Genomic DNA, 71,043 nt, shown 5'->3' with positions numbered 1-71,043 from the left:
CTTGTTTGTTTTAAGGTCCAAGAGTCTCTCTTATCTCTTATCTTTTAGTGTGGAAATTTGCATTTTTTTCTTTAGTTGGGGTAGTTTTGCTAGGGCTAGACTAAACAGCATATTTAGCAAGCTTAAAGTGGCACATTTCACTTAAATCTAAATCGATTTTTACCTTGTTAAATTTTTACTCTGTCTCACCCTCCATTGTTTTTTTCATGCAACGCCAGGAATAATTGCAATTAGCTGTCAGCAAAGCTGCCCAGCTGGGCAGAGGTGCAGGGTGTCCATCAGAAGAGAATCAGGGTGCTGCTTTGGGGGAAGAGTCTCACATTTTGGGGTACCAGAGAACCCTGTTTGCTGTGCTCAGACACAGGTTATCAACCCCAGGGAATGCAGTTTGGGTTTTTCTCCAGGGAATGCAGTTTGGGTTTTTCTTTAGGAAATGCAGTTTGGGTTTTTCTCCAGGGAATCTGCAGTTTGGGTTTTTCTCCAGAGAATGCAGTTTGGGTTTTTCTTTAGGAAATGCAGTTTGGGTTTTTTCTCTAGGGAATGCAGTTTGGGTTTTTCTTTAGGAAATGCAGTTTGGGTTTTTCTCCAGGGAATGCAGTTTGGGTTTTTCTTTAGGAAATGCAGTTTGGGTTTTTTCTCTAGGGAATGCAGTTTGGGTTTTTTCTCTAGGGAATGTAGTTTGGGTTTTTCTCCAGGGAATGCAGTTTGGGTTTTTCTCCAGGGAATTGTGGTGCCTGCTGATCACAGAGGGCTCTGGGGGCAGTTCAGGGCTCCCCAGCACCTCTGGGGGGTTTTTGTGTCTGGCAGAGCCAAAGATCTGCTGGGTTTTAGTGTGAGCACAGAGTGGCTCCCAGGATGAGCCCAGGAGGAATTCTTTAGGGCAGCTCAGTGGAGAACCCTCCTGAGGCAGCTCCTTAGACAAAACTGTATTTTGTGCGTCCCTGCAGCTGTTGGGCTGGACCACCCATCTCTGGATCCATACAAATCAGATCCATTTGATAGAAAAAGGGCTGATTTTTCCAGGCTGGAGCCAGGGCAGCCTCTCCCTGATGATCAACGCTGTGATTTGTGGCAGCACTGCTGGGTGATCACTGCACACGGGGGGTATCGGGGGATTCATCCCATTTTCAACAAACCCAAAAAACCCAATTACAGAGCTCATAAACCCCCTGAACTCAAGGTGCCCCTGCCAGGGGGCAGAGCTGTGCTGAGCACCTCTGGTGAGACAGGGAGGAGCCCCTGGAGAGCCCCGAAATCTGGGAAACCAGAGCTGCCAGGAGTTAATTGTGGGGGATTAAGGGCCCCTATGAAAAATAACAGATGTGAGTGAGCAGCAAGTTTGCAAGCAGCACTATGACCAATCAATATAAAACTGTGTTTAGCAGGAGATTATGCACCAAACACGGCAGGGAGATTAAAAAAAGCAAAACTCTTCCTACTTGAAATCAGATTTGAAATGCTGGCAGTATGCAAAGCACCCAATTATGAAAAGAGCGTGCTGCCACTGCTGGGGGAACTCCTCCTTCCTGTTCCTACACAAGGTGATTTTTAAAAGTTTGGCTTATTTTCTTAATTTTGTTTCACTTCACAAAGTGAAGCACAGGTAACAGAAGTGCCTTAAAGTGTGTTAAATAATTACTTTGTTGGCAGAGCATAATTTCGAGTCCATTTTGCATTTCTATACGAGAGCGATTAATCTAAGCTGGAAAGGATGGGAAAAAATAAACATCAGGATAAGCAGATATGATATCAGGAGCTGGCTGTGCTTGAAATTTCTCTTGATTATTGCTGCTAATGCTCAAGACAGACAGGAACTGCAAATAAATAAATACGTTCTATTAATATTTGCTGAAATTTTTGAACACATTCCCTTTGGCTCTGCTTGGATCCCAGCTCTCTTTTGCTTTCTGGGAACATATGTGTGATTGAGTTGGAGAACAAATGTTTGGAGAAGAAGTTCAAAGTCTCTAAAACTGGCCCACATTTGTATTTGTGTCAGAGATTTGTGCACTTTAACCCCAGCTGAGGATTCCTGCTCAGGACAGGCACCCCAGGTAAATCCCTGCCTGCACCAGAGCCAGGGGGAGTTGGATGGGGAAACTCCCCCCATTGGCCTTTTTGACTTTTTGTGCATCTTGGGGGTTCTAATCCTTCCCCAAAACCCAGGGAAGTCAATTAAATCAGTCCCTTTTGGATTTTAAAGGACTTTGGAGGAGGCTCCCAAAGAGCAAAGTTTTATGTGACTTGGCTCCAGTGCTGCAAACTCAAGGATTCACAAATTTTGAAGCCAGGAGCTGCAGAATTGTGGCAATATTATGTTTAAAACTATAAATTTTGCCTCCTTTGCTTTTTTTCTCTTGAACCTACATGGTTCATATTTACCAGCTGCCCTTCTATGTTAGTGATTTACTGAACCAACTGCCAACTGCATTTCAAATATCAAATGCTGCAGATTATGATCAGCTGGCAAAAAAAATCTTAATTTTTTGAAGCAAGTTTTCCAAAACACTTTAGTAAATCCTGTTGAACGAGCGAATCAAAACACTGTAGGAAAACTTGACTTGAAATGGAGGTTTTGCCAAGAAACAAAGAGTTTAATGTGAATTTGTGTTTATACTTGAGGATATTCCCTAGGCTGCAGCTGGGAGGTGTGATGTGAAAACCCCTGAGTAAGTGTCCATGTAAACAGGCAGCCTGGTGAGTGCTCTGGGTTTTATCCTGATTTATCTGGATTTTATCCTGATTTATCTGGATTTTATGCCACCTTAGCTTTGGGAATCACAGCTTCTATCCCAGGTTTTTCCAACTTGGGCACTTCCAGGGATGGGGCAGCCCCAGATTCTCTGGGCAGCCCCTGCTAGGGAGGAATTTCTTCCAGTAATTAAAATAAAGGGCAAAATTTGGCTTTGTACAGACTGGCCAGCAGAGCAGCATCACCTCTCTGTACCCACCTTTATCAGACTCAAAGTTTCAGATGTGTTCCAAAAGGCCAAAACTCCAATTCTGGCTTGTGCTAGAGCAAGCTCCAACTGTGTGACTTAAAACCTTTCAGTTATTCACCTATTTGTTAAAAAACGTCACTGAAATGTTTTCCTCAGGAGCAGGAAAAAAGCAAAACAAGCAAACAAACCCTGTGCCAAATTTCCCCCAATTTCAGGGCTGTCGTGGCCTTTGATTTCTGAGTTTCAGCAGCTTTTGGGACAATGTGAGGAGAAAAGCTGGGAGAAGTTTGGTGTAGGAATTGTGCAGCATTCTGGGGCTCCAGTTAGGATTTAGTGGTGGTTTTTTTTGTGGCTTTACGACACCAGTGGGTTGCATTATTTGCAATTTGCAGACTCACAATGCTGTAAAATATGGTGTGCTTATGTTTTGGAATTAAAAAGCCATTTCCACCAATAAATCGAAGCAGATTGGAACCCACACAAAAATCTGTTCCTTTTACCAGAAGAATTTGAGCAGAAACTGGGCAAGGGTTCAAAGGCAGAGCACAGGCCAGGATGTATTTGGGTTTGCAGGGATGCAGGCAGTTGTCATTTGCTCACTGATCATTAAATCAGTGCTGCTGAGGGGGCAGGATGGAATCAGCATTCCTCCTTTTGCTCTTCATTGTTCTTATCTCCTGGACAAGTTGATAAGGGGAAAAATCAAGCCAGGACATGAGTAATTACAAGGTCCAAGCGAGCTGCCTTGCCAGGGCTGGGCCAGATCTGTTCTGCAGGGAAAGGGACACTGGCTGAGAGAAAATTGCATTTTTCTCCATACAAAATCATCCTCTCTCATTCCAGCGAAATTCCCGTGGAAGCTCCAGGGCCATCCAGCACTGGAGTTGAAGGGAAAATTGTTCATTAAAGGGAAATGTGATTTCAGATTTGCCTGGGGTTCCTGTCCTGCCATCCGAGCTCTGTAGCAGGACAGTGACCATAAATGCAGCAAATCCTGTGCTCCACTACCTGAGCCACGGAAAACCATCCCAACTTGCATTTTCCATGGAATGGCAGCTGAATTCCCTCCTGAAGGACTGATAGCAGAGTATCACCCTCAAAAACCCTGCTGGGTTCGAGCACTGCTTCCCAGAATCCTGAAAAAATGTAAAATATTTTTTTTAAATTAGCATATATTTATTGACTTGCAATTTTTGTCTTAGTAATTTTTAACAAGATAATGAGAATATTATTGTATTAGGTCCTGGCAGGGCTGAGTCTGCTGCCACACAGTTTGTTGGCTGGTTAATTTTTATGCAGCAGGGGAAAAACAAAGGAAGAAAAAAAAGAAAGATAAAAGAGAAGAAGTGGGGGAAAAAAAGCATCCCAGATATTTTCTGAGTAATTTTGTTTCTGTATCGGGCGGTTGTAAAAATGCTGTTGAATGTGGAAATTAACACCAGTCACCAAGCAACTAACGTGGGGAAAAGGGATGAGTGTTAGCAGGAAAACAAGGACATGAGTAAAGCCAAAGCAGAGTTCTGGTTGTTCCAGGAAACAAACAAAAAAAAAAAAATTAAAAAAAAAAAAAAAAAAAAAACCACTTCAAAACAAACTCCAAAACAAACAACACTTTTCACTTAGAAAATCCAAAACAACACATCAGCATTCGAGTAATTCCTGCCATTGACTGCTTGCCTCTCACCCAGCACATATTCCAGCAGGAAATATCTGAGCTGTACAAATAAAAAGCATCCAAGAATCTTTGTTTTCCTCTGAAATGCAAGGCCAGTGACTTATCTCTTATTAGCAAGTTCATCTTTTGTTTCTCCAAGGTGCCTTTTTTATTTTTTCCTTTTTTTTTTTTTCCCTGTTTGTGTGTGTGTGTGTGTGTGTGTGTGTATGTGTGTGTGTGTGTGTGTGCTCTTGGCAAAATAGTTTGGAACAAAAAGAAAGCAGCTTCCCCTCCCGTTGTTTTGCTGCCTTTGCAGGGAGACAAAGCTGGGATTCCTCTGTGCTTGTGCCCAAAAGTCCCAACATTCCTGTGAATGGAGGCTGCTCTCTTTGCAACTTGGTATGACAAAAATAGCAAAAAAAAAAAAAAAAAAAAAAAAAAAAAAAAAAAAAAAGGAGGCAGCTTGTCAAATTAGGAATTACATGAGGTCAGCAAATTTGGGAACAAGCGCAAGGGGAGGAGGCAGAAGGAGAGAGACCTAATTAGGGCTGGGGGAGGGAAGGGTGGCCCTGCTGAAAACCCAGAGCTGCTTTTGATCTCACGGGGGCATCAGGACCAGGCTCCTCTGCTTTTGGTGGCCACGGTGGTCCTGAATGCCCAAAAACAGCATCCTCTGGTCACCCTGGGCAGAGCTGCACTGGGTGTGCCCCCAAACCTGGGGATGCCCTTGTGCTTTTGGGGTTTTGCTGCGGTGCTGGTCCCTGTGGCATCCCCAGTGCAGCTCTGCCCAGGGCTCAGCCCCTCTGGCACCGCTGGCACAGGGATTTCAGAGCATCCCCCGGGCACAGCGCTGCCAAATCCCCACCCAGAACAGGCTTTGGCTGCTGCCAGGGCCTCCTGTCACCCATCCCTGGGTTTCTGGAGCTCAGAGAGAGCCCAGGGCAGTGCAGAGGCAGCAGGAGCCCAAACTCCTCAAGCTCCTGCCTTCTGCTCTTCCCCCAGTGCCTCCCTTTGCTTTCCTTGTCCCTGGTGATGAATAACCAGTCCTGCTGGCCTGCAGCTCCTGCAGGGCTCTCCGAGGTGCAGGGGATGCTCTCCCTCCACCTGTCTGTTTTCTACTTCTTCACAAATCCCTGCATTATATTTTATTTCCCAATCTCCGTTTATCAGCGTTCCACACTTCAGTATAAAAATTTTATATTCCTTAAAAACATTTTTAAAAAAAAAAATAGGTTTCTGCAGGTGTTGTAGGGAAGTTAAAATTAAAAGTGAGATTTCCACACAGCCAAAGCGCTCTCAAACAAACGAATAATTGTATTTTCAAAGAGCATTATGATTCCTAGGCCAGCTGAGGGAGGGGTGAGGGTGAAGAGTGTCCTGCCTTGTGAACACTTGGGAATGGCATTCCCAGTTGTTTGGCCTAATACAGCACAATAAACCATAAGGCAGGAGCTTGTTGAGCCTCTGCCTGGCTCCCAGGGCTGCACACAGAGCAGGGCTGTTCTTGCTGCTTGCCTTTGCTCACATGCAGATGCAGAATCCAAATCAGCAGCTCCGAGTTAACTATTTATTCAAATCAAATTCAACCAGCTAATTGTTCCCAAGCTCTTGCCCTGCACTATTCATTATTGGGGACGTACAATCGGTCCCCAGGGACCCGGCTCGGATGACAAGGCTCTTTTTTGGGCCTGGATAATTCGAGTGTGAAAGTATAATAAACAGTCAATACCAAATTTTCCTTCCAGACACAGCCACCCTCCTGCCATCCCGATATCTCTGCTGTCTCAGCTGTGCCACAGCCAGCCTGGAATGGGGCACAGCTCTCAGTGGAGGGAGAGAAAAGTGCTCTGCAAATGTTATAAATCCTTATAAATCCTTCCTTGTGCTGTCCCATGCGCAGCACCCAGGGCAGGGAGGGGACAGACCCCAGCACAGAAGCCACCTCCAATAAATGTGGCATCTTTGAGGTGTCACACCTGGAAATGGCACCTTTCCAGCTACATTTTTCAATCCTGCAGTTCAAATCCGTCCCAGCTTTGCATTGTCTGACTGGGGAGTTAAAAGTCCAACATTCTGATTTGTTAATTTTTAACCTGGGTATGGAAAAACGTTCTGATTTTTTTTTTTTTTTTTTTTTTTTTTTTTTTTTTTTTTTTTTTAATGGAGATGTAAAATTAGCAAACCCACCCCCCTCCTGGTTTCTACTCTGGCATATAAAACACCCAGTTGAGCCCCACTAGAGCCATGCAGTAATAACTCAACTCGATAACCTATTTGGGCTCAATCCAGCCTGAACAAAGGCAGCAGTTCAAGTTGAAACTGAAAGCCAATATTTAATATCTGAGCTGGTAAAGGCAGCATTTGGTGGAACTTTAACAGAATCACCAAAGTTTAACAATTGGAGGGGGGGAAGTTGTGAATTTTAACCTTCTGTTCACTGCAGACAGAAAGGAAACATTTTCAAGCAGCAGCTGAGGAAGCTTACAAATGAAATTACATGAATGTGGCTCATCTGGGAAGGAGGAAGTCCTGCTCACATACATATGTTTTATGCAGCAGAACTGTTTACTTTATTTGTAAACCCTTCCAAACACTGTCCAAAGTTCAGCCTTTGTTCAAGGTAAGAATGTAATTGCACTGCCCTGAGATGCAAGAGAAGCAATAAAGTTAGGATTCACCAGAGGAAGACAATTTGGAATTAAGAAAAAGCAATTTAAACAATCTTAATGCCTCTCCTCCCTCCCCTCCTGCTTAATGACTCTCATCCCCTTAAGAGAGCTTTGAAGGAAGCCAAAAAGCAGGAGCAGTGTGTTTAAAGGTCGTGTGTGTGCCTCTGAGACTCCCACCAGGACACCCTTGGTTTACATTTTCATCCAAGTTTCATTTTTAGGGAAGACACAGCAATGCCCAGGCTTTATACACAACCTCTGAGATGTGTTTCATTTTGGTAATTAGGCTCTTGTTGGGACTTTCAACAGCAAAACCTCTCTGTGCAAGTTCAATGGAGATTTCTTTTCAAGCACAGAGAGTACTTATAGAGAAATAAAATTATGGAAATAGGAAGGTATATTGAATATAGGCACTCCTTCTGCAAAGATAAATGATTTAGTAATGAATAGATTCTTCAGGCCATTAAAAAATCCATTTATTTTCTTTTGAATTTCGACCAGAGGTCTTGCACTTTCCCACCCAGTTATAACCAGTTAAAATGAGAACACAGAGAATGAAACCAGTGTACAGGCAGGGAAGGCAGCAACCACAGTGTATAATAACAAACAGAAGTTAAATTAGCCAACCTCTCAAAAGAGGCAGCATTTGCACAGAAAGGTGCTGGTTTATCACCATTCCAAGGGGGAGGAAGATGAGATCTAAAACAAACAACACTTACAAATCACCTGGAGCTGCCAGATTTTAGGCAACTCATTAAAATGGAGGATCCACTTGACCCTGTCTGTAGCTGTGGAAATGAAGCAGAAATGTGATTAGTGGGGTAACTCCAGGGGTTGCTCCACACTCAATTTGCCTCACCAGGGAGTCTGGCCTTGCAGCAGGGCAGCAGCACCAATGCTGCCCTGGGTGCTCCTGGGTTTTATCCTCTGGGCAAGGAGAGGGCTGGCACAGGCTCCCCTGGCCTCGTGCCACCCTGCACCCCCATTTCCATGGCATGGGCACACCAGAGGAGCAGCAGGGGCAGCTTGGAGCCACAGGATGGGCATTTCTGCAAGAAAATCCTTGGGCAGCTCTGTTGGGACCTAAAAGCCAAATTCATCCTGGGCAAGCAAAATGGGCTTTTAGGGCTGAACCTGCCTGGGTGGCTGGGCTGAAAATCTGCTCAGCAGTGCTCAGCTGCTGCTGCAGCAGCATTTCCCCTTCCCCCTTTCATCTCTGTGGTTCTCAGGCTGGGCTTGAACAAGACATCTCTATTTTTTCTGTTTAAATATAAACTGGAAGCAGATCTGGTGGTGCTACTGTTGAAGTCCACAGGGACCTGTGCTATAGGAAAGGTCCCACCGAGGTCAGCAGGGCCATTTGCATGATTTACTGAAACAAGGCAGATCAGAGAAACCCTGAGTTCTCATCTCACCTGTAGCCTTCATATTTTGGTGTTATTAATGTGGTGAAATGAGCTGGCTGATTCCAGAGCCAGTTCTGCAGCAGCCCCATCCCCAACTCTGCTGCTGTTTGCCCTCCCATGAAGAGGTAAAACGCAGCTGTCCCCAGGCCCTGTCTCACCTCAACTCCTCCTGTTCTGCTCCCAGTGCTGGAATTGCATTATTTTCATTATTGGGAAGGTGGGATGGAATTCCCAGAGCAGCTGAGGCTGCCCCTGGATCCCTGGAAATGCCCAAGTTGGATGAAGTCTGGAGCCCCCTGGAACAGAGGAAGGTGTCCCTGCCATGGCAGAGGTAGCCCTGGATGGGCTTTAAGGTCCCTTCCAACCCAAACCACTCTGGGATTCGGTGAATTGAAGCAAAAAAATAAAAAATTTATTTGGGATTTGATCACCCAAGTGTTTTCTAACATGAAAGTTGTGAACTGTACTGGGATGTTCTGAAATGCTGCAGGACTCAGCATTTCTGTCTGAGCACATCAACAACTGGGAACATCTGCACCAACTTCCCTGGAACACAACTGCATCCCACTGCTCTCCCAAAAATCCCCACAGTTTAGGGATTAGGACAGAGGCAGAACCAGAAGGGAGCAGAAATGAGGCTGGATAAAGGCTCAGTAAAAACCTGAGTCCTGGTTCTATGCCCGTGCTGTTCCCTCTTTCCCTGAGCTGCTCCTGCCTGCTTGGCCCAGCTCTGCTGGAAAACACAGCCAGCCCAAAAGCATCTCCAGGTTTGATCTTGCTTTTTATTATCTATCATTTCACCCATGGAATTTCTGCACATATCCTGAAGCCCAGGAATTTTAATCTATCAGTTTACATGTTTCAAGGCAAGGGCTTTTTTGGTTACCCACTGGAGCTGCTCAGTCCACGGCTGTAAATCTGAGTGAGTTGCTCAGGACTGAAGCTCCAGCAGGCAGCAGGAATGATGCAAACAGAAGGTCCTGTTCTGACTCAGTCACTTACCAACTTGTGCTACATTTTTATTGCAGGTCAAAAGTCGACAGAGTATGCAAATGCCAAGAAAAAAAGTTCTTGTTTTGGAAAAATACACCATTTTAGTATTTATAATTACGCACTAAGGGCCTTTTATGCTCAGCCTCATTTATCTTGGATTTTTTGCATAATTTGAACTGTAAGTGGCGATATATGTAGAGCTCATTTATTCAAATTATACAGGGTTAGTGTTTTCCCTCTCCTGAATGTGGTGTGCGTTTTGGGAGAAGTGCCAGATTCAAGGAGGCAGGAGGAGGAGCAGAAAAAGAAGACACTGCAAAAAGACCACAGAGGCACTTGTTCCACTTTTAAAATGGTTCCCAAGCCCTCATGACAAATTAGATGTGTGAGTTAAATCCTCTTGCCTTTGTGAAACACATATATCCCCTGCAGATCCCAATAAATCCACCTGACACCTGCAGTATTCCTCATGCCATGGAAGTGTACAGAAAATTGCTGTTCTCACCTGTGTCATTTAACAGAAGAGGCTTTTCTGCAGCCTCAGCCACCAAATCTTCCCTTTGCACTTGGATCCTGCCAAGTGACACCTGGCACAGGTGCTGGCCCCCTGGCAGGGGTCAGGAACCCATGGCCAGAGATCACAGGCAGTGTCTCTGGACAGAGCCCCCAGAGACACTGGCTGTGATCTCTGGCCATGGAAAAGACTTTTCAATCTTACAGGATGAATTACCAGCTCTGAGGGTTTGATATACATAAGAATTAAGTGTGGCACGGGTGCAAAAGTAAAATTTTAGGATTCTAGATGAGGGGTCCAAAGGGGACAAGCTGGAGGAAATTGGGTGTGCCTTGTCCTTTTTCTCCTTCTTCATGCCCTCCATGTGTCACTGTGGTGTTGGCATTTTTCTGTTGGTTCAGGCTGGGGACACACTGTCCAACGTAGGTGACAGATATTGGCACGTTATTGTAAATGCAGCCCAGGGAGTTTCTGGTATTGAATGTTTGTCACATCCCACTGAGGGCAGAGCCCCACACGCTGCCCTGCAGGACAGAGCTGGGCAGGGCAGCAGAACATGTGAGAGATCAACAGAATAAACAACCTGGAAACCAGCACAGACCAATTATGGCTTCTGCTTTGGCAGGGGGCTGACAGACAGAGACTTTCTACAATTTTGGGATCATCAATACCACAGATTCTGACAGATATGAAATTGCTGCTGAACTAAAAATCTCCAATGCAGAACAGGCTGGTGTCCGTCCTTAAAGGGAGGTGGGGTAGGCCGGGCTTTAAAAGACTTGATTATATTAATTATTACCAATTGTAGCTGGGATTGAAGTTGTTCTGTCCCCTCACATTCCAGTTGGATCTTCCCACTCCTCCTGCAGGTTCCTTGGGGGGGCTTTTGCACAAATATATGTATTGAGCAAACTGAGATGAGAATTTGTGTTTGCCATGAGTGTTTTGGGAGCTCCCAGCTCAGCCTGGAGCAGGTTCCTCGCTCCCAAATGCAAACTGGGTGCAGAACATCTTAATATATTTGGAGACCTTAATGATCCAGCCTTAAAAGTTAATTTGCATATTTTCCACTGGTGCAAATCTTCATTCCCCTATTAGTGCAGCATATTTTTATGGTAATGTGACAATCTCCTCTGACTAAAGGATTTGTGCTTCTGGGGTACAAAACAGGTTTCAGAAATTGAGGTTTTTTGAGCCTAAACTTCCAGATCGTGCTTCTGTGAGCAGGGCCAGATGCAGGCCAGATGTGAGCTGGCCCTGTGGACACCTCCCTCCCTTCCCTGCCCAAATCCCCACAGCTCAGTGGCCAGGGCTGGATGCTCCTGGACCAAATCCTCCTGCAGACACCAAGTGTGGCTCCTGTGGGGTTTGTGCACTTGGAAACACAAAGTGTGGCTCCTGTGGGGTTTGTGGACCTGGAAACACAAAGTGTGGCTGTGGCTCCTGTGGGGTTTATGGACCTAGAGACATAGAGTGTGGCTCCTGTGGGGTTTGTGCACCCTAGGACACAAAGTGTGGCTCCTGTGGGGTTTGTGGACCTGAAAACCCAAATGTGGCTGTCAGTCCTGTGGGGTTTGTGCACTTGGAAACACAAAGTGTGGCTCTTGTGGGGTTTGTGCACCTTGAGACAAAAAGTGTGGCTCCTGTGGGGTTTATGGACCTAGAGACATAGAGTGTGGCTCCTGTGGGGTTTGTGGACCTGAAAAGCCAAATGTGGCTGTCAGTCCTGTGGTGTTTTGGCACCTGGAGACACAGAGTGTGGCTCCTGTGGGGTTTGTGCAAACCAGCACTCCCCAAGCTCTCAGGTTGTGGTCCCTGTTCCAGCCTTGTGTGCCCATTTCCTCCTGCACTTCCAGGTCATGAACCCAGCTGGGTCTCAGGCTCATCCTTGGGAAATGGCAATTTAACATGCCCACAGAACCCCACTGCCCTGCTCCAGGGAAGGGCTGTGATTAGCAGGATTTATTTTTTCCTTTCTAATAATGCACTTGTTATGGAAAGAACAGAAGTTGAACTTCCATTCCTGAGGAAACAAAGCTGCAGTGTTCCTTTTGGGAGGAGATGGCCGCCAGGAAGGAGGAGTAGGGGGGAAAAAGCAAAAAGACAAAGCAGCCATCCACATTTTACGACATCAAACAGTAAATTGTAATTTTTTAACAACTATGCTTATTCCATCTCCACCATGGGCCATGCTGTTTTCCCAAGGAAATCCATGGAAAGCTCCCACTGGAAAGTGGTTGGGAGGTGCTGGAGGGCAAGTGCTGCCTCCACGCACACACGTGTTGTGTGTGAGCCCTTCTCTCCCCATGCTTTCAAGGAGTCACTGCTTCCACATGTCCAACAGGAACCCGCGGTGATCCTCTTCCCAAATGCTAATGCACAGCTGTGGGGTTGGGATGCTCCAGAGCTGACTCACTCTGCAGCGCAGCAGATTCGCAGGGCTGGCGTGGAGGAGGGGCACTGCAAAAAAACCTCTTTCAGGAATGAAAAGAACTCCTAACCCCCAAAGTATTACTATTCCATTACAGTGTTTCTTTCATTGAAAACTTTGGGTTTTAATGACCCCTAATTGATTTTATTTTCTTTTATTTTTTTTTTGGCTTTGCTTTGTTTCAACATAAAATCTATGTCACTCTGGCACAGCCTGCCAGTCTTTTGTCTGATGTTACAAACAAATCCAGGCAAACATTAAGATTCATAAGGGGGATGGGGCGAAGCACAGCTTCTTAAAGCCACATCAAGTATGTCAGAGACAAAACATTTAATTTAAATGGTAGAAACCTAACGCAAAACAGCTTCAAACTTAGTAAGCAGAGTTAGCAAAGTAGAAACACATGTTCTTTTGACATTTGTTTTCATGACAATTAGAAGCAACTAGTTTTCAGCTCGCATTCTTGTTCGTCCCTTTGAGGCTTTGGCTGGGACATTAATTCCGAATTACTGCAGAACAGGTGCCGAGTGGAACATGCAACCTCGAGTTTGGAAAGCAGAGGAGCCAAGTCTGCTTCAGGCACGTCCCTGGCCAGGGATTCAGTGAGTCAGGCAAACGAGGAACACAAAACGCTTTCATTTTCCTGCTGCTTTGACCTCGCCGTGTGTTTTGTTGCGATGTGTTTTGCATGCTCCCATCACCCTGATCACATGCGTGTGTCTCATTTACTGCCCCAGCATTGAGTTTCTTCCCCCCGCTGGAAGACAAAGCCCTGTGACAGCTTGCAGAGACAGGAACAGGTTTTTAAGTGTCATTAACCACTTGGGTTTGCTTGCGACAGTTTTAATGTCAGCCCAGAGCCACTGAGAGGATTAAACTGTCAATAGCTTCTCCCTACTTTTTTTTTTTTTTTTAATTTTTTTTTTTAAATTTATCTCTTTAGGCACGAAGTGCATCCTCATTTTGGTGAAAGGGCTCAGAGTGATTTCAGCAGGCACAAATTGTGGATGTGGGGAGAGGCAGAGCTGGGCTTTGGGAGCAGCAGCTGGGTCCGGGTGCCCTGCTGAGAGCAGGGAGGTGATGGGAGCACAGGGAGCCACGGAACAGCCAGGTTTCTGCTCTAGAATAACCCAAATAAACCCCAAATCGCCCCAAAGCTGCTCAGCAGCACGGGCTGCCCTGGAATTCGCTGCTGCAGGAATAAAGGAGCACAGTTTGGCCAAGGCCAGGCTGGGTTTGTCACAAGGAGGGTGGAAATGGGCTGAGCAGAGCAGGGAAGAGCTGCGGGTTGGTCGGGCTGGGATTCCTGGGAGCCCAAACCAGGTGGCAATGTGGGCCTCAGATTCAAAGAGAGAAATGCAAGTTTCTACCCAGGCAGAAGCCTGGGAAAGAGCTGGAGAAGAACGTAAATAATTCTTTATCTCTCTTGTTCACATTGTTTATAGTTAAGTTCCATCACTGTGCATCAAGCACTTTGCACCAATGCTGTGCGTTGTTTTCACTTCAGGACCAATGGAGTTGGTCCTCACAAAGCTCTGTATAAAAGAGCAGTGTATTTTGAATAAATCAGAGTTTTACTCTCAGGAATTGGTCCTCACAAAGCTCTGTATAAGAGAGCAGTGCATTTTGAATAAATTGGAGTTTTACTCTCACAGCCTTCTGGTCAGAGTCTCTTCATTCCCGTCCTGCCTCGACGGTGGCATGGGAATGCCTCTGCCGGCAGGAACATCAGCACCCAGACCATTTTCCCTGGAGAATATCCCATTTTTGACACTGCCTGCAGCAGCTCTGTGCTGGGGTGATCCTGAGCTGGGGCTCCCAGAGAGAGGAGAAGGAGCAGTCTGTGCCCAGAGCAGGGAGATGGCCCTGGGAACAAGGACAGGAATTCAGGAATTCTATTGGCCCCTCTGAATGCAATTTTCAGAAGAGATGCTGCTGCTGCTGTCAAGGGATTTGTCCTGGCAGTGAGATTTTCAAGAAATCCGATGGTCTATTATTGCTGTTAGCCAATTAATAATTATTTTCTTTCTGTTTGTTTAAACTGGTTCACCCTGACACTGAAAGACAGGAGTCATCTTAAAGGACTTGCTAATGAGTTAGGAAATGCAGAAACACCACACCCTGCTCCTGCTTTATTTCTGTCATACAATGGGGTGGGATGTGATGAAGAATGCAGATGCTGTCACATGATCCCTGTATGGATCCAGCCTGCGTTAAATGGATATAGTTGTGACCTTGGATTTCAGGAAAAACCAGCAAAAAGCTTGGCTTAACAACCTGAAATCTTAAAAATACAATTTTGGCCCTTGGAATACAAACAACTGTAGAGGGCTGGGTTTTCTCCCACATAACATAGAAATATTATAGAGGATGCCACAGACATGAGCTGATGCCACTGATGGGTAATAAGATGGAAAAGGACTTTTTACAGGAGCACGTAATGACAGGACAAGGAGGAATGGATCCAAACCAGACAGACAGAAGGCTTAGGTTGGATATTAGGAAATTATTCTTCTCTAGCACAGGTGCCCAGAGCAGCTGGGGCTGCCCCTGGATCCCTGGCAGTGCCCAGGGCCAGGCTGGACAGGGCTGGGAGCAGCTGGGACAGTGGGAGGTGTCCCTGTCCATGGCAGGGGTGGCACTGGATGGGATTTAAGGCCCCTTTCCACCCAAACTATTCCATATTGTGCATTCCAAGTGCACAGAGCCAGCGTGTGGCTCCTGGGGACAAAATGTTGTCCTTGCCATGGAACATAAAGGTGATCCTACCAATTTTTGCTATAGCAGGGTGTTCGTTGCAAAATCAAATGCTTTTAATTTGATGACCTTTAATTCCAGTCACATGTATACGGTTGGACCACAGAGAAATCTCCCTTAATTCCAATTTGCTAAACCTGCAAAATGCTTCATAGCAACGGCACTGGATGTACACCTAAACACTGCCATTATCACGCTGGTAAATTCTGCCTTTTATCTGCTGATCCCAAGGAGTTTATCAGCGCTGAAATATGCCCTCACAGCACCCCTGTGCATCTTGTAAATAACTGAGATAATGCAAAAGAATAGAAAGAGCTTTATAACAGCCCCGTGCTTTTTAAACAAGCTGTAATAAACGGTGCATCACAAGGTGCATAAACCCTACACAAATGCCTCTGCTTTGCCTCTTCCTGGTGCATACGATTTCGATTTCATGTCACTTATTTCTGAAGTCTATTAAATCAATTGTCTTAATCTCACTTCTTCTGCAGTGTGTTTGCTCCGTGTAGCAGCAGCATTAATAAAAATCCCTCTGTAAACACAGCCCAGCTGGAGCGAGCAGCAGGAGCAGAGCAGGGTGACCCAGATGTGCAGCATTACCCGGGCAGCTCTTTTTTAGGAGAGACAGACATTTGGGCTGGTCCCTCTCAGCATCGCCTTCCCCGTGTCCCGCGGTCCCCAGCGCAGCCAGCAGCTGCAGGAAATCAGGACCTTTCCATCCCACTCCCCAGCCCCTGAGGAAGGGGAAATTTCTCCTGCCCTCCCCTTTTCTCTCTGTTCAGCCGGAGGTGATAATCCCCACGGAATGCAGCATTTAGCACTTGTCAGGTATATGGTAATTGCTGCATTCCCAGGGGATTAAATCCGTGGAATCTAATTACAGTGGAGGGAAGCCTCCCTATAAGAGAGGAGCTGTGCTGGACACAAGTGAAAGTCAGGGAGCTGAGGGCAGGCAGGGCCTTTGCCTCTGTCCTGCCAGCATCAGAGAGGTGCTGCTCCAGCTCTGTCCATCCCTTCTGCAGCCAGGGACAGGCTCAGGGCAGCCCTGGGTGCAGGTCCTGGACAGGTCCGGACATCCTGCTCAGGGCAGACCCATATCATGGAATGGTTTGGGCTGGGAAGGACCTTAGAGTCCATCCAGGGCCATGGCAGGGACACCTCCCTCTGTCCCAGGGGCTCCAAACCCTGCCCAGCCTGGCCCTGGGCACTGCCAGGGATCCAGCACAGCCACAACAAATCTGGGAATTCCATCCCAGCCCTGCCCAGCCTGGCCCTGGGCACTGCCAGGGATCCAGAACAGCCACAACAAATCTGGGAATTCCGTCCCAGCCCTGCCCAGCCTGGCCCTGGGCACTGCCAGGGATCCAGAACAGCCACAACAAATCTGGGAATTCCATCCCAGCCCTGTCCAGCCTGGCCGTGGGCACTGCCAGGGATCCAGGACAGCCACAACAAATCTGGGAATTCCATCCCAGCCCTGCCCAGCCTGGCCTGGGGCACTGCCAGGGATCCAGCACAGCCACAGCTGCTCTGGGCATCTGTGCCAGGGCCTCACCTCCCTCACAGGGAACAATTCCTGCCCAATATCCCATCACTCCTCTGTCACCTAAAAGATTTTAGTTCATCTTGATGTGGTGTCAGCAGCGCATTTTGCAAAGGGGAACAAGAAAATCCATTGCAGAGGGGAAAAGAAAATCCCTTGCAGAGGGGGAAAAGAAAATTCAAAAGTAGATAATACGAAAATGCTGATGTCTGGATGATACCAGAAGAGAATGAAGGAGGCAGGGACAGGTTTCTTTACAGGAGAAAAGATCTCACACGCACAAAGACGAAGCGTGTTTTGTCAGGATACTGAGTGAGATTTTTGCTGTTTTATTTAGATCAAAAAAGAACAGATGCACTGCAAGCCTGTCTGCATAAGCTGTTTTGTTCCGTTCAGTTTTCCAGTGAATAATTATATTTGGAGAGTGAAAAAAAAAAAAAATATATATATATATATAAAAAACACCTTGATATCAGAAATCAAAGCCCCCTGTAACTGTGTGTGCCTGTGCTGAGGAAAGGGCTCTGCCTTTGATTACCCACCCTAATCCCCTGCAAGGATGGGCTTCAAGGAGAGGAGTTTCTCCTCTGTTCAAATCCCCACCTGCAGACACTGGAGCTGCCAGAACACACGTGGAGAGATCTGAAAATGTTGCTGCCTCTCTGCATTTTTTGTGTCACGCTCCCAGGGCTGTGCTGCCAGACAACAGAGGTAGAAATAGTCACGGGAGTGACTTCCCAAAGCCTTGGGGTTTCAAAATACTGCCTCCACCTTATTTGTTTGGGATTTTGGAGACTTTAGGTATTCGCAGTTCATATTTTCAAGCTTTTGTTTTCATTCAGAAAGACCAAGAGAAAGAAAGAATTGACTTCCAGAAAGTACTTGCAGTTCTCATGGAAACACATGAGAACATTTCTGCCTCCCAGAACTGAATCTTTAAAAAACCCCAATATTGAAAGGCTTGGTGAAATTCCTGGAGTTGACACACTGTGCAAAACATCACTTCAGTTGCCTTTGAAATGTTATTTATAAAGAGATGTACAAACAGTTCTGCAATGAGAGTACACAGAAAATATCCCATTCTGCCTGTGCTTTCTGGAGATGTTTCTCTCCTGATTTTCGGAAATGTTGAGTGCCACAGTTAGACATTAGTAGCAAGAAAACGCTCATATGTGAAATGGACAGATAGAATAATTCTTTATTCACTTATTTATAAATTATTGACCCTGGCACACCTGTCAGCTGGGCAGCACCAATGATTTGACATTGCTCCACCTGATCTTTGCAATTTCCTCTGATTTTTCTGCATTTTGCCTGTGTATATTTAGAACAACATTTTGAGATGCAGCAGTCTCCTTTTGTGGTTTCATTTTAAATAATTTATCTTTTATATTTTCCTGTGGTCGCCCTTTGTTACAGAGAACACCAATCTTAAGCAAGAGGGTGTGTGGAAAACAAGGATGTTCATTCAAACAGAGGCAGAAAAGCAGGAGTGTGTCACAGCCCAATCTCTGTTAGTCCACAAGTGACAAATTGCATTGCAGCCACCCAGAATTTCCTCTGCTATTGCACTGAATCTTTTGCCTGTTATTTCTGAGCTGTTGCATTCGACTTCAGGAGTGGCTGCACTTCCCACAATGGAAAATTCACTGCACAGTTTTGAAAAGCTCATTAAGTGGGCTCCTGTTTATTTATAGTAGATATTTATGGTTATTTTATATTTATATTTATATTTATATTTATATTTATATTTATATTTATATTTATATTTATATTATTTATATTATTTATATTATATATATTATTTATATTATTTATAGTTATAGTTATAGTTATCTTTATTTTATGTTTCATTTTAGTTTTAGTTTTAGTTTTAGTTTATGTTTATTTTATTTTAATTTTTATTTTTATTACATTATCCAGTATATGGCACAGGAAGCTGGTGGCATCCTGCAGGAACAAGGAGCCAGGTGCCACTTTCCCTCCATCAGCCTCTGCTGTCTGCAGCAGCTGTGCCTGTCCCAGCTGTAAATTTTGGGGTGGTATCAATGTTCTCCTTGCCCCAGCCTGGTGCCCTGCCCAGGTCTGTGCTGGGCTCTCCTCTGCCCTTGCCAGCAGGGTCCTGATGCTCAGGGCAGTGTTTTGCAAAGGGGAACAAGGAAATCCACTGCAGAGGGGAAAAGAAAATTCAAAAGTAGATAATGGTTTATGGAGCTGCTCCTCTGCCAGCTCCTGATGTTTCTCACTCTGCTGCCCAGGTCAGAGCCTCCCTGTTCTCAGCTCCACACATAAAAATAAAACTTTTATTTCATATTCCTCCGCCATCAGAAGCCATGGGTTTCATATACTGATTTTGAGATTTTCCAAATACAGTGACTCCACAAGAGCTGCCGGTGTTCAGGCACTGAAACCCCCTGGTAAAGCTGACACTGTGTTTAACCTGCTTTGATCTCTGTGGGGTCACAGCGGAGCAGTGAGAAGTTTCTTGTATTTCTCTGCACAAAGGAAGAGTAACACTGAGTAATTTTGTGGATATCTTCACTAATTTGTCTCTCAGTAGAAGCACAGCTACTAAAAATAGTGGAGATTTAAAAAAAAAGTAAAAACATATCCTGAGAAATTATAATATTTTTTTTTCAGAAAATGTTTGTCCAAGCATTTTAAGCAATTTTTTCCCCTTACTTTTATTGACTACTAAGCTATTTGCTTTGTGTTTGATTGATTTTCTTTTTCATTTCATCTGAGTCATGTAACATTTACCAACAATAGCAGCAAGAGCCTACTGGGGAAAAAGAGCTGCATGGGAATCTAACCCAGAGGAATCCTGACTGAAAATCGTCACCTATTGATGGAATTGCTCTCTTAATTTAGTGGCTGCAGGAATTGCTGGACCTGGATTGGTGTGGCCAGCTTTGCTAGAGAGAAACTGGAAAACCAGGATCCCACCTCTCCAGAGCTGCTGTTTGCAGGTCAAAGCTGAAAGTGTTCAGTGTTAGGAGGCATTTCCTCCTTGCTCTATTTTTAGAGGAAGAACTTTATTTCTTAGGGTTGAGATGTTTTAATAAGTATCAGATTTTTTTTTTTAGCTTTTCTTCCCAGAGGATGAGCGTTAACTGAAGCAGGAATTTAATATCTGATTACAGATAGCTGGGAAGTGTGACCCAGAATTGTGAGACCAGAGCACTCTGGAGGAGTCCTACCTCAGATGTGCACTTTTTTTATCTTGAGGAAGCACTGGGAATAGGGAATAAATTCCTGATTAATATTGGGAACACAGAGATGAACTTACCAACTGCCTACACACGTAACATGAATTCCCCACTAGGAAATGAGCAGTTTCTGCTGAGCTGGGGTGGCTGTGGATTCAGAAGGTAAAATACAGAAAACCTGGTGTAGTCCAAGCCTCATTTACATGGAAAATATGCAGCCAAATGCCTGTTGGGAAACATCCCCAGATTTCAGCAGTTTAGGGCAAATTTGCAATGCAAGCTGTCATTTATCCTGCGGGGCTGGCAGAGCAGTGATCACCATTTTAAACCTGGATTTCCAGCCATGATCCTTCACTGGGCAGCTCCAAAAATACCCAAATCTTCCCTCAGAGAACCCCAGGTGATGGAGCTCTCAGCATACACAGGATTAGCAGGAAAAATAACGTGGCTGAGCAAGGAATTATCCCAGGTGCTCCAGGAGCTTTGCTGCTGCAGGCTGGGATATTTTAACAGCCCCAAATTGATGTCACTGTGACACTGCATTTGTGGGGTTTTATGTTCCTTTTCCTGGAGAGTTCACCAACTTCTTCATCTCATCAGGGTGAACTCACAAGCCTTCAGAAAATGAGAACAAAGGAGACTCTTGGCTATTGCCAAACCATTCCACACTCTTGCCAAACTGTGAGACTTCTATTTTTTTAATGCTTGAAAGCGTATTCAAAAATAGTTTCAATATAAACTGAGTGGTGGAAACAAGAAGCAAAAGGGAAGAATTCTTTTATTTGTCAAATGTAGTGGAAAACAACAACACATTGCCAGACACTGGTCATCAACCCCATATTTTAGTAGATTCATTTGCAGCCACATCACTATTGTAAGGTTAAAACAATTATTTAATAGATTTGTTTTCCCTAAAAAATCTCATAGCCAGCTATTCTTCTGTTCTTTCTCATCACTCTCTCAGTGTTTTGCAAGGAGTTCATGACTCTGTTTGCAGGCTGTTTTCTGCTGATAAATCTGCTGAGACCTTGGCTGAGCTCTGAGCACGATGCACGAGGAGCTGGATGATATTTCATGTACTGGTTTATATCTAAATTCAGACAATATGACCCTTATGTTCCTAATATTGAAAATGCTTCACAAATGTTCACAGCATACCTGAAATGAAGCTCATGACAGAAGCAGGAAAACCCTAAAGCTGAAAACAGAAAGAAGAAATTGTGTACATTTAACATGAGGTAGATATTGAGGTTACACTTTTTTTTAAAAAAAACCAACACCTTAATGGTATTATAATTGAATATAATAATTTTTTAAAAATCTGTGTTTTCAACCTCTTTATTCAGTTCTGAGTGGCAGGAACCTTTCTGGCAGAGCAGTGGGTATTCACAGCTGGAATTCTGCAGTACATTTAACATTAGGTAGATATTGAGGTAACACTTTTTATTTTTTTTTAAACAACACCTTAATGGTATTATAATTTAATATTATAATTTTTTAAAAATCTGTGTTTTCAACCTCTTTATTCAGTTCTGAGTGGCACGGACCTTTCTGGCAGAGCAGTGGGTGTTCACAGCTGGAATTCTGCAGTCCTGAGCTCCTGCAATCCCGAGCAGGTACAGCAGTTAATTAGTCCCCCAGTGTGAAGTTTGCAATCAGGTGTCGAAGCAGTTTCAGTTACGGTGTTGTGGTGAATCATTTCCTTCTGATGCTTGTGGTGATCAATCATGTGGGGCCCTCGTCTAGATTTTCACACCAGCTTCAAGACAAAAGACGTTCACAAAGAAAAACAAAATATTATCCATCTGTGGGTGCCCAGCGTGGATCTCGCCTCGCTTTGCTTGTTTTTGAACCGTGGGGTTATCCAAACATTCTTCTTTTTGAAAATTTACATATTACTCTGAGACGGGCTTCAGGAAATGGCCTAGAAAAAAATATCAGTCTAAAATACAAATATTACATTTAGTTTTGAAATGGTGGTTTGGTTTTGTTGTTGTTGTTTTTTTATTTTATTTTTTTAATTGCTGGCTTCTATGAGCATTACATATCCAACCCATATAACAGTCAGGAAAAACATCCAGCTTTTCCAGAGGCAGCTTTGAAACTGCAGAACACATTAAAAAACCCAAAATACTTCCATTTTTGGCCTGAAATAAACGGCAGCACAGGCCTGTGCTTGTATGACCAGGCATTTTCCTCTGCTTGCACAGCAAGCACGGATGAAGAATTTTCACCTGCAGCTATTTGGGAGAGATTGATTTGGATTCAGGAATGCATCCCTGGTGGAGCCCACACTTAGGGAATGCTTCACGTTGGTCACACACTCAAATGTGGTCTTGGGGAGAGAAAGTGGCTTCTGAAAGTGGCCTTTGTCATGGGCACCCAAACCCCCTGGTCGGGTGCTTTAATATCTCAAATAATTGTGTATATATGTAATAAAATCGTGTGCTGATGAAGATCTTCAGCTCTGCCACGGTTCAGTGGGAATTCAGGATGGTTGGAGGTGGTGAAACTAAGAGCATTTGCATAAAAATGCACATGGGGAAATGAGAACATCAGCTAGTTCATAATAATATTCCAAACTATTTTCAGTGTGTTCCCTATTTTTTTAGCTGGCTGATATGTTCAGGGTGGGTTTTGCTAGAAATGTAAATGAAAATGTATTTCCAAATATATGTTTTTTTCCCCTTTACCTGATGGTAATAGATAATGGAAATAATTTTTAACTTTTCCCTATTGTTCCCTCCATTTTCCAGCCCTGTACCCTGGGGTCTGGGAAGATTATTAACTGTGAGGATTGCTTGCTTTCCATTGCTACTTATAATTATCAAACGGTTAAATGAGTAAAGAATAAGGAACGTGACCTTGTCACCCTGACTCATGAGTGATTGTCAAGTGAGGGATCCCAGCAGGTCAAATGCTGAAGTCTTCATTTATTTGTTTCATTTTGCCATGAGCTACCAAAGGAAATGCTGCTCTCCCAAAGACTTTTCAGGTTTTTGAAATATGCCTTAAATCTGCAGAGGGAATGTGAAGTCAAGCCCAGTGGTTTCAGTGGAGGTTTTCCCATGAGGGGTTGTGGGTTCCTGGATGACACCAAGGGAATTTAGGCAGTGCTGGGGTGGGCGAGCTCAGGGAGGAAATAATTTGGGTTTTATTTTTTTATTTTACATTATAAAATTATATAAAATATTTAAAAAATAAAAAACAAACAAAAATTATAAAAAAAGTTGCAAAGTTCCAAACGAGCACTGCTGATGGAACAGACAAACCAAGAAAATGTGAAGGTTCCTGCTCTGCTCTCCTTTAATTCCTAACAATAATTCCCCAAAGCAGAGGAGGGGATGGGAACATTTGCATTTTCAGGGTGGGGGACATCACTCCTGTAGGGAGAGCAGGGAATAGTGATGATGTGGAGACTCTGGGATGTTACTGCCCTGCTACAGGATTTGGGATGGCTGGATCAATACAACATTGGCTGTCCTTGCAAAGCACAACAGGTCAATAAATAAGTTTGTCAGTGTTTTTCTAGCTTGCCATGCTGGGAAATGATACAGGTTACTAAAGAATTGTCACCTTTGATTTATAAAGCTAATTAAACGTAGGTGCGTTGGAGTCTCTCGAATCATTCAGCAAATTAAAAGATACAGGGAAAGAAAATTGTGAGCCCAAGTTAGCCAGAGGAATACAAAATAAATCTGAATTTTTCTCAGATCCTGGGGTGAACTGCCCTTAATTCCTGTGACTGCTTTTAACACCTGCTTTAGTGCTGCAAACCCCTTATTTATTGACAAGAGAGAGTTTAAGATTCTAGGGATTCATTTCAACTTCAGTCTTGAAACAACAGAAGCCTTCCTGAGTGATTTCTTGCTTTTTCTGCACTTACAATTTCCTATTGCTTTGCACAATGTTGTATTAATAATACTTGGGTTACGTTTTCATTTGGATTTATTTCATGTGCAGACTGGCTGAGGTCTTGTATTAACAAATATTTCAGTCCAAGACACATCCCCAGAGCAGATTTTGGGAATGCTACAGACAATTTTTATTGTGTTGTAAATGAGCAGCTCCTACAAACTTAAGCAACAGTTCTAGGATTTTTTTTTAAATAATGGAATTTCCTTGAGCACCTTTGGCTTGCCAACAATGAGGGGAATCCCTGATAAGAGTTTAATATTTCATGGCATTAGGATTCTGTTGTTTCATTTTGATGAAAAATCTGGATTTAGGTTGTCTGCATCTGAGTGCCATCCCAAACTGTGCCCTCAGCAGCCCTGTGCAGCCTTTCCCAAGGAAAAGAGCCTGGCTGGGGTTTCCTGGGTGCAGGGGTTTGGGCGTGTTCAGTCTGAAGAAAGCAGGACCATGGATGGGGGGAGAAATGGAGTGGTTAATGGGAATTTCTGCTATTTCCCTGTGGGATTTGCCATTGGGGTGGCAGGTGCTGTCTCCAAAGCCATGAGTCAAGACATTCCTGCCAGCCAGCACCTCCCAAATCCACTCAGCCCCTCCTGGGCTGTGAGGAGGAATCTGGGGCTGATGGATTTCTCTCTGGGACTCCCTGGACAGAAACTCAGGCACACGTGCTGTGGGATGGCCCAGGGAACAAACCCCACAGTGAACCTGGGCTGCACCAGACCTGCTGCAGGTGTGCAACCAACCCTGCACCCCGTGCTCAAAATGCATCCAACATTTCCCAGAAAGTGGCACAAGATCTCCACATCCATTCACAGATCAGGGAATTCGGGGTGTATGGAAATTCACCCAACATCACTGCACAGAAATCCAAATTGTGCTGCTCCTGTAGCCAGAAATCCCAGCCGAGGGGCAAATCCAGCCCTTGGATCTCTCTTGAATGAGGAAAGAAAGGACAAAAAATTACTTTCTCCGTTTTGGTGAATAAAAAGGGAGGTGTGTGCAAACACCCAAGCTTGGAGCAGCAAAACCCTAATCCCAGGGTTTTGCATCTTCCCATTCTTCCTCTCCTTGGGCTAATTACTGCCAGATCCATGGATTTGGCTCATTTGTCACGTGGCCATTGTATGGTGCTCTTTAAAGGTTTTATTCCCTGGCTTCAGTGGCTGTGTCCCACACTTGTGTCTGGGGGAAAATCCTGTGCCTTTCCAAGCACCTTGTCCCTCTCTGCAATGGGTGTGGTGATGCCTTGCTCTGTTTGTGGAGGTGTGAGCACATCAATTCTCTTGTTCCCGTGGCCATCTCTGACTTCTAATTAAATTAGGAACTCTGAACTCGTGCTACCTCTGCAGCCCCGGCCTCTGTAAGACACTCACTCCTACAAAACATGGTTTTTAAAAGCCCCACAAAGTCACATTGCCTCAGACCCATTCCTGTGTCAGATATGAAAATCAAGGACATTAGTGCAGTGCTCCACCCTCTCTGAGCCAGCATCAAAAATGGGAATATTCAGAGCTATCTTCAAAAAAGTCTTTTTCCTCCCATGAAAAATGGCCAAGTAGAAACAAAGGCTGTTCAGGTGACAAATGTTTCCTACTGAGAGTAATTTAAATCAATGAAAATATTTATAAAATTAAGTGCAGGTGAGTTTAGTGAGCCTGCTGACTTTATGTAACTGGTTATTATATTAAATACGAGGTGTGCTGTTACTACAAATCCATTAACATTCACTGCGTGCCTCCTTGTTCAAAGCAGTTAATGCAGTTATGAACCTGTAAAAAGGATTAATGATTTTATTACCTCAGAAGAGGATTCTTCCCCCTTTATTTTACAAATTTACGATTTTATTTCCGAAGCTGAAACAAAGGGAAGGCTGTGCTCCAGCAAGGAGAAGCACTGCTCCAGGCTGACAGCTGGAGCACTGGATATAGGATGGCAGCTCTTGATTTGTCAGCATGTTGCTATGGGATGGGAATCCGGGAGGGGAGGAGGATGCTGGCGAGATTTCTGGGAGATATTCCCCAGCCCTCCTCTCCACACTGGCTGCAACTTCCAGGGAGGAAAACAAATCCTCCTGATGAAGGCAAAAGCACATCCTGCCCTTCCTCTCCTCCCTCTGCCTTTGGGCACGGGATAAAAACTGCAGGGAAGGGAAGGGAAGGGAAGGGAAGGGAAGGGAAGGGAAGGGAAGGGAAGGGAAGGGAAGGGAAGGGAAGGGAAGGGAAGGGAAGGGAAGGGAAGGGAAGGGAAGGGAAGGGAAGGGAAGGGAAGGGAAGGGAAGGGAAGGGAAGGGAAGGGAAGGGAAGGGAAGGGAAGGGAAGGGAAGGGAAGGGAAGGGAAGGGAAGGGAAGGGAAGGGAAGGGAAGGGAAGGGAAGGGAAGGGAAGGGAGGCTCAGCATGCTGGCATGGTCTGGGGCACTGAAACTGTGGGATCTCCTCCCTCCAGAGGCAGTTCTGTATGGGAGATCCAGAGGCAGCTCTGTGTGGGATCTCATCCCCTCAGTGGCAGTTCTGTGTAGAATCCAGAGGCAGTTCTGTATGGGATCCAGACGCAATTCTGTATGGGATCCAGAGGCAGTTCTGTGGGGAATCCAGAGGCAGCTCTGTATGGGATCCAGAGGCAGTTCTGTATGGGATCCAGAGGCAGTTCTGTGGGGAATCCAGAGGCAGTTCTGTATGGGATCCAGAGGCAGTTCTGTATGGGATCCAGAGGCAGTTCTGTATGGGATCCAGAGGCAGTTCTGTGTAGGATCCACAGCAGGAGATAAATCAGGCTGCCATAGAAATACACAGGGCACGTACTCCTAGCAAGCTTGTTCCATCTCTCCTGAGTGTCTGCACAGGTAAAAGCAAATTAAAATTTGCTCAATTAGCTGCTTCCATGTACAATTAGATAATTTACATACCCAAATTAGAATAATTACATATTCAAAGCAGCCATTTGCAGTACTCCTTGAGTTCCTAATTTCTCTTGAAAATCCACCTATTGGACTCTACACCAGCATCATTATGGAACTTTTCTATATGAAACAATCACACCCACCATCACCTAGCACTAGCAGATTACACATTTTCTGGACTCGTTAAGGGCTTTAATTCACCTCTCAGCCTGACAGAGGTACAAGCCCTGAGCAAAGTGCCTGGGCAGGGCAGCAGCAGGAAGTGTGCAGCAGGAAGGGCTTTTTCATGCACAGGGGTTGGAGTGGCACCAGAAGTCCTTGATAAAGCCATGGTTGCATCTGTTGGGCAAGGATTTTGTCAGCACCAAAAGCTGTTGTGGGAGACCTGCGAGGGAGGTGACAATCTCACAGCTCCCCACTGCCTGTGTCTGTAGTCTATCCCAAATATTCTGCTTTCCTAACCACAGGAACTAGCTGTCTTTGCCCACATTGTTACAGAAATTTCATTATGATAAAACTAGACTATCCTATCATTCTAGGAGAACACTGTCCTATTTAAAAACTCCGTATTAATTTTTTCTCCTATTTAACCTGCAGTGACACCATCTCAGATGGACAAACTGACAGTGGTTTACATTTGTTATTTCATGTTTGATTGTTTAATTTCTGCTTTTGCTTGCATAGAACAAATCACCTTCCTCTTTGTCTCCTGTCAGTAGTTTAAGCTTAGAGTGTCCTTAGTTGGGTGTGTTACTGTCTTGTTTGAAAATGTACTTTTCAACTGGACAAAAAATTCATTATGTTAATTTAAAAAGAAATGCTCTCAGAAACTTCATTATGATGTAAGAGCTAATTTCTTTTGAGGAGGAAAAAAAATAGCCATACAGGAAATAATGTAACAATGGCAAAAAATGAAGCAAAATCTGATTCTTTACTTTGAATAATATCCTGACCTAAGCAGCCCCATACACAATACTTCCACTGTGCAAAGCACCACTGTCACATTTTGAATTTCCATGTGTGAGTGCAACTCTGGCTTGCTGAGGGACAGGTTTCAGGGGGCTGCAGTGTCCCTGCAGCACCGTGCCCATCACCCCAGCAGAACAGGAGGTTTCAGAGCCAAAACTCCAAAACTCCCCCCGAAGCCACTAAATTGCTGGGCTGAAATTCCAGCTGCTGGAAATGATGGTGGCTGCATTAAAGGCAGGAGTGTGATATTGATATGCACTAGCTGAAGCTCTCCTCTAGCCCCAGCCTTCCCATCCTCATCCTCATCATCCTCATCCTCCTGCATCCCAGCAGCACCAGGACTGGGAGGGAAGGCCCAAAGGGGAAGCAGGAGCTCAGCATTTCATACATGAATTAGAACCTGGCTGCTTTTGCTGGTGCTTTCTGCCTCTCAGGAATTGCTCTGTGTGATGTTGGCATCGTATTGACCAAATTTCCCGGGTGGAATTGTTTGGGAAGTTTTGGCACAAGTGGTACAGAGAGGCTGCACTTTGGGCTCAGTACTGAAAGTTACTTGAAAGCTTCTTAGATCTGGGAACCGTGGGGGTTTTTGTTCCCCTCCCAGCCCAGAGATGGCAAATGTTCCTCACCTGTGTGCCCCAGCAGCCTCCTGCAGTTGTAAAACCTTATTTTTGCAAGAAGAGGGAAGCAGAAAATGTAACTCAAACACAAGAGACGCAAGGACAGGGGTCGGGTTACTTGTCAGTGGTGAAAGGGAAAAGGAGGATGTGTTTGGATGTAAATGATATTTTCTTCTGGTGCTGAAGAGTCATTCTCAATCCCCTGTGAGTGAGAACACGAGGCAGCTCTGTCCATTAACTGGCACTGGAAAGCAGGGAGCTCTGGCAGACCCCGCTCCACTGTCATGCTAATTCCTGGCTGGAAACAATTCCTGCTCTCTTTTAGCACCTTTCAAATGCACATTTTGTGCCATACCCGCTCTGCTGCATTCAGAACCCCGAAGCCTCAGGTTTTTCTTCCTGCATTTCTGATACAAGGAGGAAGTGCTGCTGCGAGTACAATAGGAAGAAACAAATGATGATGACAAAGGCCCAGACTCGGGGAATTCTTTTTGGAAGCAGATTAGGATGAAGGAAAAAAAAAACCAAACTGTTGAGGCTCTCCAAGTATGGTAATTCCATGTCAGGATTGATCAATATTAGCTTTCTATTTATAGAACACCTTTCATTCTGAGGCTCTGTGGTGTTTATAAATTAATAAACACATGAACAAGAATCCCACCATCCATTATTAATGTTATCAGCATCTTCAGTTTATGAGAGGTAATTATCATTTTTAACAGTGTGAAAGTAGTGGAAAGAATCACAAAGCCACTTTTTGTATCCTTTTCTCTCTTCTTTATAATTTGGGGAATTAAATGCTGTAGTAGAACTGTAGCCCAGCGAGGACACACTCTGAGATAAATAATTTTGTAAAAGTATGGCTCAAAAATGGCCACGTTTTTGTGAGGGGTCACACCTGACAGAGTCTGGGCAATCTGACATAAAACCTTTACAAAATGAACACTTCCATAACTCTGAATTAATGTGCAGGGATGCCTCAGTCTCTCTGACATCTCAAGGCAGATGATTTTGTTTCTTTGCCCATGAGAAGTTCTTAAGGATCTGCCTCCACATCACAATTACAAGGAGCAGTAACTGCCACCCTGAACGGCAGTTTTGGTCTCTGAATACACTTGGAATATGCCATAGGAAGTAAATGAATTAATCTAGAAATGCTTTCCTCAGTTAGGAAACATTTTGTGAGACTCCATTTCCATTATTAGAATCTACTTCCATTATTTTGATGACAGACCCTGTAACAAATGCTGTTGGTGTGCTTGAAATTTTGATTTAAGATCAAGACAAAGAAGAGAAAAACTTCTATAACTGAAGGCAGAATAGAAAATGGCCCCAAAAAGGAGAAGTGGAAAAAAGGTGACATTTGAATTACACATACAAGTGTCAGAACTGGAAAATGGCTGTAAAATTCTGCTTTATCTACACCAAGAATCCAACACATTACAGAGTTCACAAGTCTGTAAAACAAAGTTTTTCAACTTATTTTTTAACAGGCTTGCACTGAGCTCTCTAATGGAGTGAGGAAAATTATATTAACAAATAGAGAATTTAAGCATGTCATCCTATCCAAACAATACATTTAGGTTTCCATTTTAGAACCAGTTCAGTGCACACATACCTCTGTATGTGAGTAGTCAGCACAGGGTTGGGCTTTTAATATTAGACTTGTTTTTAATTGAAGAATGGTGTCAGGTGCTAATTAGCATGAATGAATGTGCTTTTATTTTGCCATATCCAAGCCATAGAAAGAAGCAGTTTATAAATTGAGAGTGAGAAGGCTGGACGCTCAAAATAATCAAGGAAGGGAGAGGATTAACAGCCAGTCTCTAAATCTAACTTTTGATATTCAGAGTAAAGCCATGTGATAATGGGAAGGACAATTTGGAAAGTTACAACAAAAGTTTAAGGCCTGGTGCTGATAACTGAGCCATTCTAGGCAGAGACTTCATCATCCAGGACTGTTTATCTTCCTGAGCAGCCTTTTTCATAGAATTTGTGTTTCACCAATGCATTTCTCTTCCCTCAGTGCCCTGCACAGATGCATGTGAAGCTCATTTCTGTTTCCAGCCCTTTCAGAAGAAGGGCTGCGTGCTGAAGAGCTCTTCTCTCTCCTCCAGCCACATCTCAGAAAAGATTTTATTTCTCCATGCAAATCTTTATTCTCTATCACTGAGCAATAATGTTTCTGTTACTGCTGTTGTGATAGAGCCTATAAGACAACAACCCTGGGCTTGAATAAATACCAGGAGGCTCCCGGAGATCTTTCACCCCACGAGTTACAAGAAAAGAGAACATTCACATGGTGCTGTGCTGTCATTTTGAAAATGATCCATTTGCAGAACAAAGTACAGGAACAGAACTGCAGGTTGAGTAAAAGGAGGAAAAAAGTGAGATGTTTTCTTTGAAAAAAAGTGTGCTGTTGAAGAAGCTTCTGTTTACTTGTATTTTCCTACTCTAGTGCGCTGTGATAAGGAAAAAGAAAAGACGTCATGCTCGAAGTCTGTTAAAGTTCATATGTGACGAAAACAAAACAAAATCAAGGTCAAACAGAAAATCTTTCATAGCTGGACTGTCAATGTGCCCCGCAGGATTTGAAATCTATGAGTTTACACAGACAGGATGTATAAAACAGGGACGGAACCCCCCTGCGACTCCTCTATCAGTACAAAAACAAACTCTGCTACGCTCAACGCGCTGCTCAGGCAGCACATTTTAGCAGGGCACCAAAACACCTCCAAGCAGCGCCCAAATTCCACGGAGGGTGTCCTTAGAGAATGGGCAGCTGGGGATGGAGGGGCAGAGCCGGCGCTGCCGGGGGAGGCTGGGGCTTGCCGGGGCTGGGGACGGGGACAGGGACAGGGATGGGACAGGGACAGGGATGGGACAGGGACGGGGACAGGGATGGGACAGGGACAGGGATGGGACAGGGACAGGGATGGGACAGGGACGGGGACAGGGATGGGACAGGGACAGGGATGGGACAGGGACAGGGATGGGACAGGGATGGGACAGGGATGGGAGAGGGACAGGGATGGGACAGGGACGGGGACAGGGACAGGGATGGGAGAGGGGCAGGGATGGGACAGGGACAGGGACAGGGACAGGGACAGGGACAGGGACAGGGACAGGGACGGGGACGGGGACAGGGACAGGGATGGGACAGGGACAGGGATGGGACAGGGACGGGACAGGGACAGGGACAGGGACAGGGATGGGACAGGGATGGGACAGGGAACAGGGACGGGGACAGGGATGGGACAGGGACAGGGACGGGGACAGGGACGGGGACAGGGATGGGACAGGGATGGGACAGGGATGGGACAGGGACGGGGACAGGGATGGGACAGGGACAGGGACGGGGACAGGGACGGGCGCGTTCCTGGGGCGCTCGCTGCGCATCCCCCGTGCCCCGTGCGATGTCGCAGGTCCCGGTTTGTCACCTGGCGGCTCACCGTGCCCCGGGCAGCCCCGGGGCAGCCGAACGCGAGCCGAGCGCTCCTGTCAACACGCGCGGCCGCAGCCGCCCCGAGTGCGCGGTCCCGGCGCGGGGTCCGCGCTGGAAGAGGCGATCTGCGCAGAGAAACGCAGCAGCAAACCCAGCCACGAAACGCCGACAACGCTTCTCGTAAGCCGTTCCATTTTCTGGCCTTGCACTCGTTGCACAAACGATTTATTTTGTAAGCGAAGGAGCAACATGATCCCGATTTTGCAAATAGATGTTGTTGTGCAGAAATGGAGGGTGTCGAGTTTTATATTCCAGCTCGTGGCCCAACAGCACAAACAGCTCTAAAAAGGACTTCTCGAGCCGTTCGGTCACACTCTGATTGTGGTGGCAAGCTTATCTCCTTAAAAGCCTAAACCACCGTGTATTTACTTTATTTATCTATTCATGCCAGCAAACAGAATTTAATGTAATGACTTCACTACTAGAGCAGGGGCTTAAAAACCCCCCCAAAACGGCCAAATTTTGGGAACCCTGGGAGAAGACTTGCCCAAGACCACTCAGGAGAAGTCTGTGGCAGAGCTGGGACTGAGCCCAGCTCCCCTGAATCCCATTTGTGCTTTAATCACACGACAGGCCAGATTTAATAGCTGCCTAAATATGAATGTAAAATGAGAGAGTCCCTGTGCAGAAGAATGAAACTTGGCTGATCTGCTGCCAGGGGCAGCCCAGGCGTTTTGCTGCTCAGGTCAGTTGTTTGACACAAACACCCCAGCAACCTTCAAAAGATTTTAAATTTAGGGGAAGGCTTCCTGCTGCCTGCTCAGCTCTGCTTTCATTCTCGCTGACAGCGAGGGTTTCCCTCTGTCTGCTCTGAGAAGAGCAGGACTTGAGCCAGATCACAAAACTTCCAGCCTGGATTTTTGCATAATGTAATTGTACATAATGTAATTTAAAAGGACTCAGACATTTAAGTACCTTAGGAGTTTGGGGACTGCAATGAAGCTTGTCAGCTTTCAGCAGTGTTGTTTTATTTCTTTCTGTTGTTCTGGAGGAGATTATCACAATTTTGGGCGTGCTGCCTGGTTTTAAAGTCTAGTTTGGGGCTAGGTTTAATATTGCAAGGCTGTGGGGTAACATATAGTGCAGAGCAGTAAACACAGGTCTGTTTGGGCATTTGGGGTAGAAGCTTTTGCCTCAAACATAAAATATCAACTCTCCAGAAAGGCATCAAATGTCCTCAACATGGGGCAAAACAGAGGGAGAAGAAAATCTAGGTTTTATTTTTCCAAGTTGGCCCTTGCCTCATATCAAACAATTCCAGTGCCATGAGCATAAATCACAGAGGTCACCGTAGCTAATCTGTGAAAATAAATTGGATGTTTTCATTGCACTCCTGTAATGGGATAGTATATGATGCATTTTGAGCAAAAGAAGAGAAGTTTTAAGATATTCTGAGCCTCTCCTTTTTTCCTGAAGCAGTCTTTTTACTTTTCTTATGTTTTCCACAGAGGTTCCATATCTCAGTGGATAAAAAGCATGCGGCTCCTGTTTTTCCTAAGTCATGTTTACAGTTATCCAGAGCCCTGGCTCAAGGGAGCAGCCCTTGTGATCAAGGGGATCAGTAGATTTCACATGGAAAAGTAACATTTTTTAAAAAATTAAAGATGGAGGGGGAAAATAATGTGTTTTGGTGTGTCATGAGAACAATAAATACCACAGCACCTGACTCAGGGAGTCTTTCAGGACACTGAGTTAAGAGCAAAAATACAAACTTAATATTTTTATTAGTTTGTGTGCCTTGAATTTGTTTTTAACTCTTCAATACAAGGGCTTTCAAAATGCTAACATCAGAGCGTAACAAAAAGAATACATTTTTAACAGGCTGTTAAGAGTCACTTGGGGTAGCAAAACCTGGTCACTCCCACACCCATTTCCAGCAAAATTCTGCTTTGTTCTGGCCTCGCTGCCATTTGGAGATAATCAATACTTAAACTGCTCCCGTGCTTCCGACTTGGGAGTGTGTGTGGGATCAGGTTTGGTCACATAGTGCAAGGTGGTGTGCAGCGAGTTCCGAAGAAATGCAGAGCTCTTGCAAGACAAAGGAATATTTTGCATACACGGATAAACACCGATACATCCTCCTGCAAAAAAATTCCATTAAACTCGCGGGGATTGTGCAATAATCTCTCCTCTGTCCAGGGCAGTGGGAAGGCCGGGATCTAACACCTGGAAATCTGTGAAGGAGCACCAGGTAAATCCCTTTTCCTCATGGTTCACACAGAGATTTTTAAACTTAAAGAAATTCATGAGCCTCCATCAACCCATATCAGCATTTGAAGGGGCAGGACTTAAACATTAGTATTTTAAAATTTTGGCCTTAATTTGGCAGGACTTTAACATCTGTATTTTAAAATTTTGACCTTATCAGGTTTGACCACTTAGTGAAGATAAATCTGCTTCAAGTCAGCATGAGGCAACATTGAAATTTGCCAATAAAGATATTTCACCTTCCAGAATTACCTGGTAAGTATATTACCTTGTACATATTACACATTCTGAAATGGTTTGTATTTATTTGCCACATAAGCGACCTAAATTTCAGCCTTGGTAGAGTTGCTCATTTTAGACTGGGGGAGAGCATTTTGAGAAGAGCTTTTAAAAAAACATATACAAAAAAACCCAAACAACAAAAATACATTATTTTAGCTGCAATTGTTTTAGATATGCCCTCCATTGAGGCAGGGTGATTTTTGTATTGAAGGAAAGAAGCCCCTGGGTGCGATGTAAATGTAGTGATGCAAACTGAAGTGACTTTAGCAGTGTGCCTTTGGGGGAAAAAGCAGAGACCACATGGAAACACCTCCTTCTTATCCCATTTACTTGAGGGAGGTGCCAACCTCAGAGTCTAGCGGAGATTAAGCACTTTGCTAACAGCATTACAGATTGCATTTAACTCCTAAAAACCTCCTCACTGCCAAGTGGGACACTCGGAAATGCATTTTACATCTTTGCCTGCCGCACTGAGTTCTCCGTAGTGTCCATCCCTCTGGAGAAGATAGAGCAGGTGGGTGTTGGAGAAAAATGAAAAATAGATGAACTCTTTCGGGGCAATGTCCACAGTAAATCTGTGCATTCTGTCCCCGTCCTCCTTGGGCAGCCCTGATGCATGCCAAGCCCCTCGGGATCACAGGGGGCTCAAGCAACGCGACAGAAAGGGTCGCGGTCATCCCATCCGCAAGGATGCCACAGATGGATGCGTCTGAGGTGTGTTTGTATGATCACGGCCCTGCGTGGGTGACGCCGGCTCTGCGGCTCGCGTTTGGGGTCGCGTCCATCGCGCCTCGGACCGCCTGAGGGGACGGGGCGTGGCCACGGGGCGTGGCCGGCGTTGATTGAAAGGCGGCGGGGGCGTGGCCCGCTGGGGAGGGCGTGTCCCGCTGAGGGGCGTGTCCCGCCGGGAGTGGCGTGGCCCGCTGAGGGGCATGGCCCGCTGAGGGGCATGGCTCATTGAGGAGGGGCGTGTCCCGCTGAGGAGGGGCGTGTCCCGCTGAGGAGGGGCGTGTCCCGCTGAGGAGGGGCATGGCCCGCTGAGGAGGGGCATGGCCCGCTGAGGAGGGGCATGGCCCGCTGAGGGGCATGGCCCGCTGAGGAGGAGCGTGTCCCGCTGAGGAGGGCATGGCCCGCTGAGGGGCATGGCCCATTGAGGAGGGGCGTGTCTCGCTGAGGAGGGGCGTGTCCCGCTGAGGGGCGTGTCCCGCTGAGGGGCGTGTCCCGCTGAGGGGCATGGCCCGCTGAGGAGGGGCATGGCCCGCTGAGGGGCATGGCCCATTGAGGAGGGGCATGGCCCGCTGAGGAGGGCGTGTCCCGCTGAGGAGGGCATGGCCCGCTGAGGGAGGGGCATGGCCCATTGAGGAGGGGCGTGTCCCGCTGAGGGAGGGGCGTGTCCCGCTGAGGGAGGGGCGTGTCCCGCTGAGGGAGGGGCGTGTCCCGCTGAGGAGGGCGTGTCCCGCTGAGGAGGGCGTGTCCCGCTGAGGAGGGGCGTGTCCCGCTGAGGGAGGGCGTGTCCCGGGGCTGCCCGAGCAACAGCTGCCGCGGAGCCGTTTACAAACAGTGCCCCGAGCGCGCCGCGGCCGCTGCCCCGCGGCGCCTCTCTCAGGTGAGGCAGGGCTGGGGGGCACCTGCCGGGGGCTGCGGGCCCCTTCCTCCTCCATCCTCCTCCTCCTCACCTTCCCCGCCCCCCCTCGCCCCGCCGGGGGGCACCTGCGGCGGCCGGCGCAGCCCGCTCCCTCGGGCGGCCTCTGCCGTGAGGGGCCGGTTGCGGGGGGGCGCCGCCGCCGCGATGTCTGGAGGGCTCGCCGGTTGGAAGCGGGGAGCCCCCCCCGTCCCCGCGCTGTCCCGGGGCCGCGGGGCACGGCAGCAGGAGGAGGAGGAGGAGGAAGGGCAGGGGTGAGGCGGGCGGAGGAAGGGCCAGGTGTGCGCGGCCGCAGGTAGCGGCTCGTCCCGCCGCCCCTGCCCGGCGCGGGGCGGGCGGGGCCCCGCCGCCCTTCCCCAGCTCCCTCCCGCCCGGAGCCGGCGCTGGCCCCGCTCCGCCGCCCCCTCCCTGCCGCCCCCCGCACCTGGGGGTCGCTGGGTCCCCCCGAGGCGCCGGTCTGCAGGGGGTGGGGGTGCGCAGCGGCAGCAGGCTATTGCTTTGTGAGTCAAAGATGTTCCTGGAAGAAGGATTTGTAGTAAGTGGCTCATGGGGCGGAGTGCGGGGGGGGGGGGGGAGTTGTTAATGAAAAGTTTATTGATCCGTTTTGCCAGTTTTTGTTCCATTTACCTTTGTCTTTCAAAGAGCAAAGCCCTCCCGAGCATTTCTTCAGCATCGTGTTTCTTTCTTTTTTTTTTTTTTTTTTTAAAGGCGAATAGGAAGTTTAGAAAATAAATAAATAAGCCTCAACTGACTTCTTAAGCAACAAAAGAGGTTGCCAGGCGAGGACAATAAAATTCTAGAATATCCAGAGATTGGATTTCATTCCTGTTCCGTGATGCCCCCTGGACTTTCTGTTTTGGGGTGTGAGGCTTTTTTTGTTTGTTTGTCTCCCACACAGAAAACCTGCACCCAAAGTAAGGTCTGTATGTTCTCTAATGAGCCATCCCATAAAATGTGCTGTGTGACTCCCAGTAAGTATTTGAATTGAAGTGTAATAGTTTTGAAGTGGTGGGGAACAAAAATCTTTCTGTTGGGTTATTGATCCGCTGATGAAAGGCGTTTGAATGTGAAAAGGGTTTAGTTTAGGAGGGTTCTGTGTTTAAAGGTTTTTTTTTTCGAGATAGCATTTTTTTTTTCATTTTTGAAATGACCTTGAGAGCTTTAAAACTACATCAGTTTCTACCAGTGGGTTTGAGGGGGAGGCAGAGAAAGAAGAATCTAGTGAAAATCGAAAATAGAAATAGGAACTGAAGTATAGCTGCAGTGAAATATTTTGTTATAGAAGTATGTGAAAAGGGAAGTTTTTGTAAGAATGTGTGAAAAAGAGGAGAGGGGAAATAACGCAGTTTCAGATGCAGGGAGGGGGGGAGAGAAGGGAGCATATCATTCTTCACATTTTATTAGGCCGTGAAATGCAGGCGTGATATGATCTGGAAGACACAGAAATAAAACGCCTAACTACAAGTTGAATAGCAGGCATTGACTTGCTGACCAACGCTTCCATGCTTGGTGGGGGCTGGTTCTGGGGCTGCAAAGGTAGCAGAGCACAGGGCTATGACAATGGCTTGCAAATGCTTTAACGCCATGTTTTATTGCTCTTAGGAGCTCTTATTAACTGGAGGTTTGGGAATACGACTAACACTTTAATTTGGGATGTCCACACTGAGCTTTCAGCCTTTCCTTGGATAATACAACAGGACAGTTGCAAATAAGTAGGATAAACTGCATTCTTTTGCAGAGGGGGAGGGAAGAGAGCGAGGGTGGAGGAGGGTTTTTTTTTTCTTCCCCTTTACTAGTTCTGTAACTGAGTCAATATTTTAAGATCTGTAGCAGGAATGTGGCTTTGTGATCACTGATCGTTCTGCAACGTGTTTTTTTTTAATGAGCAATCTCGTCGTGCTGAGCAGAATACTTGGATTTTCGATCTCTAGGCTCTTTCCTGAAATCAACATCTGAGTTTTCAAGTTTTGCCTTTTAAGTTTTTCAGGGTGGTGAATATGAAAAACAAATAACTTTAGAACCATGGTTATTACAGTGATTATTGATTGGCTTGGCCTTCAGCCAAGCAACTCTTCTGCATGCACCAGAGTTGCTGATTTAAATTCTGTGGATTCTTTTTCATAAGTTAGCCTTTTTTAATCTTTAAACAGCATATATGGCAGTTGAGGAACTATAGATCAGTTTTTAGTTAAGGTTGTTCAATTATGTCTTCATCGCTTTGGAGTTGGTTGAATGACTTGACATGAGATTAAGCACAACAAAAGAAAAGGCAGGGGAACAACAGCTGCCTTCCAGTACCAGCGCTCCAGATTCTGAGCAGTTCAGCGTTTTACCTTTTACTATTACTGGTGTCAGGTTTAAATGTGAATATTTCTATTCGCCTTTGCGTGAAGCTCAGGCTTGCTGATAACACATCAGCCACTCAGAGCCTGGATGTTGGTGTTTTGGGGGTTGTTTGTCTGCTGCATTTTGCAGAAAATGATCTGAGGATCTGATACTGAGCAGTGAATTGATCTCATTAACTTTTAAGACAAAAGTAGCAAACAGTCCCCACTAGTTTGTACTTGTTTAGTTACTGTGTGGTAAGAACTTTAAGGTGTGTCCTTAATGGCAACTGACGATTCTTGCTGCGAAGCCTTGTTTATTTTAGGTAGATGTTTAATACAGAATTTCCAGTGGGACAAATTACTCCACTGACTGCACTTATTCTTTCTGAAGGCTGACTGTGAGCATAAGAGAATAATTTTGCCATGCTGCAATCAGGCTGTATTTAAAAATTGAAGCCATTAAGTTTTGCTGTGTATTTTAAGGCTTTTCCTACTTCCTTTGTTTAAACATTCTCAAACAGTGCATATCATAGATGAGTTTAAAACATTCATATGGCACTGCTGGGGCCGAATTTAAAATTAAAATGAATACCGACGTCCTTGTTGATCAAAATAGAAAAAGCATTTCTTTAAATAAGTGGATGTTTTCTGTTTTTGAGTGTGGTAAGGAGGCTATATTGGTGTCTTGTAAACAAAGTTTCATATTAAGTAGTCTTTAGAGAATGGCTTCCAGGCTTTGCATTAGAGGATTTCTTTCTTCTCCTCTTTAAGTGAATAATGTTTTTTGATTTTGCTTTGTTTTGGTGGAGGGGTGGGAAGAGCAAGGTTTAGGGTAGGGGCCAGAAAAGAGAGGAAGAAAATAAACTTTAGCACCTTTTTATCAGACTGTCTTACACAAAAGGCTACTTGATTCTGGTTTCCCCCTTTCATTAGATCACACTCCAAAAATTCCTTTTTGAGCACTTATTTTAACCTTCAGAAATATCTCCTCTTGCCACTGTATTTTCCTTTAGAGCTATGCTGATAGATTAATACCATATTTTATACAAAGTGCTAAGTTATTACTGCAATCAGAGGGAAATTATTTTATATTATTATTTACTGTGGCTTTCACTTAGACTTTCAAACCAGTGATTACAGTAAACTTTTAGTTACAAGAAAATCTGAGCGTTTGCAATTAAGAAGCTCTGGGGAAACGTTAAGTAAATTTTAACTTCCCTTTGTTCTTTGGGACTTTCTGTTGTCCCAGCTCTTTCTAACCTGAATCTTGATTTGGAATGCATTATCCTAGGAAAAGATTCCATCTAGTGTATATGTAAATACACTCCCTCTTTCCTGTGTTATGAAATGCTGGCATATGGAAAGAGCAGCCCCCCTTTCCCCAAGGTAAAATGGGCTGAGCTTTCTTTTCTTTGCAAGAAGCTGAAAGAAGAGTTTGACCTTTGAACTCAGCCTCACACTTCCACGCTGCTTTCAGGATGATTAAATAACCAAGGATATTTGCCTGTGTCTTATGCTTATTTATCTCACTTTAAATGTTGTAATACTTCGCTGTTGAGGTATTGTCTTTAAATATAGCAGGACGGAGCCTTTGGGTTGCAGCAGGGCTGCCATGTGCCAGCTCAGCTCTCACTGGGGACACTCTGCATTTCCAGCCCCCCTCAGAGCCTTCCCACATCTCATACCGGCGTTATTTGCAAATTCTTTCAGCTTTTAACCGACTTGGGGGCATTTCTGATCAGCCCCCCCCACCTTTCTAAGGTGACTTTAGGGGAAAAAAAAAAAAAAAGTTTTTCTTCCTGGTGTATGAATGCACTGAGGGGATTCTGCTGACTACTGTATGCGTGCTTTGAGAGAGATGTGACTCATTCCACAAGAGATTTGCAACTGAATACAAAAGTAAGGAAAAGGATATGACCAAACTATGTGAGATTCTCAACACATGTTGTATTTTAGGATTAAAAAAGCCTTTTTCAGCCTAAACTTACCTAGGTTTTTATGTGCTTTCAAACAGAAAGTTTCTTTCTCTAAATAATTTGCTGTTAGAAATCAGCTTGTTTTTTTTTTTCTTCAGTGAAATTGCCAAATAGTCTCCTTTTGTTGCTGATGAAGCTTGTTTATGCCAAACGTGGGTGTATGTCAATGGGAAAAATATATAAAAACTTCTACTGTTACAATCATATGACTTTGGTCAGAGCATAGTTTATAGCTTATCATAAATCTAGCACTCTTGATTCTTCCTCCTTATTTTTTTTTTTTTTTTTCAAGCAGCATGATAAGAGCAGACTTTGCAGTTTCAAAGTAGAGCAGTGTACATGCTGGGAAAAATGAGTTTGAAATTAAAAATATAGGTGACATATGTGTTTGGAAACACAATGAGATGGAATTGCTTATCAGGCTGCCTTGAGGATTTCAAAAGAAAGTACAAGAGGAAATGTGGGTAGAATATGCAGGGAAATCTGCGTAGATCAGGGTGACTTCAAGACTGGAGCCGAAAACCATCCAAGCAGAAGTGAATTATTGACTGGAGGGTGCTTTTCTCTGTGCTGCAGATTTTATGTAACTAAAAGTGTCAAAGTCTGAGTTTGTTTATGCGCAATAGGTACACTTGCATTTCTCACTGTAATAAAGGGAGTGCAGTTTGCTCTGATTGAGCTGCATCAGGGAAACTGAGGCCTTTGTGTTGTGCCTACACTTTATTGTGAGAGCAGAGAACTGGGTGGGTGAAACCCTGGGGCTTCTCTCAGCCTCTCTCCTTTGGTACCCAGGAAAAAGCAAATTAGATTAGCTTGGATTTACACCAAGGACTGATGTAGGGAGAATGGATGTAAACCTGGCCCAGAGAAGGCTCAATTTCTGTTCACCTTTCCTGTTTGTTTCTAACTTTTTTTAGTTCTTATGCTGGTAGAACTGAAATTGCCTGTTAGCTCTGTTTCTTGCAGGTGTGGTCCCTGCTTCACAGGCCACTTGGCCCTGTGCAGCCCAGGCTGTTGGGTACATCACACACACGTCCCTGCAGCCCACTGCTGAGGGGTGATGTAAGGCTGGGGAGTTAAAAAGTCTCCATCAGTCTCTGGGACATCTCCCACCTGCATGGGAGAAAGGAGACAGCTTTGGAAGTGTCTGTTTCTATCACTTTTCTATTTTAGTACCTTCAGATGCTACTTCAGAGGATGACTGAACTCCAAGTAAATGTCTTTTCCCTGGACTCTCTACCTTCTTCCATCTTTCAAGACTACTTTTTGCAAGCTCCTGATTGTGGTTACGTTTGAGAGTGACAACTTCCAAGTGCAGAGGACAGGGATCAGATACTGCTCTGTTCCTTCCAAGGGGCAGCAGTTTGAGCTGTGCTGGGTGAGAGTTGGATTCAAACTGGAAGTCAGGTCAGAGCACTAGGGCACATTAATGGTCTTAACAAAGGGAACTCCTTGGCAGTGACCACTTCTCTCAAATTCAGGAGTAGTAAAATAATCTCTTTTCCTGTTATTTCACCTATGCTGCCCAAAGGGATGCAACTTGCATGTAATTGCTTCAGAGGAACTCCTGGCTCTTGAGTAATAAGGAATTAAGTCTTCATTTGGTAAACTGAATTTACCACTTCTTTGTAGTTGTGGCTGTTGGAGAGACCTTACATCCCTCTGCCAAGAAGTAAAAAAGTCAAATTTGCTTTTAAGGTCTCTGAAAATACCTTCTTTTAAATGAAAACCAAGACTAAACATACAAGGCAGTCTGTGTAAGGTGAGACTGACTCAACAATAAAAATGTATCACTCATTCCACCAAGAGCCTTTACCTGCTGTGGAGAGAACAATAAACTGTTTTGTAAGGTAAGGGGTCATTGCCAGTTTAAGTGCATGTAACTTCTTGATTTAATGAAGTTGCATCATCCTCCAGCAGTGGTGAAATGTATCCCAGACTTATTTAAAATAGGGTTATTCTTGTATCTTTCAGCTCTTCTGCAACAGGTATTGGCCACTTCTGTTGTCTAAAGGACACTTTGGTTTTGTGGCTCCTGAGAAATTCTCTCCTAATCAGGGAAAAAGGAAAAAAATCTGGCAGTTTGAGCAGTCCTTCTGAACTTTAAAAGTCAATACTTGTAGTGCTTCCTCCTTTAATGCCAAGAATTAGTCTCTTTTATATTTGCTCTTGCTCAGTGGAGGAAAAACATGTGTAGAATGCTGCAAGCTTATACGTTGCCTGCTTTAAAAGGCCTAATTACATCTTTTGATAGTAGAGGCATTCAGTTCTCTGAGGAGACACACTCAGCTCATCCATCCTCTGCCAAACCCCTGGTAGACATCTAGGCTTCAAGAAGAAGGGACTCCACAGGAAAAGGTTTTTTAGAGAAAGAGGATATCCTTTGTTTTTATTAGTATAGATGTCTGAGATGGGGGAGGGAGTTTTCCTAATATTGTTCGTTATTAACTATGAGTTATTTTCCACTGGTGATTAAAATCCTGTTTGCGAGGCTTCAGAGGGAAAATGACTCGCATGTGTGTCTGTTTTATCTGACTGCAAAAGGGCTTTCAACACAAAATCTTTCTGAAGTGTGTGTGCAGAAATGCTTGGATAATAACAGTCTTGAATTCTGTGTATGTCTGGTTGTATGTATTCTGTGTACGTTCTGGTTGTGTTTCTGTGAATTGTTTTAGGATCATTGTGTTGGAAATCCCTGTGGTGGTGTTAGAAGGAACTATAACTGAGCGTCTGTCTTAGAGGGGATAAAAAGGATATGCCATGAAAGAGTTTTAAGTTTAGGAATAACTTTGAAATCTTCAAGCCTGAAGGATGAAGACTAATGAGGGGGACTTAAATTTGCAGATGGAGGGAGTGGAAATTCCAGTTTAGGGTCATCTTTTATGTTCTCTTTTCAACCTGAACATCTTCGTTTTGATCTTTCCTGCAACTGAAACAAACAACTCTCTTCCTCCCCTTCCTCCCCCTGAATCTCCATTTCCTTTACAAGTGCTCGTGTTAGTTCTTTATCAGGCTGAACTGTTAACAAAGTATAAAAAACAGTTTTGTGCTTGCTCAGTCGGTATAAAAGGCTCGGTGTGGACGAGAAGCATCACTGGGATCACTCACGTGCTCCTCCACTAACACAGAATACTCTGGGAAGCAGTGTGAAATGATCTTCTGTTCAATGGGAGTAGCTCTTTCCTTCCCTAGAAAGCAGCAGAATGCCCAGTAATGAGGAATAATTCTTGGCTTCTGTGCTACTCTGCAAAGTCAGGTTTTATCTGGCCTGACTTAAATAACTTTCTGTCACTGGAGTCATGGGCAGTGGGCACTTGTATTCTTTGAGAAATAAGGGCATGGTCTGTGGAGCAAATACTGCAGCATCTTCCCTAAAATTAGGGACTAAATCTGTTTGAGCCTGCTGGAGGAAAGCCCCTCCTGCCCTGGTGTGACACACACGGTTCTGCTGAAGTGCACAGAGGAAGTCCCGTGGTGCCACAGACCCCTGCTACCTGCAGGGCCCAGGGCCAGACCCCTGCTACCTGCAGGGCCAGACCCCAGATTTCACACCATGCACTTTGGAAATCTCACCTTTTGGGACAGTTGGTGAGTGAGAACCTCACCATGACACTTGGCTTCACTTTATAAGTGTGGGAGCTCAGGGATGCCAGGGTACACCAGAACTGCTCCAGCACAGAGCTGGGGTCACTGGTGGCTTGTGCAGACACCACACTCAGCCAGAAAACTGGAGGGGCATCCCAAAATCTGCAGCTCCTAAATATTGGTAGGAACCATTTCAGGGTGCTATTTGTGCTTAACTTTGTAGGTGTGGTGCAGCTGCCTTACCTTCAAGCCAGAACACTGGAGGGGCATCCCAAAATCTGCAGCTCCTAAATATTGTTAGGAACTATTTCAGGGTGCTGTTTGTGCTTAACTTTGTAGGTGTGGTGCAGCTGCCTTAGCTGTATGCGATGCTGTATGTGCATATTAAAAAAACGTCCTAAATAAGTTCAGCCTCAGCTCAGGTTTTATTTGAGGATTTGAAGGTGTATTTATTTATGCATGAGCTGCTCTGCCTGTGATCAGTATTACACCTGAACGCAGCTGTGCCCAGATAAAATAGATAACATACATAAGGTAGTTTTTATTTGTGGTCCCAGTGAGGTGTTGTTAAAAGTGATGTTAACTGGTCTGTTTTATCTGTGGTCCGTAGGTAGGACTGGAACAACTACAGTAAATCTTTGAAATTGGAAATAAAAAAGGTGTTAAACTTGTAATTTCCAATAAGCGACCAGCAGTGTAAAATCTGTTTATCAGCAATCTGTTCTGGGGCATGAACACACCAAGAGGAAAGAACAGTTCATGTAAAATGACTCTTAATATCCTGAAACTTCTTGAAACATGAGGAATACTGTAGGGTTTTTTTAAGTGGAAATGAGAGTTGCATTTGAGTTTCTGAAGTCCAATAGACCCAGTAAAAATTAAAGTGGTTGATTTGCAGCAGCTGGAAGAAGCTGGTCAGCTAAGCAGTGATAATTTTGCTGCTGGCCTTGAATTTGAGAATCTGGGCTTGTTGAGGTAGTTGTGTCTGAGTTTTTATCTGCCAGAGAAGAAAAGTAACGTCAGTGGCCTGGATTTGGCTGTAACTCTTCAAGTTTTCTCACTTCTCTTTTTCAGAAAGTGTTGCAGCAACTACTTTAACTTCTGTAATTGTTCCAGGTTGCTTTTAACAGTTTAACAATAGTTTTGCAGCACAGAATTAGCAAAGAATAGTTGTTTATCCTGAGACTTGCCATGCAACTTTTATTCCCAGTGCCTCTGTAATGTGTTTAAAATGGGAAATTCAATGGTTAGACTGTACTATTCTCTGAAAGGTGTGTCTAGAGTTACATATTCATGGAAATTTTGAAATGCAGGAAGTAGAAATGCAATAAAATTACTCCTGATAGGTCATTTCCCAAAGAAATCTTCAAGACTATGTAATATGTTGTCTTGGGTTGTGTAATTTAATAAAAATAAATTAAATTTCTCTACAGGCACTTAATTAAACTTTTCTCTGTTTTAATAATCCATTTATATGCAGCAGGGTTGTGGTGTGGCTCTTCGGTTGTGTGGCAAGTGCAATGAAAACAAGATGTTCTCATCTGTCCAGTGGAATCTTTATGGGTGTTTTGTGGTGTTTATAAATACAATGGGTATCGCCGTGAACCTGCTGAAATACTCAGCCAGGGATGACTCACTTGTGAGCTGGAGTGTGCTAAATGCTCAGGCTAAAGCTTTTCCAGTAGTTTTGTTCTTTCTGCTCAGCTGCAATGTGTTTGTAGTTGCACCAAGTGCAGTAGGTGGCAGCCTGGCACTGAGATGAGTCGGTGGCTCCAGGAGAAGTCCGGGTTCCTCCTGCCCTGCTGCCTCCCCCCGGAGCAGCCCCTGGAAGCTGTGGGCCCTGGGCAGGGCAGGAGGGACAGGGGGCATTTGCAGATGGGCAGGGAAGTCACAAGTGGCTTTTCTTGACTTGCTTTGTGAGGGGGTAAGTGATTTTTTATTTGCAACCTTGAGTTCATCTGTGGCGAGTTTGTAGCTTTTCAGCTGTTGGAAGGAAGGATTTCCTGTTTTGTTCTGTTCCTTTACTCAGTGTCTCTGATACTGGTGTGTCCTTTTGTCTTCTGAAAGTGAAAGAAAGCACAAGAAATGCAGGTACTGTACTTTATTTGTTGAGCAGCACAGACCCTCAGCTGTAGTCACAGTGTTGCAGGTTGTCCATTTTTCCAAGGAAGCAACAGAATTGAGACAACTCTGGACAGTTTTCCTGCTGCCTACAGGGTTTTGAATGACAAGAATGTAATTTAATCAGCGTTTTTGGTCCTCAAATGCAAGGCATATTATCTTGAGTGGGAAGAAAGGTTTGTTACTAATGGATGAAATCCTGGTGGGGATATTTGGGTTGTAGTTCTGGCATGTGTTGGCTTGTCTGAACAGCGAGAACATAAAAATCCTGCCTACTTGTAAAAGGCATGGATCTAATCAGAGTGAAATGTGTAATCACCAGATACAGAATAAGAATAGAGCTTTCTAACTCGCCTTCTGACTCTAGTGCTTGTATTCTTTCTTCTTCTCAGTTTAAATATATTCTTGTCTAGTTGTATCCACACTTTCCTTCTAAAATGCTACCTGCAGTTTTTTTCCCAGTCTGTAGCTGCTCTCTCCTGTGTATCCAAGAGCAAGAGCTGCAAAGAGGCATTTCAGATTCCTGAAACAGGAATATCTTGCTCTGGTTGCACTGCAGCCTAGAGGGTGAGCTGTGGCTGCTTCTTAGGGCTGTTCAGAACTTCCATAAAAGCAGTGAGAGCACTGAGCAGCCAGCACAGCTTGGTGGAGGGTGCAGAGTGCTCTGATGAAGTCTCCAAAGGGCTTCAAACCTATTGATAGCCACCACAGTTGGCCCCAAGCTCCTGTTGAGCTCCTCTCATGACTCTGGTGTTGGTTGTACACTCTGTGTGGTTGTGAGGACAGGTTTTGTTTGCCAGGCAGCTGAGATGGGATTGGAGCAGCCCTGTTTCCAAAGACTTATCAGAGAAAATGTTACTGATTGCTTGAGGTGGCTTTTTCACCCACCAGTGACCAGCCTGGGCCATCCCTTAGATGTGATCTTTGCCTGTTGCTTAAATTCTAAAACTTCCTGGAGCTGTGGCTGGCACAGTGTTGGTTTTATCCTAGGCTGGGTTTGGGTAGGCCCATGTTAGGAGCTCTCTTCTCCCTCACCTCACCCCACAATGCTACAAAGGGCACTGAGGGTGGATCTTGCTGTTTCTCATCTGTTTCCTTTCTCCAGTGACTTAATTCTTGTTGCTCTATCTTGTATTTGTTGTAGTGCCACAGAATGGGAGCATAATGAACATTAATTGGCTTGTAGACATGAGCGAGGAAGTAGTGGCTGATGAATCCCAGCAGTTCACTGTGTGGGACTTCAGGCACTGCCCTTTGGATCTGCCTTCGTGCCCCAGAAGTGCCTCTGGCCTCTCTGTAGCAGGATTTTTACACTTCTTCCTGCAGAGCACTTCCCTATGGCTCTGAAAGCAAATGCACTCAACTCTTAAGTTTGTTCCACTTTTTTAATCTTGCCTGGATTTTTTTTTTTTTGAAATTTGAAACTTATTTTCAGGCAGATACTCACTTAGCTTTGCTGTAGCATGATGGGTAAAAAATACCTTTAAAGACTCCAGTAGAAATAGAGCAAAAAGGCAAGTTGAAACATGAAGCACAAAACATGCCAACCAGCAGCCTTTGATATGTTTTCTCCTGATGTTTTACAGAAGGAAAAAAGTTTTTTTGAATACTTGAGCTTCAAACTTTGGTTCTGGCTCCTTCACCTGCCTATAGGGAGAGAGGGAAGGTGTGAGCTGAGTGGGGAAGGGAGAAAGGCAAAGGCTGCAGTAGAAGAAAAGTGTCACCCCACACTGAAGTGAACCTGCCTGATACAGGAGATTTTTGATTCATTCTGCAGAGAGGAAGTGTTAATCATGGCAGTGGTGAAACTGAAAATGGGGATAAAGGGCGTAGTTAGAAAAGAGACTTTGGCTGCAGAAAATGCAGGTTCTGTCGCCATCAGCAGTGATCTGTTCCCTCTTACACTCCACCTTACTCTGCAAAATCCTGCATTTGTGTTTAACTTGGGATAAGTCTTTGGCCCAGGCCTGAAACTACTTGGGATAAAAAAACCCTAGAAAATTCTTGATATGAATTGTGCTGGTTGTATCAATTTGGGTTAGAGGACTGGGCAGTGAAGAGCCTTTAAACTTTGGAGAAACAGAAAAAAATGAAAAACAAGAGCTTGGCAACAATAATTTCCTCCTGTTACTGGCATTCTGGTGTGGCAGTGTTTTATTTTCTATTTTATTTTCTATTTTTACCCATGTTCATTAGGCCCCAGGATCTTGTGGTCTGCATTATGGGAAAGGAGGTGCTGAGTTTTCAAACTAAAAGCAAGGAGTGTTCTCAGGGCAAGGCTGCAGGAAGTGGATGAAGGGTTGGAGATGTTGGATCCATGACTCCTGCCAGTGTGTGCTGAGGCTTCCTTCCTCAGCTGCTTCTCTTGCCTGGGCTGATTTCTGCTGAAATAGTTTAAGATTTAATGGCTCAAGACCACTTTTTCTGTCCAGCCAGCTCAGAAATAGCTGAGAATTTACTGATAATCATCTTTATCGTGGAAAGCTGACAGCCTGAACTATTGCAGGGCTGTGGTTGAGTTCTTATCCTTTCTTTGGGTCAAATAAAACAAAATGCTTCATTTTTTTCCATAGAAAAGCAAGGCAGAGGTGGAAATTGAGGTGAATTTTAAACCCCAATTGTGTCCGTGCTGTTTTCTGCTCTAAGAGTTATAGAGCATAATATGTTTTAGGGTATATTAATTCAAGTCATGTGGTCACTGGCCAGCTGGCTCTTAGGAAATAATTTGCCAAAGTTTGAGTCAGATTTTGAGTGAATTCTTTTCATTAGTTATTACTTTATTTGGAAATGTCTCAGAATGATTCTTCTGCAGTTTATATTAGTCTTATATTAGTTTGCTAGACTTTTCCTTTACCCAAAAATTTCATCAGCTAGAGTCCTGAACTCCACAAAACTATAATTTGTCAGCCCAAAGCGGTGGCCCATCAGTTGCTGCTAGAAGGCATTGTAACTCAGTAGACTTAGAGATTTAAATTGGAGTTGTAATTAAGTATATTATGCCCCTTTTCAATCTTTTGCAATCTTAAACCTTTGTGAGTATAAGCAATAAATCAGTTTTTGTTTTGTGCCACTTTGAATGTAGAATAATTTGAGTTTTAAAATGTAATAGTTGGCCTCTTGGATGATTTAAATACTGTTCAAGAAACAGTATCATTAGTTCATACAAAATGTTGAGATGTTCTTACTGTACCAGCCTAAAATTGTCACAGACATTGTAAATGTGTGGGTAATAGGGAAAGCTTTGAGTAGTGGGATTAGTGAATGGATCTTAATGCAAAGATTTGTGCTGACACTCCCTGTGTACCAGAACTATAAAAGCTGATGTCAAGCTATCTAGTCTTAAAAAAAGAAAAAAGCCTTTTGCTTAACAGCCTTTAGAGGACAAACAAGTGAAGTTCTGCTGTGGTTTTACAGGTTCAAGGAGAGGTTACTTGGGCTGCTGCCTTGTTAGGAGTTCAGGAGTGCACTGAAATATGGTTTCAGCAGCTTTATGTAACTGGGTAAGTGCAGGTTTAGAAAGGATAGACAAAGGCTTGCAGAGAAATAAATAACACTTGTAAACAGAGGGATGCTCAAGACCAAACTATTTCAACTGTGGCAGGTAGAAAAGTGACCCAGGTGCCTTCCACCTATCCCTCATTGGCTCTTAAACATATGCTTTGTTCTACAGCACTTGATGTTCTCAGCCCTAATATTTTCATTATTTGGGAGACAGTGCTTCTCTTTTGAAAGGTCTAACTGTTTTCTCTCTTTCCCAGGTGCTGGAGTTTTGTTGTGGCACTGAACTTGGCCTTGAGTGTATTTTATCCAATGCAACTATTTGAAAAGTTTGTGCAACAAAACTAAGTGCAACTGACTGTATCTGTAGACTTGAAAAATCTGAAGAAACAATCTAAAAAAAAACCTCATCCCATCACTGAGCGAATCTTTGGATACTTTTGCTGGGATGTGTGAAAGCACATAAAGCTGAAGAAGAAACAATTTTCTGCCGGTGGAAGAAAAAAAAAAATTAAAAACCATTTTCCTGGCAGAGGTTTTCCAGCTGAGCAGACTTTTTGAGCACATGTTGGAGAACTCTACAAGTGTCCTTACAGTGATCAGGGAGCACCCCCAGAGAAGTGCAGGCTGCCTTTAAGAGATGTAAAAGGGAGCAGAAGGGAGGAAAGATGCCCACACAGCCTCTCCTGGCATACATGGACGGACCCGAGGGAATCGCCAGTGCTGTGGGAGCCCAGATGGAGACCAGCGATGCCTCCATGACCATCAAAGGAACAAACACCATCTCCTACAAAAGCCTGCAGGAGAAGTTCCTGCTGCAGGCCGAGGGCTGCATGCCCCTGGACTGCATGTTCTGTGACGAGACTTTCAAGCACCCCGAGGAGCTGGGGAAGCACGTGTTAACCCAGCACAGGCCCACGCTGTGCGAGCCGGCCGTGCTCAGGGTGGAGGCAGAGTATCTCAGTCCTCTGGATAAGTGTCAGGTAAGAACCAGCTCCCCTTCACCCAGCAACGAGCAGGACAGCGAGGAACTGAGCTGCAAAGTTTGTGGGCAAACGTTTGATAAAGCTTTTGACATTGAGGCGCACATGAAAAAGCATAAAGATTCTTTCACGTATTGGTGTAATGTTTGTGGGCGAAGATTTAAAGAGCCTTGGTTCCTCAAAAACCATATGAGAACGCACACTGGAAAACCTGGTTCTAGAAACAAGCATCAGCAAGGTTCTGAAGGCCCCATAACAATAAATGAGGTGGTGCAGGAGCACGTAACTGAAAATGTAACGTCACCTTACAAAATTTGTATGGTTTGTGGTTTCTTATTTCACAATAAAGAGACTCTAATTGAGCACAGTAAAGTGCATACCAAAGAATCAGTTCCCAATGGTGAAAGCCCCCAAGTGACTGCTGAAGTCAATGCAGAAGAAACATCTCAAAACCAGGAGTTTTTCCAATTCTTGAACTTAAGACCAAATTCGGTTCCAGAAAAGGACAAACTGCAGAAGCTTGCGAAGTGGATTGCTGAGCTGGATCCTTTCACCACGTATCAAGCATGGCAGCTGGCTACCAAAGGTAAAATTGCAGTTGGCCACGGGCAGATTAAAGAGCCAGGGCAAGAAGGAAGTACAGACAACGATGAGTCATCTTCAGATAAAGAAGAACTCTGTGAAATTTGGAATGCAAATAAAGGTAGCCAGGCTGAAACTACAGGGAAGTCAAAGGTAAATAAAAACAGCAGTTTCACAGGGAATGGTAACCTAACCCAGGACAAACTGAAACATCCCGCTGGTGAAGTGCCTTCTATGGAGATGGATTCTAAATCATCCCAGAACAAAGAGAAGCCAACCCACTGCTCTGAGTGTGGGAAAGCCTTCAGGACATACCACCAGCTGGTCCTTCACTCCAGAGTGCACAAGAGGGACCGGCGGGGTGATGGAGAGACTTCCACCGCTGCCAGGACCTACTGTGCCGACATCATTGGGAACCTGGAGGAGAACGGGGCAGCAGAGAGGATGGAGGGAGGCTCTGAGGATGGCTCTGAAGATGGGCTTCCAGAAACAATTAATTTAGGTGAGTAGCACTGGGAGCACTTCAGTTTGAAGTGGCTGTCACTGAGAGTTGTTCAGGAATTCCTCGGAGCCAAGGAATGCGTTGTGTTCTTCCGTTATCTTTTCAGAGCGTGATAGGAAATGTTAAAAAACTAGACAGGGAATGTTATGGTGGGGGAAAGGGAACAGAAAATTGAGAAGGTAAGGAAGGTTTGGATGCTGCCATTTTGAGGTCTTTGAAGTTGTGTTGGGGTTTCTTAACACTGCAGTACTTGAAGTAGATTTCATAGCAATGAGTGTAACCATTGGAAAAAGTCACTGTTTAATCACCCCTTATCTCTAACTTTACTGGATGCTTTGGAGTGTTCCATATCCCTTCTCATCCAGCACGTGGTTTTTACAAAGAGTATTTTATGAGAAATAATTGCAGTTTCACTTTATTCCCCCCTGTATCTTGTAAGGGCAAAAAATATTCAGTGCTCAGCACCAGCAGTTTTTGAGGCTCTGAGAAGTAAAGAATAATTTAAAACTTTTTTCTGTCTAACTGCAAGTTCAGTGTTTATTTTGAACAGTAAATTTGAAAGCCTAAATGTCAGAACCAGCATGTTTGAATCACTTTGTGTAAGGACACAGGCTGTTAATATGTGGACCTACATATAAGAGAGGTGTATATTTAACTCCTGTGCCTGGAAGGATTGCTGACAGTGTGGATAGACTCCATCTGTACATTACCCAGGATTAATTCTGCATGTCACAGTGTCTTAGAAAAGCAAGTGATACTGAATGATTCCTTAATTGAAAAAGATTGCATGTCAGGGGACAAAAGGCCTGGCAGAAAGTCTCCAGCTAATCTGTGGTTCTGTGTGTGACATGCTCCCAGCCGGCTTTAAAGAACAGACACTTGCATAATCTCAGGGCAAGACACGGCGTACAGAATGTCCTGGCACCCACACAGGCCTGACTTTGCCATTTCTGGTAATGTGCAGCCCTTTATTTTGCCTGCAGGAACAAAGGAATGAAACGATTACCTAATGTGAAGTTGCTTATTTTGTTTCTCAGCGCTTTATCCTAAAGCAGGGCAGATTTTGGTGTGAGCTGCTGAGTCACACCTCTGGAGACACGAGCTGTTTGTTTAACTCACCAGGGCTGAGCCATGCGCAGCATTTCCAGGAGAGAAACCTTCCAGCAGGCAGGAACCTCAAAGAACTCTTTCAAGTCTATTATATATCCGACTTCTTAGTCATGCTGAAGGTCTCCTTCCTCCCGAGCTTTCCAGTCAGCCTTGCCCTGGGTGTGAGTGGAGTTGTGTGGATTTTCAATGGGAGCTGCAGCGCTGTGGCTGCTGCTGGTGTTCGGGTGAATTCTCTGCCATTCCGCCGTCCCTGCCGCCCTCCTGTGGCACCTCCTGCCTCTGCACTGGAGTGGAACTGCTTGGTCATCCCTGGATTCGTTCCTGGAATACCCGGGGCACTCGCTGGGACACCCTGGCACTTCCTCACTCTGTATTAATACAGTGAAATACTCCTTATCGAATCTTAGGAGTGTCCCTCTACAGACATTCCATTGATTAGCACATAAATAATACCATTGTTAGAGTTAATTTAAAAGAAAAAGTATATTTGCCTTCCTTCCCCAACTCTCTGTGTTTGGCTGTTGTGTACAGAGAACGTTTTTAGTTTGAATCATCCCACTTGCACTAACTCAAACATCCCCATTAATAAAATAATACACTTAGAACCTGCATGAGTATTTGAGATGAGCCATTCTCCATCAGAGTTCTGTAGGTCACTTTTTTCTTCTTTGAATCTTGTTTGAAATCTTGTTTGTTCTCTGGGCTCCTTGGTCACTGTCACCAACCACAGTGCTGGGGACAGAAATCTCTTTAACATCTTGTGCTCTTGTTACTCAGGGTGCAGCAAAACACAGCAAAAGTTACTTGCAGAGTGTAAAATTTAACAGCATTTCAGAATTTTGTTTATAATTGAAAAAGTTATTGTTTTGAACAAGACTGCAAACTTGGATTTGCTCTTCATAATATGCCTGTATTTTCTTCCGAAGATAAAAATGAAGACAGTTTGGAAAGAACAAAAGTTAAAACCCTTGGAACCTCCAGAGAATGCAGCTACTGTGGAAAGTATTTTCGCTCCAATTATTACCTCAATATTCATCTCAGAACTCATACAGGTAAATGTGGGCTACACCTTTTGGGGAGGGGAGGGAAATCACCTGAATCCACTTGGATAGAAGTTTGATTTTACTTTAGAAAAACAGAAAATGCCTTCAAAACTGCTGATGTTAAGAACAAAATTTCTTCTAATTCTAAACAAAATTAAATAATTGCCATTAAAATTTATTTGAATTATTTACATAAGGATGAATGGTTTTGAATAATGCTAAATGCATTAAGTATTGTTAAAACCATATATTTTCAAGTTTTAATTTGTTCTACCTTTAAAGGTGTAGCAAAAGTTTGGGGTTTGGTTTTAATTTAAAAACCAGCCAGTTTCTCAAGTGTGAAGTTGGTTGTCTGCCAGTTGCTGCTACCTGGAGGAAAAGCTGAGTCTCTTTTTCAGCTCAGCTCCTTGTTTTGCACAGCCAGACAAACCCTTCCTTGCTGCCTGTGTGTTCTTGGGAGGCAGCTCTGTTTCCAGCTGAGCTGCCCATTTCTGCTGGGAACAGGACACTTGTGGGATGGATGAGCAAGGGCTGCAGCTTGCTGGGCCTGCCCCAGAGTTCCACTCCTTGCTTATCTCTGCCAAACACGTTGTCAGCTCCCATCTCCATCCATAGCCAGCGTGTGGAATCATCCCAGCACAGCCAGAAGATGGCACTCTAGTGAGGAAAAGAATTAAGATACCGTTGCTTAAATGTTTTACGTGAGTTTGGGATTTAGGAGCATGTGGAAGGGGAGAGAAAAATCAGTGTTTTAATTAGAGTCCACAGTGTTGCCTTGCGTTTGTGATCAAGACTTCAAATCTCAGGCTGATTTACTGATAAATCTGTGTTGCAGGTGAAAAGCCGTACAAATGTGAATTCTGTGAGTATGCAGCAGCCCAGAAAACTTCCCTGAGGTATCATTTAGAGAGACACCACAAGGACAGGCATGGTGACAGTGCAGCTGATGGGAAGGGTGACAGCAAAGGTTCCCTGCGGGGTCAGGAGACGGCGCTGTCACTGGCTGCTGATGCTGCTCCAGAAACCAAAAATCTAAAGAGGCTTTTTGATGGTGCCAAAGATGCTGAGAGCTGCCCACCTGCCAAGCAGCAAAAGGAAGTTCTGTCCTTGAGCAATGCAATAGGCAGCACAATCTTTTTAAAAGTAAAGAACAATTCCAGGGAATCGAACAAAGGTTCTGTTTGTAGCAGTTTGAATCAAGTACCTGAGAACGTGCCTGCTCCTTACCCAGAGAAACTAAAGGCTGAGAAGGAAACCAAGGAGGCTCAGCCTAAAAGAGAGAGAAAGGCTTCTGTGGCATCAGAGGAAGACGATGTGCAGTATATCTGTGCTTTTATTGGTGGGAAAAATGTGAACAATATGCAAGAATGCACTGAGAACTACAAACGCAGACTTATCGTGGACTGTCACGAGCAGCCTTTGGACTTATCCAGCAAGAGTTCCCAGGAATGTTCAGTGATTGCAAGCAGAGGCCTGCTGGCCCCCAGCACCTGCCCCTTCTGTACCTACAGGACGTTTTACCCCGAGGTCCTCATGATGCACCAGAGGCTGATGCACAAGTACAACCCTGACACCGTGAACAAGAACGGCTACAGGAGCAAGGCGCTGGCCAAGGCCCGGCGCACCGGCTGCCCCCCGGCCCTGCTGGGCAAGGACGTGCCTCCTCTGCCTCTCCATCCCAACAAAAACAAGGCTTCCACAAATCCACCACCAAAACCACTGCAGACAGGGAAAGCCAAGCAGTGTGCCCCTCCTCAGAACAAAGCCCCTCTCTTCTCTGTGAGCGAGTCGAGCAGTACAGCCCCCAGTAACCTCAAGTTTCATAAACAGCAAAGTAACGTTGGAGCTCAGGCAAACAACTACAGACAACCTCAGCAAGAAGAAGTGCACTCCACTTTCAGGATCTCTCCAGTACTGGACAGAGTAAAAAAATCTGAATATAAAATCAAAGTTCTGGGTGCCCCAGTGACTCAGTCTGGTCTGGTCAGCAGCAGCATGAATGGGGTTCTGGAGTCTCACCTCAATGAACCTGGCTGGGCTTGCCAGCGAGGGAGAGAGTATCTCTGTAGTAAATCTGGGAGCAATGCAAGTCTAGACTATGGAGAAAGCTCTTCCAAACGGATGAAACCCTCTGTGGTAGCTGTGGAGCACCTGGACTCTCCGCTGGCTAATTACAGGAGATACGAAATGAGCAGATTTCGTGTTCCAAACAGATATGCAAATCTGCTACCTCAGGAATACCCTCGCACCAAACCCACATCCTCTGTTCTGCCAACCAAACAAGGGCTCCTCAGTGCAGATGATGTTGATCCTCCCAATGGATTGACTATCAAACCTTACGAGCCATACAGCTCTGGATCACTTTATGGTTCCTGTGGATCTAGCAATGGCCAAGTCACCAGCTCGACAGGAGAAGGTACAGTCCCTCCTTCCCCCTACACCACTGCACAGGGCTGTAAATGAGTGTGTGCCCACTTTGAAACACTGAAAACATGCCTGTACTTAGCATTTCACCAAGTTCAGTCAGTGCTTGGATTTTAAATTTAAAATCCCGGTTCAGCAAGTTCCTGGCTTGGGGAATTAGGTGTGGAAGGGCTGAATTTTAAAGAGAAGTCTAAGTTCCTCAGGTTACCCCTTCCCCTCTGCCATGGGTTTCTGATGGCAAACATGTATTGTTTACTCATCAGACTACTCCAGACATGTTGACTAATCCAGGATATGGAATGAGACTTTGTGCTTAATGTGCCAGAAGTCTTGGACCATCTGGAATATTAATAAAACTTTTTACCAAAAAAAAAAGCTGCCATGGACAATTGTTCCCTTCAAGAGCAGAAAAGGATGTATTGCAGATCATAAAACTGATGCAAATTTTAGGCTTCTGCTCTTCAATAGATTTTTTTTTTAAATGTTTAACTTCTAGTAGGAACAGAATACTTTGTTAAATCAAGACAACAAATTTCTGCTATTCTAATTATGGTGTAGCAATGCTCTGTGGAAACTGCTGGGCCTAGCAGAGATAAATGATTTGTGATGCTTTGGGAGAACTGTGGTACTTCTACAAAATACATGCTTTTTATGTTTTGTCCTTGGTCAACATTTTCAAAAAGTCAGCAGGCGGCCAAGATTAAAAGGTGCTGGGTGATATTTAAGCAGTTGTCTGACTATTTGTAGAAGGTGGTATTTATGACTTGAAGCTGAGCTCAGCATGGACTTAGCTACAAATACAGGACTTTGAGTTTTGAGACGAAGATCCCATTATAAAAATGAATAGCCTGTGTGGGCTGTGTAGTCTGAAAGTCTGTGAAGTTCCTGAACTCTGAATGCTCCCATTCTCTGGAAGCAGTAACGTTGCTCCTCTGAAGCAGTCTGGGATGGTAACAAGCAGGGGTGTGTTCCCTCAGGTCAGAGCAAACTGCAAATACCGAATCCGCATTTAGTTATGAGGCAAAAAATAAGTATTTGCTCACTCTGTTCTGGTTTTTGTTTGCTTGTTTTAAGGATGTGGGCTTCAAAAATACATCACATGTAAATAATGTATATTTCTATATAATTATGCCGGCTTTCCTAGTGGGTTATAGGGAAAGGAGAGGGAAGGTGTCACAGTTGTGGGCAGGGAGTGGAGAAGGAAAAGCACCACGGCTGAGTCACTGGAGGGGTGAGGAAATGGGGTTCATTCCTGCTTTGGTGCAGGGCTTTGGCTGTGTGCCCTGAGCTGCTGTCAGAAATTCACAGTGGGCACCTGCACAGGGTGCCAGGAGCTCAGGAGTTGCTGTGCTGGGGCTGTGAGAGGGATCAGGGGGTGTGTGCAGGGATGGGGAGGGGGCAGCCTGCTGCAGGAGCAGCTCTATTTTGAACAGTGACTTCACTGGAATCCACCTGCTTCTTCCTTTGGAAGCTCCACCTGTGCCAGAGAAGTCTCCGGGCTGGGCTTTGCTTCCTGTTCCCTGGTGCCAGCCTGGAGACTCTGCCCTGCAGTCAAGAACTTTGCACTGGTTTTGTTATTTAGAGCTCTCGCAACTGTGGCTGCAGCTAATTTGACAGCATTGTTGTCATGGAAATGAGGATTTCATTGTTCATTACCAGCTGCTGGCTCCGGGCGAGAAAAGCAACTTTTTATGGCTGTTATACCTCAGTTGGAAAGAACTGAAACAAGCCCCCCTCTACTGGGTTATTGTAGCAACTTCCATAAAAGCCCTGGGCTAGAAGATGTAGGTTTGTAAGGTTAATTTCTTGATTTTTCAACCAATTTGCTTCGAAGTCCCCAGCCCACACCTTGATAGTCATTGAGAAGGGTTCAGGGTAACAGCCAAAACAGTCAGAATTTTATTGTGGTTGGAGAGCAGAGATGAAAGTTTCTTTAAATTCTTATTATTTTTTGTTAAAAATCTGAAACACAACAGTTTCTCTAGACTTCAGCTGTGTGACACCATCTGCAGAGCTGTGCAGGTGCAGACCTGCAGCTTTCTGCCCTCTCTTCCTCTTGAGCCCTGCAGATTTTATAAACCACCATGTCAAAACCTCTTTGGAAGGGCCCGTGTGCCTTGTGGCAACATCCTCGTGGTGCCCCCAACGTGTTCTGTCGCATGTTAAATGCTGGATCAAGTTGTCAGGAGAATATGTTCCACTTGGCAAACTTGATTAAAGCATGATGCCTTCCCTTATTGCTTGTAAGCTTTGCCATCCCGTGTTGCCCTGAAGAGACAGAAACATTCTGAAACCACTCAGTTTGTGTTATTCTCAAATTAGTTGCCTTTGCAATGGCAACATGTTATCAGGGATAACCTGTTGGCTGATTGATTTGGCAGAGGCTGCAAATTAAAGACAATTGCTCGTGACACACTCCAATGGCTCCGTGGATTCTGTTGAAACATTAATTTGGCTGTGCCATTTTTATTTAATTAAAGATCTGGAGGGTTTTTTCAATTCTGCACTGGAAGCTTTCATGGAATATGGATGGCAGTTGGGCTTTTTGGATCCTGGGGGAGTAATGATTCTGGACTTTTTGCCTTAATTTTATGAAGTGTTTTTGACTGCTTGCCTAAGCTAGTAAGGCTTAATATGGAACAGGCATTGATTTCACATCTATAAATGTGAATTAATGGTCTCAGATAAACACAAAACTGCCTGTATACTAGTCTGAAAATTGCTTAACAAAGGTCTGCAAGTAAATGTGTATTAACACTCTTTTATTTTAAGTGTCACGAGTTCTATGTAATCCTTGATGGCAGCAATGAAGTATCCCCGGTTACCCTCTCAAATACCCATTGAAAAATTAAATTTTCAAACAAATACAGGAACTGAATTAGGCATTAAGGATGCAGCACTTAGACTTTCTTAGGTGGGGCATCTGCTGTGGGGTGAGTTAAGCAAAGACATCTCTTGAACAAAACTTAGCACAAAGTTGTTAAATTATCTTTTCGTTCTCCTTGTATTTATTCTGGATGCTGAATTTGCTATAATAGGAATATCTAGATTCTTGAGGCTTGTGAGATGATTTTTCAAGGTATTTTGGGTTCTGGATGCTGAGGTGGACCTGAGAGGAGCAGGAAATAATGCTAACTCCCTTAAATGACTTTTCTTTGCAGGAAAGAGACCAGTGTCCTACCAACACTTGCCCAGCAACCTGCTGCAGAAGAGAAGTTACGAGCCCTTTGTGGGGAACACACCCTTCAGACCCAGTGACAAGAAGAACTGAATCACCCAAGAACGGTACACAAACCTTCTGAACTTACTGCTGATTAAACTTTGCATGGGGTGCTTCAGTTGATTTCCCTCTTCTGTAAGGGAAATTCTTAAGGAATATTTCTGGAATGCTGTAGCATCTGTGCCAGCACACGTGGTTTTATGGGAAGATGTTGGGAGCAGAGCTATCTGACATCGAGTTGACAGCTTTTAAAACACTTTTATTTCTTGGGATTCTTCTAATCTTACTGTCCCCCTGCTAAGCACAGATGTGTCTGGTTGTGTTGTTAACTTGATTTCATGCCTGGGATTCTTCTTGGGGCAGAAATCTCCCGAAGTAGACTTTATTTGCCAGATAAAAGCTGGCAATCCCGACTTCCATGGCAATTAAATTCTTAGGAAGGATGTGGAAGGAATTCCCTTTGTTCTAAAGACACTCCTTACAACAAGAACTGTGCTGTACTATTTTAGAGCTGTATACCACAAACTTAATATTTATTCCTCTTTTTTCCCCCTCCAGGTCTAAGGACACAAGTGCATATTCCATGGAGTTATACCTGCAGTTCATCCCCTGAGGAAGAGAAGAAGGTGAAAGCTACTGAACTAAGCTGTGATTGTACTGTATATAGAAACACTACAGTTTTATAATATTGGTTCTTTTAACATTTTGTACCAAATAGCCATACGAAAGTAGTTGAAACAGTTGGGTTATGAAGGTGTGTGGAGAATGTATATCTTGACTTTGACTTTTGAGTATTTTTCATTAGAATTAATTGACCAAATATTAGGTAGGAGTTCTATTTTTACATACTTGAGCGCTGCTGAAGAGTTTCTCTTGGAAAGAATATATATCGTTGCACCTCAGGTAAACTGTAAATATTGAAGTTGAAAATCCTGTTGGCGTAATGCTCTTTTTTCATAAAAGTGAAAGTTTCTCATCTGTTGTTTTTTTTCCTGTTGAACTATGTTAGTTTTTTAAAAGTTCCAAATAAACTGTCTGAAACTGTCCGGTTTATAAATGTTGTGAACATTAAAGCAACGGTGCTGACATTGATCTGCCTTGGCTGGGTGAGGACCAGGACGTGCTGGAGGGCTCTGCTGCTCTGGGGTTCTTTCCAGCATGCTTTTAAATCCAAGCATGAGGCAATACTTGACATTTTGGATTTCCTGAAATGTGGCTGGATTCTTCTCTTGGCATTGGTTTTGCTGTTCTTCAGAGAAGCCTCTTAAAAACACCTCTGCCACCATCCAAACAGAAAATCCCTGGGACTTGCTTGAGAAACAATAATAATCTCCATGTTTCAAATGTTTGGTTCTGTACTAAGCTCCACACAGTCACATTTCAAGGAAAAAAAAACGCCTTTGCACCTTTGTCCAAAGCTGTAAAGTCTCAAATAAGAGCCTTGAAATATGAATTTGGGTTCTGCAGACTTCAAAAGGGATGTGGCTGTGATGGAGCCTACTTGACTGTGCTTGGAAGCTTCTTGATGTCAAGTTTTAGCATCTACTGGGAGTTTAAAATGAGTGAGAAATAACCTGTAAATGGGAGAATATCTCCTTTTATTTTTTTGTGAAGACAACAAGAGTTTTTTCTAATGCACATGCAGTTTAATTTTTGTAAAGGGAAGATGGCCAGTTACCAGCCAGTAAAGCAGAACTGTTGCATATTTTAACTTGCCTTCCTCGTTTCTTCTCATGAAGTTGTAGTTAAGAGTTAATTCCTTCTGTACCTGGCTTTGACTTCCATATATTTTAGTAAAACAAAACAATTAAATATTTTGCACTGTTTGTTTTTCTCTCTTCCCTCTTACAGCAAATGTAAAATAGCAAAAAAAAAAAAAACTTAGAAACTCTTGTTTTTTCATTATGCAACTTGAGATGTTCCAGTTGTCTTAGTTCCTGTAAATGGGACTGGTTTTTATGTCTCTGTAAACTGGCAATGGAATGAAGTGCTGTGTATCAGGAAATTGTACACTATTGACCTGTTTTCCTGTTCATAAGCTGAGCCATATGTACATAATCTAGATTTTTGTTTTCCTAGTTTTGCACTTTTATAGCCTATTTTTTGAAGATGAATTCACTTGGAAAAGGGTTAATCTATTTTTGTGTGTGATCTCTCTGTCTCGGAGGTGCAGGGCTGGAGCTGCTCTGCCTGTGCCACACGGGGCAGGGCTGCTTTTTAACGTGTTGCAGCAAACAGACCTAAGGCTTGTTTGTTTTTTAATCTCCCTTCATGCTGGTACAGTTCCCCTCAAAGCTTTTTCTTAGGGTTGGAATGGAGAAATGGACCTGAAGACTCCATTCCATGGCAGCATCACCACACTTTGCCCATCAGTATTAACTATTGGGATACTACTGGTTTTGTATGTTCCTTTGGAAATAACAGTGCATATGTAGAGGTACAAATTGTTGATTTTTTTTTTTCCTTTTTTTCTTTTTTAAATGTATTTATTTCATTCCATTTTGTTCTATTTTAATTGTTGGAACCGGAAGTCGGCAAGCAGCAGGCACACATTACTCATTTAATTTATGATGTATTTCACTTTAGTTGAGTATATTATTACATGTGGATGTAAATATAGACTTGGTGTTTTGCAAAACTGGTTTCTGTGTCTTGCTTTTAAGGCTTAAAAGGAGTTGCCTGGAATTTCATGTTCACTTGACCTTTCACCATCCTCGCGTTGCTGGGGGAGAGGGAGAAGCTGCCAATAACCAAATCCAAATTCATGTTCAGTTACATGAAAATAATGAATCACTCCCCAGAAAATCTGTCTTGCAGTAAGGAAGAAACTTTTGCATTCTTCTCTTGCAGTTATTTTCCTTCAAGAAAGGAAGCTGAGTTATTAAATGCATTTTTTGTGATAATAACATTGAGAGGAGCATTTTAATTATATTTTTTATTGTGAGACTGTGTAATTGGTATTAAATTATTATTAGGTTTTTTTAAAACCATGTATGTTCTGCAAAATTTTCTAAGTCTGACCACATCTCAAAACTGAAATTATCAGCTTGGCAGGCACCTGGGGGATCTGGTGGATCTGGTCCAACTCATCCTTGGGAGAAAGGGATTTCACCTGAGGAGAGCCCCAGTGTGAGCCAGCCCCATTTGGGGGCACTAATGAGGGGGCACAACCGCCTGCATGTCCAGGCTGGGCTGGGTTTTTGATTTCACAAAAGCAGCACTGCTGGGGAGGGTGAAACCTTCCAAACGTGGGAGCTGCTGGCCAGAAGGATGCAGAAATGCAGTGGTGAGTCCTGCCTGTGCCTGTGGGGCACCAGTGGGGCTGCAGTGCCACTGGAGTGGTCACAGGGGCTGGGGGGCACCGGCTGGAGGGGACAGTGGGGTGTCCAGGGGTGGGTGTGAGCCCTGCCTGGCCATGCCAGGAATTTCAGATCAGCCACACAGACCTGGTCATTCCAGGATTTTCAGATCAGCCACACAGACCTGGTCATTCCAGGATTTTCAGATCAGCCACAAAGACCTGGTCATTCCAGGATTTTCAGATCAGCCACACAGACCTGGTCATTCCAGGATTTTCAGATCAGCCACACAGACCTGGTCATTCCAGGATTTTCAGATCAGCCACACAAACTTGGTCATGCCAGGATTTTCAGATCAGCCCCTGGGATCTGGTCATGCCAGGACTTTCAGATTGCTCCAGGACTTTCAGATCAGCCACACAGACCTGGTCATTCCAGGATTTTCAGATCAGCCACACAGACTTGGTCATTCCAGGATTTTCAGATCAGGCACACAGACCTGGTCATTCCAGGATTTTCAGATCAGCCACACAAACTTGGTCATGCCAGGATTTTCAGATCAGCCCCTGGGATCTGGTCATGCCAGGAATTTCAGATTGCTCCAGGATTTTCAGATCAGGCACACAGATTTGGTCATGCCAGGAATTTCAGATCAGTCACACAGTCCTGGTCGTGCCAGGGCTGAAGTCTGAGCTCTGCTCATGACCAAAACTCAAACCAAGGAGCAGCTCCAGTGCTGACTGAGGAGCAGGTGCTGAAAGTAAGAGCCAGAACAGAATTTTCTGGGTGCTTGGTACCTGTGAGTGCCAAGCTCTGCTGCCTCAAGCAGAATTTGGGGTTTGAAGCACTGTCCAAAACGATGAACAGCTGAACTCCAGCGTGAATGTTCAGAGCAGCATCACCAGCACTTGTTTGAGGGCTCTTTGCTTTTAGCAAATTACCTCTTTAGATCCATCTCTGGCTGCTCTGTGTCCTGAAATTTCAAGAAAGCAACTTGTTCTCACTCAGGAGGAAGAGCTAATATTAAACCAGCAAACAGTTTCTTCTCCCCCCTTTGTGAAAGAGGAAAATATGCAAGTGCTTTCCCGAGCAGATTTCTCTGTTCATTTGCACACACTTGAGAAAAGTGCATTTAATTAGGATTAGCAAGTCTCTAAATTGCAGATGGTTCTCGGGGGAAAAAAATAGTTATGAGAGCATTCATGACATTAAAATCAGTACATTTAATTCAATTTCATTTTAATATTAATTCATAACATCTTAAAGTAGTAGTTCCTACTGAAGATACTCATGTGATCCAGGATTACTGGGGAAAATGAGATCTGGCAGTTCCGAACGGGCTCCAGCATGATTACCACGTGTAATTATGCAGATTGGGTAATCACGTGCTAATTGCAAGAATGCCCATTTTGCCACGTGGGATCTGGAACGGGGGTCAGGTGTGTGATAAGTTTTATTTTGGAGTTCTTTGTTGCGAGTCCAGGATTGGGTCAGGTGTGTGAAACGCGGCCAGAATCGGGAGTGAGGGGAGCAGCTGGAGCAGAATTCCACGGAGGAGGAATGAGCTGCTGGGATGAGCGTGGCAAAACACAAAATGCTCCGGTCTCCTGCCCCAGGCTCTCCTTCCCGAAGGATCCGAAGGGGAAGGTGAGGTGTCCTCCCAGACCATCCTCGCTGTGGGATCAGTTCTGTCCAGGCTGTCCCAGCAGCTTTTTATCCTCCTGTGTGGGTGAAATCAAAGCACCCCAATCCACTCCAGCCCTTTCTGCAGGACAGGAAATCTGCATTTTGGGAATAGGATTCCTTCTCCTGAAGTTTTCCCCCTTTGCTTCCCCTCCGTTTATTCCTCTCCCTACACTCAGAACTCCACCCTGCAGCCTCCAGGAGCCCACCTGGGTTGTTCTGACGCCTCCCGAATGTCCCTGAGCCTCCGGGGGATGCGGAGAGGCTCCTGCGCTCCGTGTGTGCCGCATCCCGAGGGAATCCCAGGGGCACCGGCTGCTCCAGGGCCGGGAAGGGCTCCGAGAGCAGCATTCCCATGCCAGGGCTCTGGGATCACCATTCCCGGTGCCAGGACAGGGCTTTGGGGCAGCATTCCCCGTGCCAGGGCTCTGGGAACACCATTCCCGATGCCAGGACAGGGATCTAGAGCAGCATTCCCATACCAGGGCTTTGGGGACACCCTTTCTGGTGCCAGGGCAGGGATCTATTCCCATGACAAGGATCTGGGGACACCCTTCCTGGTGCCAGGGCTCGGGAGCAGCATTCTGATGCCAGGGCTATGGGAACACTGTTCCCAGTGCCATGCCGGGGCTCCAGGAACACCATTCCCTGTGCCAAGGCTCTGGGAACACCGTTCCCGGTGCCAGGGCTCTAGGAACACCGTGCCAGGACTCTGGAGCAGCATTCCCGATGCCATGCTGGGGCTCTGGAGCATCATTCCTGTGCCAGGGCTCTGGGAACACTGTTCCTGGGCTCCGGAGCAGCATTCCTGTGCCAGGGCTCTGGAGCATCATTCCTGATGCCAGGACAAGGCTCCGGAGCATCATTCCTGTGCCAGGGCTCTGGAGCATCATTCCTGATGCCAGGACACGGCTCTGGAGCATCATTCCCGTGCCAGGGCTCTGGAACATCATTCCTGATGCCAGGACACGGCTCTGGAGCATCATTCCCGTGCCGGGGCTCTGGGAACACTGTTCCTGGGCTCCGGAGCAGCATTCCTGTGCCAGGGCTCTGGGAACACCGTGCCAGGGCTCTGGGAACATCGTTCCCGGTCTCCGGAGCATCGCTCCTGTTCCCGGGTCCCGGAGCATCGTTCCCATTCCCGGTCTCCGGAGCATCGTTCCCGTTCCCGGTCTCCGGAGCATCGTTCCCGTTCCCGGCTCCGGAGCATCGTTCCCGTTCCCGGTCTCCGGAGCATCGTTCCCGTTCCCGGTCTCCGGAGCATCGTTCCCGTGCCGGGCCCCGCACTCCCGGAGCCGTGCCCAGCATTAGGTGGCGGTGTCGGCCAAGCAGCGCAGCCGGAGCCGCGGCGCGTCCCAAGCCCCGCTCCCTGTAAATTCCCCGGTTAATCCGAAATAACGGAAAAGCAGCCCAGGAACGCAGCGAGCCCCGCAGGAAGCAGGCGCCGAGCCGCCCCGTAACGGGAATCGCGGCATCCCCGGCAGCTCCCGGGACACGGAGATGAGCAGCAGCAAAACCGTCCGTGCTGAAAGCCGAGAGGTTATCCCCCATTTTCCCTCCTTTCCCAGCGGAATTTCCTGAAGTGCATTGCCACCGAGCGCATTTAGCTGCTGGCAAACATTATTTGTGCCTCCAGTGAATGAAGTGGCTGTAACGTGGGACACTGTCGCCCTGATTGTTGAGATTTTCTAAAACCTTCTGAGTTTACATTCTTGTAGAGAACTTTTTCAGCAACTTTCTACAAACAACCTATTGTTTTGCATTCCTTCATAGAGACAAAGAAATGTAATATACTAATAATTTGTATATATTATATATATACATGGTATATAATATACCAGTGTTGTTGGAGAGGTAACACATGCACCCTGCAATTCGCTATCACCTTTAAAAAAAGATAAATGTTAGAATCAGAAATAAAACTTCCTCTTTTTTACCTTTACAATAACAATTCATGTCGTGCTTTCACGTGCCATGGAGTAACAGGACACTTCACCAGGACAGAACCTTCTGCATGAGGAAATTCAGCTGGATAAATAATTGTGGGGCACGCTGGCATTTAAAACTCACTTTGCTCATGTGAAATGTTTTCAATAATCCTCTCTGAAAGTCATGACCTAATTACTGATTTTTTTTTTGTCTTGTTGAATAATTACAAAGAATTTTGCTGTGATTTCATCCCTTCAGTGGCACAAGTGGGAAAGAGTGAACGGGCAGACCTGAGTTACCCACGTAAGCCAAGGAAACCACAGGCTCCTTGGTTTACTGATAATTCTGGAAAATCTGGAAAGAGCTTGCACTTAAAGCAAAAAAAAAAAAAAAAAAAAAATTAAAACATCACATTTTGTAATGAAATATTATTTCAGTTTAGGGTAGTTCTGAATTTTTAATACATATATGTATGTTCTCAAAAGTCTAATTAAACATTGCTAAATAAAGTAGATCTGAGCAAACCCAATGAAATTTTAATGTCAAAGTTGAGCATAGTTTGGGAAAAGAGAAGATCAGAACTGAGTGAAATGATAATTAATGCTGAAATACATCTTCACCAAGCTTGATTTTTTTTTTTCCTTCTGTTTCTTTACAGCTCTCTCCCACCAGAAGCTCCTGAAACCTCCCAGGTTTCCAGCAGCAGCCCAGGATGTTCCCTACTCTGGGATGGCTCCTGCTCCCACTGACAGCTCGGGATTGGCCAGGGAACATTTCCAGGCTCAGTTTTTGGGGTTTTTCCACCTTTGTGGAGCACCTGCCCCGTGCTGGCGTTGGCTTCACCCCGTGTGTCCACAGAGGGGCTGAGGATGACACTTGGCATTCTTTAATTTCAGATTCTTTAGGCTCCCTGCAGCGCTGGGTTTGGGGCTGGATTTCTGCTCCCCCTCCAGCTGCTCCGTCAGGTTCAAAGGTAATTTTGAACTCAGCATTTCTCTCAGAGTGGGTCTTGTTAAAGTCTCTTTTGGTAGAACCTAAATCTGGGCCTTTGACATTTTGACAGAATCTGTTTTCAGGTTGAAAAATCTCTTTCCTGATAAGATTTTGGGTTGTTTTCCTGTTTGACTCCAAAAGCCTGAGCTGATCATCTTTAAAGCATTAGCACAATTGCTTACAGATGGACTTTTCATATAAAATGTGATTTCCCCCTTCTCCAACCAGGCATTATTGCTGTTTGCCTGGGCTCAGGGGCTTCTCCTTTTGTTAATTTAACCTCAATATGTTCTGGATGAGTTTAGCCAGAGCTATTGGTGTTTTATTAGCTTGGAAAAAACAAGCAAACAAAATTCTTTAACGCTTGTTACACTGTCCAGCTTTTGTCAGTTAAAGGGGAATATTGAATATACTGGTGCACGAAATGCTTTGGATTTTTATTTTTTCTTTAAAGATTTGTTAATGATTTTTGGCACTGGGTTTATAGAGCCCAGTCTCAGGACACCTTAATCTCTCCTTAGCTGCCCCACACCCCTGGCCTGCACACTCAGAAATCCAGATTCAGTGGATTTGGTTGTGAATGCTTTAAAAGTAGAAATAAGTGATAGTTGGACAGCAAAAAGCACTTTTTTGGTGGAAGGCCAGAAAGTGGCCTGGTAAGCAAGGAGCTGGAGCTGTACTTGCATCATTATAAATTTGAGTATTAATGGAAAGCTGGCACCCATTTCTAAGCACAGAAATGAATTTAAGGTGGATTTCTCTGGGAAATGTGTCTTTCATGTAATTTAATGCTTCCTTGGTGCAGTGCCACCTGAAATGCCCACCCCCAGTGGTGCACCCTGCTCTGCCTGCTCACTGCAGAGCACCCGGTGAGAATTCACATTTCAGGGGTATTTTGTAGGAGGTGGCTGGTTAGCCCAGGTTACCACTCAGGCTGCAGAAGACTCTGCCAAAGTCCCAAATTTTACAAAATTGGAAGGTCTGCACTTGGCTCCATGGGCCTGGCGTGGTCTGGAGCACTGAGAGAAAATAAAGGCAGGATTTGAAGGTGTTTGCTCCAGCACAGCTTGGTGAAAACTGCTCAGGGGCACAGGGGTTAAGGGTGATGGGCCATGGGGAGGTGGGGACACCCCGAGAGCTTTTTATCCCCAAAAGGATGGAATCCTATAGCAGCACATCCCTTTTTATACTCATTTGTGGTGCCAGGTGTGCTGCAGATCACCAGAGCCAGGGGACACGAGCAGGCAGGGCCCTGCAGGTGAATTTGGGATGTTTCTGTCTGGCTGTTTGTCCCTGCTGGGACAGAGCCCTGCATCTGTGGATGGAGGGGGACGAGTCCCAGCCCAGTGCTCTGTGTGTGCTGCACCCCAGGAGAATCCCCTTCATCATCACCATCATCATCCTCAGGGCTCGACTCCTTCCCTGAACAAAGATCTTCCCAGTGCTAGGGAGAAACTGGATGCAGCCTGATGTTGATGCTGAATTTTGGATTTTTTTTTTTTTTTTCCGTGTGATGTTTGTTGCTGCTCTTTCCCTGAGGGCAGCCTGAGGTCTGGAGCCCAGGGAACAGCTTGGATTGCTCCAGAGCTGCCTCTGAGCGGGGCTGGGCAGTCCCTGTGAGCTGGGAGCAGATGCTGAGGGGTTTGTTCCTCTAAACATTCACCTTCCCAGGCAGAAATTCCTAGAAATATTCCTAATGAAGATTCCTCAGGACCTCCCCGGGTGGCAGAGCCCCTGTGCTGGTGTGGAGAGTGGGGCTGCAGCTCCCAGGAAAGCTCAGCCAGGCCCACCTGGAGATGAGCTGGGCCAGGGGCAGCGCCACTGCAGAGGGGACATGTGGGAACCCAGAGCATCCCTCTGGCTGCCCTGGGACCCTGGCAGGGGTCAGAACCCCCTGGACAGAGCCCCCAGAGACACTGGCTGTGATCTCTGTCCATGGAAAAGAGTTTTCAATCCTACAGGATGAATTACCAGCTCTGAGGGTTTGATATCAGTAATAATTAAGTGTGGCCCGGGTGCAAAAGTAAAATTTTAGGATTCTAGATGAGGGGTCCAAAGGGGACAAGCTGGAGGAAATTGGGTGTGCCTTGTCCTTTTCCTCCTTCTTCATGCCCTCCATGTCTCACTGTGGTGTTGGCATTTTTCTGTTGGTTCAGGCTGGGGACACACTGTCCAACGTAGGTGACAGATATTGGCACGTTCTTGTAAATGCAGCCCAGGGAGTTTCTGGTATTTAATGTTTGTCACATCCCACTGAGGGCAGAGCCCCACACGCTGCCCTGCAGGACAGAGCTGGGCAGGGCAGCAGAACATGTGAGAGATCAACAGAATAAACAACCTGGAAACCAGCACAGACCAATTATGGCTTCTGCTTTGGCAGGGGGCTGACAGACAGAGACTTTCTACAATTTGGGATCATTTAAATATCACAGATTCCAACAGGGGCAGGACAGGGACAGGGGCTGTGTGTGCAGGGCCACCAGCGCCAGGGGCTCTTCTGTGCTTGCAGACTGCAGAGCAAACCGTGGTCACACAGCCACGGGATGGGATGGGGATGGGATGGGATCAGGATGGGATCAGGATGGGATCAGGGTGGGACTGGGATGGAATTGGGGTGGGATCATCACCCACCTGCAGCAGGTGACACAGGAACTCATCCAGGTGGCTTTGGGGTGTCTCCACAGGGGGAGATCCAGCCCTCCCTGGAGCTGCTCCCAGCTCTGCTCCCCTCCACACAGAGTTTGTCCTGATGTTGAGGTGGAACCTGTTTGGTTTGGTTGATGTTCCTTGTTCCTCATCCCACTCTGTTCCATCCCTCATCCCCCATCCCCGTTCCTCATGCCCCGGGCACCACTGGGAAGAGCCTGGCACCCCTCCTGGCACTGCTTGGAGATTGGATTGGTGGGATGTCCTCTCTGCTGTCTCTCCCTCCCGTTCCTGGTCTCAGGACGGTGTCACCTCATGTCCCTGAGCTGTGTCCCCTCCCTGGTGCCAGGCTCTGCCCCGTGCCAGCCCCGTGCCCGCCGCTGTCCCCCGAGCCCTGCTGCCCTCCTCAGCCCCCTCTGCCAGACCACTGCAGCTGTAAAACACTCAGCAAAGGTAGGCAGAATTAAATGTATTCCTCAATTGTTGAATAATGTAATATTCGTGTTGTACATAAAAGAATCACAAACCACCCAGCCTGATTTTCCTATGAAAACATTTAACTTTTATTAAATCAAGAACAGTTTTGAGGAGCAGTGAAAAAAAAAAAAAGAAAGCAAAAAAAACCCAACTGAACCAGCTTTCAAAACTGCCCTGTAGCCAAAACATCCATCTGAGGAGCTGAAGGGTTGCTTTTATTTGTTTGATTGTTTGTTTGTTTGTTTGTTCTTCTGCTGGAGTGAATCACCAATAATTAAAAAACAACAACAAAAAAGCGAGAGGAGCGAGTTCAAACCCTTGGAATAAATCAGAGCCGTCCCTTCAGGCTGCTGGGAGCTGCCTCCAGCTGCTTTGGGCTCTCCAGGATTTGGGAATGCTGTGCTGGGGGCAGCACGGGGGGGACGGGGATCCCTGGGGATCCCTGGGGATTTCTGCTGATCCCTGGGGATTCCTGGGGATCTCAGTGGA

The 71,043-nt window shown here is 45.1% G+C and overlaps 1 protein-coding gene across 2 annotated transcripts; it reads left to right on the top strand.

Annotated features, from left to right (window-relative positions):
* The first annotated feature begins 36,000 nt into the window (after positions 1 to 36,000).
* On the top strand, positions 36,001 to 60,198 carry ZNF217 (zinc finger protein 217). 2 transcript variants are annotated; one of them, XM_021534039.3, is made up of 6 exons: positions 36,001 to 36,120; positions 49,924 to 51,730; positions 53,767 to 53,892; positions 54,719 to 56,299; positions 59,469 to 59,592; positions 60,086 to 60,198. In XM_021534039.3, exons 2-5 carry the CDS (start codon positions 50,332 to 50,334, stop codon positions 59,576 to 59,578), a joined length of 3,216 nt encoding a protein of 1,071 aa, XP_021389714.2. In that variant the 5' UTR covers positions 36,001 to 36,120; positions 49,924 to 50,331; the 3' UTR covers positions 59,579 to 59,592; positions 60,086 to 60,198. The 2 variants fall into 2 exon arrangements, with proteins under 2 accessions (XP_021389714.2, XP_031362391.2); XM_031506531.2 differs by lacking the exon at positions 36,001 to 36,120 and adding an exon at positions 36,595 to 36,691.
* The last annotated feature ends 10,845 nt before the right edge of the window (positions 60,199 to 71,043 follow it).

The sequence above is a fragment of the Lonchura striata genome, chromosome 17 (assembly GCF_046129695.1).
Source record: "Lonchura striata isolate bLonStr1 chromosome 17, bLonStr1.mat, whole genome shotgun sequence".
NCBI classification, from domain to species: Eukaryota; Metazoa; Chordata; class Aves; order Passeriformes; family Estrildidae; genus Lonchura; species Lonchura striata.
Note: the sequence above shows the minus strand (reverse complement) of the source record. Positions and strands in the feature narration are given on the sequence as shown.

What these genes read in the sequence shown, in the direction of transcription:
- ZNF217 (XM_021534039.3), top strand. Translation starts at nt 50,332, where the DNA reads ATGCCCACACAGCCTCTCCTGGCATACATGGACGGACCCGAGGGAATC. An exon ending in TCCAGAAACAATTAATTTAG is followed by an intron (nt 51,731 to 53,766) that starts GTGAGTAGCACT and finishes TTTCTTCCGAAG; the next exon opens with ATAAAAATGAAGACAGTTTG. An exon ending in CACCAGCTCGACAGGAGAAG is followed by an intron (nt 56,300 to 59,468) that starts GTACAGTCCCTC and finishes TTTTCTTTGCAG; the next exon opens with GAAAGAGACCAGTGTCCTAC.